Genomic DNA, 72,089 nt, shown 5'->3' with positions numbered 1-72,089 from the left:
CCAGAGCTGCTCTACACATCCTTACCTAGAGCTCCCAGACCTGCTCTAGATCCTTACCTAGAGCTCCCCGAGCTGCTCTATACATCCTTACCTAGAGCTCCCCGAGCTGCTCTATACATCCTTACCTAGAGCTCCCAGAGCTGCTCTAGATCCTTACCTAGAGCTCCCAGAGCTGCTCTAGATCCTTACCTAGAGCTCCCAGAGCTGCTCTATACATCCTTACCTAGAGCTCCCAGAGCTGCTCTATACATCCTTACCTAGAGCTCCCAGAGCTGCTCTACACATCTTTACCTAGAGCTCCCAGAGCTGCTTTACATCCTTACCTAGAGCTCCCAGAGCTGCTCTAGGTCCTTACCTAGAGCTCCCAGTCCTGCTCTAGATCCTTACCTAGAGCTCCCAGAGCTGCTCCACATCCTTACCTAGAGCTCCCAGAGCTGCTCTACATCCTTACCTAGAGCTCCCAGAGCCACTCTACATCCTTATCTAGAGATCCCAGAGCTGCTTTAAATCCTTACCTAGAGCTCCCAGAGCTGCTCTACATCCTTACCTAGAGCTCCCAGAGCCACTCTACATCCTTATCTAGAGATCCCAGAGCTGCTTTACATCCTTACCTAGAGCTCCCAGAGCTGCTCTACATCCTTACCTAGAGCTCCCAGAGCTGCTCTATACATCCTTACCTAGAGATTCCAATAGAATTTTGCAGATACAGGTGAACAATTTAGTTTTAACAGGTCAATTATTCCAAGGGTGAGACGGAACATACCAAATTCTGATTTTTGGGTGGAGCTTGCCACTAACGGTAGAAGACAGGACTGTGTAAGAGGCTGTTTTAATTTGTCCCTGCTCTCGCACCCCTCTCCTCTCAGGTGTGAGGTTCGACCCGGTCCGGAGTTCCTCACGCGCTCCTACACCTTCTACCCCAGCCGGCAGTTCAAGGCCCTGCAGTTTTACTACCGGGACGGCGGCTGCCGGGAGCCGGCCTACTCGCTGGTGATCCGCGGCAGGATGCGGCTCCGCCAGGCCTCCTGGATCACGCGCGGCGCCACGGAGGCGGAGCACCACCTGCACAAGGTGGGCGTGGTCTTCCACAGCGTCGCCGCCGCGCGCCGGCTGGCCGCCCGCCTGCCGCCCGTCTGCCAGGGCCGGGCCGGGGCCGGCTGGGTGCCGGGCCGCCTGTACGAGCTGTACAGCTCCAGGGCCGGGGGCTCCAGCTGCCTGGAGGCGCTGGGGTTCTCCATGATGGAGCTGAGTCTGCTGAGGGTGGAGACCCAGCACCACCCCCACGGTGGGACGGTGCAGGAGCTCTTCCTGGGAGACGTGCACACCGACTGGAGCCAGAGAGCCCACTACCGCCCCACTGGGTACCAGCGCCCCCTACAGAGCTCTATGGTGAGACTGCGGCTACGCACACACACACACACACACACACACACACACACGCATGCATGCACACAGACACACAGACACATACACACACGCACACACACAGACACACGCACACACACACACACATACACACGCGCACACACACACATACACACACACACGCACACACACACACACACATACACACGCACACAGACACACAGACGCATACACACACGCACACACACAGACACACGCACACACACACACACACACACATACACACGCGCACACACACACATACACACACACACGCACACACACACACACACATACACACGCACACACACACACATACACACACACACGCACGCACGCACGCACACACACACACACACACATGCATGCACACAGACACACAGACACATACACACACACATGCATGCACACAGACACACAGACACATACACACACGCACACACACAGACACACACACGCGTACACACACATGCATGCACACAGACGCACAGACACATACACACACACACACAGACACACACACATGCATGCACATAGACACACACACAAACACACACACGCACACACACAGACACATGCACGTGTACACACACAACACACACGCGTACACACACAAACACACACGCACACACACAGACACACGCACGTGTACACACACACACACACACACATGCATGCACACAGACACACAGACACATACACACACGTACACACAGACACAGGCACGTGTACACACACAACACACACGCATGCACACAGACACACAGACACATACACACACGCACGTGTACACACACAACACACACACGTACACACACAAACACACACATGCATGCACACAGACACACACACACACGGTTGTACATACGTAAGCACACCTGTGCACACACATGCATGCACGCAGACACACACTCGGGCACACACACGTTTATACATACGCACACACATGCGTGTACACACAAAAACATATGCACATACACATGCATGCACACGTGCACACACACACATAGGTTTGGACATAGCACACACATGTACACACACATTCACACACATGCATGCACGCTTGCACACAGACACACAAAAGCACATGCACAGACACACACACACATGCTTGCACACAGACACACACAAGCACACACACGCATGTACATGTGCTCATACACAGACACACGCACGCTTGCAACATCACTTACCTTGCAAGGCTTATAAAATTTTATGAAAAAAGCAAAAAAGTCAGTTAAACGTTCCTTCCCCTCAATTTAATTATTTAGTGATTATTTAGGCTTATTTCAAGTGTTTCTATGCAAACAGAAGGCTTTAATTGCATTTTGTTGCACATTTAAACTTTCCAAACACACACAGTTAATAAAACTTGAGCATAGGTAATAAATATGAACATTCCCAGTCCCCAGATCTGCGATATGATCCCTCACAAAGCGTATAGGGAACACAAAGGCATGAAAAGGGCCGTTCTGACAGCAGCAGGGGCTGATGGGTAAAATCATGTGAAGCACAGAACCCTCAGAGATCCTGTCCCGAGCACCTCTGCTGTGTCCTGGGACTGCGATTTTGGGCCCAGTCGATTTAAATCACCGCTTGCACACGTTCACGCAACGTCCTAAATTCAGGCACACCTTTTTCCTCGTAGCGTGGAATCCAGTCACCATGCTCACTATAGATTAATATTAAAAACCATGTGGACATTTATGCTGTTCTTTCCTCGTACTAAAATCAATTAAATTTGATTAGAAACGTTTTATCAGCATATAGTAAAGTATAAATAGATATTGCCAAGTCACTTAATGCTTTCATATAAGAGCATACGGTAATATCATAAGATATGCAACATGCAGTTAAATACACATTAAGGGTGAAAGAGGTAAGGGTGAAACAAATAGGTGAAGCAAATTATATGTATAACCTCCCCCCCCCCACGTCTCTCTCTCCAGTTCAAATGGCTAATTGGCAGTAGGCCTATATATTTTAATTTATGGCCCATAAAAACACCAAACTTCTTAAACTGCACCTGGTACTATAACATTACGTTATGAAATCCATGCATAACAAACTGATAAGTACGAGAGCTCTGTAAGGGAAGTGAGGGAAAATGAGCTGAAAATGAGACTTTTAGGGCCCTGCTGATGAATTTGTTATAACAACGCCCCCCCCCCCCCGTACGGGGGAAGGTGTATTTTTCGTCCTTTCACTCATTTCTTTTTATCTGTACGGGTGTGCATGGTTGGATGGTATTGCTCGGAGAAGTAGATCTTATATGCTGGACTTAAAATGATTTCATCTCTCTTTCTCTTTCTCCCTTCTCTCTCTCTGTTTCTCATTCCCCTCTCTCTCTATCCCCCCTCACTCTCTCATTCCCCCCTCCTGTCTCCCTCTCTCTCTCAGCACCACATCCACCCCTGCCCGGTGTGTGCGCGGGTGTACCGGTCCTCAGAACAGCGCCCCCCGGTGTTGCCGGCGGTGCCTGCGGTGGGCCTCTCCCTGGGGGGGCGCTGGGCGAGCCAGGGCTGCGAGTCCCGGCCCGCCGTGCTCTTCCTCACCCGCCTCTTCAGCTTCGACGCGGCGCGGCGGGCGTGGGAGGGGCTGTACCAGCACTACTCCGACCCGGCCTGCCGGCAGCCCACCTTCGCCGTGCGCGCGGCGGGGCAGTACGCCCTGGGGGGGCCCTCCCCCCGCGTCCCGGGGGCCGCCCAGCTGGTGTTCCGGGTGACGCGGGCGTGGGTGACGGCGCTGGACCGGCCCACGGCCCGGCTGCTGAACGCCTCGCGGGCCGGGCGCTGCGGGGGGGCGGGGCTCTGGGAGGTGGGGGCGGAGCAGGACGTCACGCCCACGGGCGGCTGCGCGGCGCTGGGGATCCGGCTGCCGCACAAGGAGTACGAGCTGTTCCGGGCCGGGCTGGACCACCTGCAGCGCCCCCTGCTGTTCACCGGCCAGAGGCCCACCGACGGCTCCAGCCCCGACAGGCCCCACAAGCGCCCCACCTCCTTCCAGGCGCCGCTCGTCCAGTGCACCGCGGAAACCCCGCCCCCGCAGCGGCACGGCCGGCGAGAAGGCCCCGCCTCCGCAGTTGCCGGGTTACGGCGGGATTACGGCTCGGTTCTGGCGCCGCTGCTCAGCGGCTGGTTCGTCCTGGCAGTGCACTGACCCTGAGCCCTCCGCAGTACTGACCGTAGTGTGACTGACCCTGAGGCCTCCGCAGTACTGACCATAGTGTGACTGACCCTGAGGCCTCCGCAGTACTGACCATAGTGTGACTGACCCTGAGGCCTCCGCAGTACTGACTCTGTGACTGACCCTGAGGCCTCTGCAGTCCTGACCGTAGTGTGACTGACCCTGAGGCCTCCGCAGTACTGACCGTAGTGTGACTGACCCTGAGGCCTCCGCAGTACTGACCGTAGTGTGACTGACCCTGAGACTGACGCAGGACTGACTCTGTGACTGACCCTGAGGCCTCCGCAGTACTGACTCTGTGACTGACCCTGAGGCCTCCGCAGTACTGACTCTGTGACTGACCCTGAGCCCTCCGCAGTACTGACCGTAGTGTGACTGACCCTGAGACTGACGCAGTACTGACTCTGTGACTGACCCTGAAACTGACGCAGTACTGACTCTGTGACTGACCCTGAGACTGACGCAGGACTGACTCTGTGACTGACCCTGAGGCCTCCGCAGTACTGACTCTGTGACTGACCCTGAGGCCTCCGCAGTACTGACTCTGTGACTGACCTTGAGGCCTCCGCAGTACTGACCGTAGTGTGACTGACCCTGAGGCCTCCGCAGTACTGACTGTAGTGTGACACTGTGACCTCCCCAGTACTGACCGTAGTGTGACTCTGAGAATGACGCTGAGGCCTCCGCAGTACTGACCGTAGTGTGACTCTGAGACTGACGCTGAGACCTCCCCAGTACTGACTGTAGTGTGACTCTGAGACTGACGCTGAGACCTCCCCAGTACTGACTGTAGTGTGACTCTGAGACCTCCCCAGTACTGACCGTAGTGTGACTCTGAGACTGACGCTGAGGCCTCCCCAGTACTGACTGTAGTGTGACTCTGAGACTAACGCTGAGGCCTCCGCAGTACTGACTGTAGTGTGACTCTGTGACTGACCCAGTACTGACTGTAGTGTGACTCTGAGACCTCCCCAGTACTGACTGTAGTGTGACTCTGAGACCTCCCCAGTACTGACTGTAGTGTGACTCTGTGACTGACTCTGAGACCTCCGCAGTACTGACTGTAGTGTGACTCTGTGACTGACTCTGAGACCTCCCCAGTACTGACTGTAGTGTGACTCTGAGACCTCCCCAGTACTGACTGTAGTGTGACTCTGTGACTGACTCTGAGACCTCCCCAGTACTGACTGTAGTGTGACTCTGTGACTGACTCTGAGACCTCCCCAGTACTGACTGTAGTGTGACTCTGTGACTGACTCTGAGACCTCCCCAGTACTGACTGTAGTGTGACTCTGTGACTGACGCAGTACTGACTGTAGTGTGACTCTGAGACCTCCCCAGTACCGACTGTAGTGTGACTCTGAGACCTCCCCAGTACCGACTGTAGTGTGACTCTGAGACCTCCCCAGTACTGACTGTAGTGTGACTCTGAGACCTCCCCAGTACTGACTGTAGTGTGACTCTGTGACTGACGCAGTACTGACTGTAGTGTGACCCTGAGACCTCCCCAGTACTTACTGTAGTGTGACTCTGTGACTGACGCAGTACTGACTGTAGTGTGACTCTGTGACTGTCCTTCATCCAGCACTGGAACAATCACTGCACCAGCGGCTGCCAGTCAGCCAGACAGGGACGGGAATAAACACTCTTATATGTCCTTTTCATTAAATAGTATCAAATACCTCCAGATGTATCTATAAGCTTACCCCAAAAGGCGAAGTTGGGCCAGAGCTATAAACCATACAAACAAATAGGCAAACAAACTTCATTAAATATGAAATGTGTACATGCAACCAGACCTTTAAAATGCATGCATTGGAAATGATGTCCATCACTGTCAGGCTAAATGTGGTCATGTTTTTAATAGAGAAAAATACATCCAGCTCCATTAAAGGGGGGCCTATGCTAAGAAAGATTGCTCATTTTCACATTGCGTCCAGAAATTAATAGGCAGTCTCCTTTCTTTTTTTTAGAAATTGGAAAGAATGGAACCTATCCATTCTTTTTGGAAAGTTTTTTTTTCTTCCACAGCTGACAATGCAATGCTATTTCGGACAGAAATAATTTTGTCTTTTTGATAAATAATAATCATAAATGATCAGCATATAGTCTGGCTGAGGAATGTACAGCAGACCAGAAGAGGTTATTTTTATTGAATATGAAATTAAACAATACGTGTTATTGGAAATAGAAATTGACTTTATTATTATTTTCTTATCAAGTGTTCAAAACCATAATTTATACATACACTATCAGTAGTATTGTCCACCTCTCTCTCTGTACTGTATATATGTATGTTACTTTAATCATTATTCTCGATGTGATGCGCTCAGAGGAAATGGTCGTGACTATGAGGCATTTCTGTTTTTCACACTGATCACAATGTACCAGGTTTTCAAGCTACAGAGAGACACTGGTGTGAATGCAATAGGAAGCAGCACATCTGGACAGACGCATTTGCATTGTTTGACGCATGAGTGACGGGCATTCCAGAGGTGCGGGGCGACGCACCAAACCCAAGCTGCAAACTAAAGGACGCGGAGACGGAGAGGCCCGGCCAGAGGCGGGACTGGGACTTCCACAGGGAGCAGAATCGTCTCGGCATCGCGCGCTGCGGACCCCTGACCCCGAGCTGCGTACCTGCAGCTGCGTACCTGGAGCTGCGTTCCTGGAGCTGCGTACCTGCAGCTGCGTACCTGGAGCTGCGTTCCTGGAGCTGCGTACCTGCAGCTGCGTACCTGGAGCTGCGTTCCTGGAGCTGCGTACCTGCAGCTGCGTACCTGGAGCTGCGTACCTGCAGCCGTCGCTTTCCGCTGGAGGAGCGCGGTGTTTGGGGACCAGCGAGCCCTGAGGAGCGAACATAGGGGCTCTGCAGTGACATGACTCTATACCCGACCATCAGGTCCGGAGGACTGAGCCAATGAGAGGGAACAACAGCAATCCGCTCTTTCCCTTTGGCCAATGGAAAGCACCGTTCTGCAACCCTCTTGTTTCCTTCAGATTATGCTCACGCCCGGCAGGGTCGTTCATTGGCCACGCCCCCTGCATTTAGAGGAGGTATTTATATTTGTAACATATAGCGGACGGGGGGCTGCATCAGACTTTCGTTTCCTTGCAAATGGTGGGACTCTTGATTTCCTCCAGCGGCTCACCACAGTTAGAACTCAACCCTCTGTGCAGAGAAGGTATATACAAACAATATTTATTGCCATGATTAAAGTCATTTTAGTATGGAAGAAGGGATGATTTTTATTCTAATTAATAACCGGTTAACTTTTCTCCAGTCTATATAAATATATTACACATGTCGATAAACATTTTGAGCCTCTTTCTTTATCATATTTTCCGTTACTGATATTTCTCTGTGGTTTACCTCACTGCATTTGACACATTATGAGTTTACAATATAAGATTTATCAAATGTTTTCCCAATATAACACAGCTCCATTTCGAAGGGAAAAAGTGCCATTAATCTGGTTTAAACAGGTGGGAATTCAATCCTACAAACAGCAGGGGCATCCTGAACACTGTAACGAGAAAAAGAAAAGAAGAAACGTCAAGCAGATACACACATTTATCGTCAACATCATTTATTTTATCTGGCGTTAAAGGTAAGCTGGAATTATGCCTTTCAAATCTAGTGGAGCGACATCGGGACGTTGTCGAGTGTTGGTTACGAAAATGACTCATGCTTCACGTGGCGCACACATATGGTCCGATGGATAAGGCTAGCATCCTGAGGAGAACGTATGGAAGGTTACACACATATGGTCCGATGGATGAGGCCAGCATCCTGAGGAGAACGTATGGAAGGTTACACACATATGGTCCGATGGATGAGACTAGCATCCTGAGGAGAACGTATGGAAGGTTAAGGCCTTAATGTCCGACTTAACACTCTCCCGGGGACTGAATGTAAGAGCATGACTGAGCATATATGATGACGGGTACAGACCGTTGAACCCGTCTAGGTGCGTAATTTACCGAATATCTGCAACATTGAACAGCAGCCCTGATCCAGGAGGCTCGCTGATTTTTGTCATTACTCAGTAACGTAATTGACTGATTAAAGCAGTTGGTTATGCAGTGAACTCAGCTCATCTGGTTATTTAGGTCTGTTGCTGATTTTAAGAGCAGCAGCAGACCCAGAGACTTTCCGGGGGCAGTATCCAGCACTGCTTCTAATCTGAACCCCAGGGTGTTTTATGGCAATATACAGATTATATAGTGTCATATAGTTTTATTGTAGAGAACTAGAAATGAATGACAAACTTTGATTATAAACACGTTAAACAATTAAGAAATGATGATCCTTCAGTGAGTGGCTATTGGTAGATTAGGCTTTGATGTGAGCAGTTGCATGAATTCAGGATTCATTCAAATTTAAAGACATACATACAGGCTAAATGTCCTTCCGAGTTCAGGCGGACCTGGGCTTTTTGTTCATTTGTTTGTCATTTGCAAACCATGGGTATGCCTCAGGCACCTTAGCTTCTCCAGACCCTCTCCAGCGCACGCGCCCGCAAATACTAAACCGTGTGGCCAGGCTTAAAGGAACTGCCTCTCCGCTACCGACACTAACAGCACAATTATCACGACGATTAACCTTCTGTTTCATTTGACAATCTGCATTATTTTTTCATAACGATTTGGAGAGAAAATTAAACCAGAAAGCGTTCAGGGTGGTTTTTATCCCCCTTTCAGTTAAAGTACCGAAAAGATGGTAAAGCTGGGTGTTTGGGGGGGGGGGGAGGGTTCAGAATCGTGAGTCACTTCCAAAGGCAACATATTGTTCCCATTAACTCTTGTCAATGGGATAGTAATGGCGGCTGCAAGTACCATGAGGTAATCCTTTTTGGTTTCAGCGAGTGTACTAAGGCCTTGGATTTGGAGAACGACTGAAAAATAAGGGGTTTGGGTGGGGTGTGGGTGGGGGTGGGGGGGGGTGGGGGTGGGTGCCTGGAGTGACTGGCGCTTCTCGGATCTCTAATACGCGGGATCATTAAACGAGCGCTAGAGCTTCCTGCCCGCCCAACAATAACAGACGGCTGCACCCCTGTTGATGATGGCGAAGGACCGGCGGTGGACAGGAAGGAGAGGAGACGGCTCTTCGCGGTCTGCGCGCGGTTTGAGCGCTCGCGGCGCAATCCAACTGGCAGGCCCCGGTCCAACCGCGGTCCAGGGAATCACCGCCCAACCTGTCTGCAATCAAGCTGCTGGCCTATCACAGGCCTCGATTGCAAAAAGAGCCGAAGCAAATTGAGTTCACGTTGCTCACGTCAAGCGAAATGGCGAAAGCGACTGTTTATCTGAAACTCCTAGCGACGCTTTCCATTCTGAAGAGCGAAACGAGACACTCTCCTGAACTTACGGCCCTCTGTGGTGAGAGCAGGGTTACCATGGTGAACGGAAAAACGTTGAAATCATACGGACGGTGAGCAGAACTGTTCTTTGTGATTTTGGTCTCAACTCCGTTGCAGTTGCAGTTGAAGTAGACCTTTCCAGCTAGCAGACATGCAGCGGCCCGCCGTTGGCATGGCGAAGGCACAGCTAGCGCCCGCCATGCTAGTATATCAGCAGGACAGCGGCCCGCCGTTGGCACGGCGATGGCACAGCTAGCGCCCGCCATGCTAGTATATCAGCAGGACAGCGGCCCGCCGTTGGCATGGCGAAGGCACAGCTAGCGCCCCCCATACTAGTATATCAGCAGGACAGCGGCCCGCCAGAGGACAGCTGAGGCAAGGCAGCAGAGATTATGATCAGCTGTTGAGAGAAAGGAAGTAGCTGGTGCTGTGTCACTGGAAGGCCCCATTTGCCAAAATGCTGCCGTGCCGACAGCTGTTGCCAGGGGAGATCTGATAGGTGCTTGATGGGCTGAACATAATGGGGAGCTGGTCAGGCCCATTTCATTAGCAACATTATATAAGTGGCTATACACCACTTGATTGACATGTTGTCAGAAACCAAAGAAGAGAGCTGCAGTCTGCCTAGGATGGGAACTTCCAAGTGCTTCAGACTGTACTCCTGTTTGGTTTTGGGATGTGAACCCCTGGAGACGTTCATATTTTTAAAATGACTTACAGAAGAGAATGCTCACTGAAAAACGTGAAAAGAAAACAAAACCTAGCGCAAGAAAAAGAAGAAGAAACTTTGCTTTGTCCAAACGGAGCTTCCAAACCTCAAATGCCTCAGTGGGTTTGTCGTATTAATTCCATGGTAAGGCAGCGAGTCAGCTCCGCGACCCGGGAATGTTACCCCGACTTGGCCCGTCGTCCGAAGCGATCCGCTCTCATCCTAGTGGCGATTAAGTACCGATATCAGCATCAGTGCGTTCATTCAGTGCGTTCGTTGTATTCCGACACCACATTAAAAACCTGACGTCAGTGTTGCATAGCCTACGCTTTTTTTTCACAATTTTCAGTACATATGTTTTCTCTAATTTCAAGCTCCGTTAAGAAAATCCTATTATTTTCCTGTGCGCACATGAGGCACAGCTGCCCTATAAAAATCACACGAGCGCTACGTTATTATTCTGGCTCGGGAAATACATCGCTCTAGAAAAAATGCACGATTTTTAAAAGGCAGCGTTCGCCCACAGAGCTCTTGTATTCCTACACAGGTCGCTGCCAAGAGTGGGGTCCTCTCTTCAGAACGATGGACTGGTCAGGAAAAAAGCACGCGAGAGAGAGAGAGAGCCTTTTTCGGAGCACACAGACATCTTTCACACAGCAACATCGTCCACACAGCACAGGGCCTACTTTTCTTTCTTTTTTTTAACTCAAAAATTCAGAAAGGAAAGACACCTGCAAGCAATTTGCCACTTTGATTCCGGCCTCGGTTACAGTCGGAAACGACGCAGTACCGTGGAAGTAAGAAACTAACCCGATAGGCTTCACAGGAAATATTACTTTAGAATCTTGCCAAGACAGGGTCCGTTTCTGAGTAACCGACTGGGACAGGCAGGCCTGATGTTTCGCTTTATCGTTGCATTCCCACCACTGAGAGAGTGTCACCGAGCTCTGCTGGATTTCAGTGACTCTCTCTCCCGGGTTGCCTGAGGCGTCTGCAGCAGTTCCCCATGTCCTCAGACCTGGCAGAAAAACGTTTCCGTAGGTTATCACATTTTTTTGACATCATACAAGTGTCTTGTTCTCGTGAAATTATTTTCGAAAATATTATTTGATATTTCATTGAATGTCGCCCCTCTTGTACTGTATGTTTCAGCTGAGTATAATATATCAAGACCAGCGACTCACGTCCCCTACAGGGGACAAAAATGAATTGCCAGATCGTAGAAGGATGAAGTGGGCTAACTAGGGTGTCAGCCATTTCTAGAAACTGGGTGACACCCTTAGATACTCTGTTGTGCAGGAAGCAGAGGGCCATCTGAGAAAGCCCAGTCTTGGCCTTTACAAGACCGCAATGTTTTGTGCTATAATGAAATGTTCCCTAAAAGATCAATGAATGTTCTCCAACAGAAATTATTGTCTCCAAGTGGATAAATTATAGCACCATTAATTGTATTGGTCAGCCAAGTACATTCGTCTAATAAAAAAATCTACCAAACCATACTTTTGTGATTCGCACACATCATTACGCTTGGAACAAAAACAGGGATGACTCCACACTTGGCTTTGAAGAACAATTATAAACAATTTGAAGAGCAATGCCAGGATTAATTAAGCTCGCACACGCCCTTAAATATGTTTATCGTTTGAGACCTGTGCATGGAGCCGTGCCGACGGTAAGCGGGGGGGAAACGCGGTGGCGCGGTTTAATGAAACGCACATATGGACGAGCGCACAGCCGCGTGCGCTTAACGCTTTCCAGCTCCGGAAACATAACCAGGCATCCGTTTCACTGCACCGACCTCAAAGAGGACCAGATCCGTTTGAACTGAAAGAAGGGAAACGCATCCAAAAAAAAAAATTTTAAAAAAAGGAAGAGAAGAAACGCTCGTGAAGGGAAGCATAGCTTGGGACGAAGGTGGAAACCCTCAAGTCCTATTAGAAGGGGCGAGGTAGTACAGCACTAAGTGAGGGCTTCCCCCTCCTCCACCCACCCCCCCCATTGAGGAGAATGGCTGAGAGGCTGAGAAACTCCTGTCCGTGTGAAACGCGGAGACACGTCCGCCGCAGCACCCTCGAGCAGAACCTTGACTTCGCTGTGAGTGACCCGGTCATACGCAGAACACCCTCAGCACCTCAGGATCCGAGCCAAGAGCCGGAGAGATGCCGGCCTGGTTTCAATCTACATTCGGCTTTACTCTGACTGCCAGACGCATGCAGGTGTTAGGCTCTCCTCTCCACTAAGCCGGGCCAGTCTACTGCCCCGCTTAACTCTGCGAAGGAAACAATACAGCACGTGCATTCAGTTCCACATAATGTTCCCGGCAAGTGCTGACTGAGCCCAAGCCTCACTATAACAAGAACCATGCAAGTAACGGCTTTCTTTAGCTAGGTACTATTAATTAACTATTTTGTTGTGGTTGTTTTTATTGAAATAGCAATTGTTAATTACTTATCTTTACTTCTGTGCAGAGATACTTGCACATTGTACTAAATTAATGCTCCAGAACCAATTTAACAGGGCCAATGTTTCAACATACTAAACTTCTAGCGGTCACATGAAACAGCTTTTACCCAGTAGGTCAAAATGTCACAGCACTAAACTTGTTTAGGAGCTTTTCATAGTATGCAGATATCTCTCTCTCCACCACTTCCCTTCAGAAGCCCAGTACTTCTGTAATTCTTTCAATGTGCACACACATTTCAGCATTTAGCAGATGCTCTAACCCAGAGCAAGTTTCACCGCTGACATTCAACCCATTTATGCAGCTGGACATGTACTGAAGCAACTGAGCTTAAGGTCCATGATCAAGGGTGCAAACAGCCGTGCCACAGCAGGGAATCGAACCCACAACCTCCGAGTCACAGGTGGTGCCCTAACCACTACACAACACTGCCTTTTCCCTCTGAGTGTTCTGTGCTTTCCCCTTTGGGTTTCGTCTTAATATCACATTTCAGCTTTCACCATTTTAGGGAGGAACATCACATAGTTCTGCTCCAGACTGAGAATACGGGTTATTGTGTGTGTGATGCCTGTAATGTAATGTGGTGGAGGGTGGAGCTCCCATGTGAAGGTCCGCTATAGCACACATTCATCTCCTCGAGAGGGAGCGACTTCGCTGAGACTGCAGTTAGTTTCCTTGGCTGGGGACCTCCATCTGTAGGGCACCGGTCTGGCCAAATGACACCCCCCCCCCCACCCCAGCCCCCAACCCCTTTCAAAAATCATGTGACAAGACAGAATAACACCAAAAAGAAAAGACACAACAGAGGTCAATTTTGGGGCTTTATTAACTTAATTTATTAAGATGCTACATAGTCCAACAAGGTTGGTTTTTTATACCATAGACTACTTTACTAGGAATATTCATTTCTTAGATAGACTGTTATTTATTTATATACATACAAAACAGTTGCCCGACTGCTGTGGTTACGTCAAGGGGAGGGGCTGACGCTCCAGTGTAGCTCTGTTGAGAGTCGACAGCCCATCCCCACAATCCCACAATCCCCTTCAGCTTCCAGCAGCAAGTCCTCCCTTCACCTCATATAGACAGGTTGTGTCCCTGCTGCCTGGCCCCTCCCCTTCCCTGCCCCCCCCCACCCCCCCCCCCCCCCCCCCACATATTTGCAAGTTCTCAATTACACGCAACAGTGAGATTAAATAATAACTGGTGTGCATGGTAATTCAGATATCTCCCTTTAGTAAAAAAACAAACAAAAAAAGAGACTAACAACAAAAAACAAACAAAAACCAAAACAAAGAGAAATGATATAAATCTAGTCGTGAAATGGTCCCTGTTTGGAGGAGTATATTTCGAGGGTTAAGCTCCTGACTCGAACACTGAAAAGCCTACGCTATTTGAACATGGCTGGATCATACGGGAAATCCTAATTCATACGGAGAACATTTAAAAAACTGTTATAAACTCATGAAAAGCACTGGTTTGCCTGATGAAGGGGATGCAAATCCAGACGCAGGGCTGCATTTCCAGCACCAGGGGCCCGGTGATGCGGGGGCATGGATTAAAACCACGCGCAGGGCTGGGGGGGGGTGACTGGCCTCCGCGCTGAGATGCAAAATGGACGCCGAGCGTGTTGTGTGACATTTTTCCAATCGATATTTCGTTAGGAAACTACGAAGACAGGAAGTGAACCGCTGGCTTTCGCTGGCCAGAGAATAAGAGGAGATGGCTGTGTGTCTGAGATTATCCGCAATTATGGTTATTATTTTCTGAAGAACGCAGGCAAGGCTGCATCCCAGGTGGTTCGTACAGAGCCGGGTTTTTAAACAGCAGCAATGCCCACGTTACTGAGTTACCTCCTCCCCCCGTCCCAAAGAGAGATTTTGCATGCAACCCTGGAACATTAAAACCTTCCCTCTCCCTCACAGAGTAATTTACAAATATAGGTCGCAAGGCCGGAGGTGTATTTCTGGGAACCGGCTGTTTGTTTAAACTGTTTAACCAGAACAATAGTAGCGGTGTAGCACGTAGCCATTTAAAGACGCACTGTCAAGTTCTAAAAACAAAGCAGAGAAATTAAATAATAAAAAACACACATAGCAGTAATGCAACCGTTCTGCAAAAATCCTAAAAGGGGAAGCACTAAAATTAAGTCACAAAAACAAGTTTTGAAAATAAAATTAAAACGGCCACCCCTCCTGGTTATGCCTTCCTAAGCAGCCATTACTGCCTCACAGAAGGAAAACAGAAAGGTATGCAAATAAAGTGGTGCACCACAGCACTGCAGACTGCCGCTCACATGTACAGAGAAGCCCCACCTGCACAAGCCCTCTGATTGGCTGACTCAGTCACCACAACAAAATCCCCCTACACTACAACCACCACACCCCCCTGACCTGCTTTCAAATGATTCTTGGGATGAGTCAACCTTTATTACACCTCTTTTTTTTTTTATTCTTAAAGGACAGCAGCCGTGAAAAGTAGTGTGAACGCGCGACCGCCTCGTAGAGCGGCGGTGGATTCCCAGAGACCCCGCGCGGTTTCCGGAAGCCTCGCTTAGAAAATAAGGACCGGTTAAAGCCAGACTCACGCGATGCTGGCTGAACGTGAGGATCAGTCACTTTAAATGCCCTCTGAAACGTTTTGATGCGTCGATTGATTACATTTTATTAAATACACGCTGGCTCTCCCCTTGTGCTCTCACATGTCTGCAACTCAGGAAGAAAGGGGCTAAATGGCTATGTAGTAATTAATAAGCAAGACCCGTGACTTTTTTTCCCTTTTTCATTATAATTTCATTAAATAATGGATTGTTTTCTTCTAATTTATTTTACATCAGTTAACTTCGCAGAACCACCCCAGTGATATGACATTCTGATCAAAATTTCCAGATCGGTTTTATTTTTATTTTTCTCGCTTTGTTTTTGTTTTCGTTTCGTTTCAGCCACAAAGCATGCGGTCGACTCCGTTTTCTACAAGACCAGCTTCCCCACGATGACTCCGATGATGAAGAAGAGCAGGATGAGGGCGAGCATGCGGGGGCTGGCCCCCTCCTCCCTCGCTGTGGCCCCCGTGGCGGATGAGGAAGAGGAGTGCTGGGTGGACATGGCCGTGGTCTTCCTCATCCGAAGGCCATCTTCTTCCTGCAGGGGGATGGGAGGCTGGCGGTCAGCACGCGGGTCATAACACCCTCCCAATGTATAAATGACCCAGCAGACCCTGCGGCTCTCCAGGACCAGGGCTGGGGACCCCAGCAGACCCTGAGACTCTCCAGGACCAGGGCTGGGGACCCCAGCAGACCCTGCGGCTCTCCAGGACCAGGGCTGGGGACCCCAGCAGACCCTGCGGCTCTCCAGGACCAGGGCTGGGGACCCCAGCAGACCCTGAGACTCTCCAGGACCAGGGCTGGGGACCCCAGCAGACCCTGTGGCTCTCCAGGACCAGGGCTGGGGACCCCAGCAGACCCTGTGGCTCTCCAGGACCAGGGCTGGGGACCCCAGCAGACCCTGCGGCTCTCTTGGGGACCAATTACTCTAGAATGTTGTCTGGAACCCTTGGCTCACCCAGCAGGAATTACACTTAAATATGTGTATTTAATATTTTGGAAAGTGAGTTTATTGGGGAGGTGGGGAGGGGGGGGTGAATGAAACACTGGCCTGAGAGACAATCATGCTGTTTGTTTTGGCTCAACTCATGGGATCCCATGGCCCTCCTCGGTTGGCCTTACCCTGATCTGTCTGTTTTCTTCCCGTAGTCGCTGAACCTCCATCTGCAGTCGCTTGCACTCCTCCATAATCTTCTTTACCTCACTGTCATCCAGCGAGGAGCCCATGGACTTCATGGACAGCGTGGAAGACTCCGACTTCAGGAGGCTGGTGGACAGGACTTTGTTGGAGTCCATGTCGTGCTGTGGGAGGGCAGCGTCCAGAAGATCAGCAACTGGCCCACCTCTGGCTGTGAGTGACATGCAGTGACTCTGCCCACCTCTAGCTGTGAGTGACATGCAGTGACTCTGCCCACCTCTAACTGAGAGTGACATGCAGTGGCTCTGCCCACCTCTAGCTGAGAGTGACATGCAGTGGCTCCGCCCACCTCTGGCTGTCAGTGACATGCAGTGACCCCGCCCACCTCTGGCTGCGAGTGACATGCAGTGACTCTGCCCACCTCTAGCTGTGAGTGACATGCAGTGGCTCTGCCCACCTCTAGCTGAGAGTGACATGCAGTGGCTCCGCCCACCTCTGGCTGTCAGTGACATGCAGTGACCCCGCCCACCTCTGGCTGTGAGTGACCCCACCAAACTGGGGGTGCATTCTAACTGCTTATTTTTTACCTCCTTGCCTCCTATCCTTGTATGAAAGTTCAAACGGGTCAAAAAATAAGTGAAATTGACATCTGGAATCACGCATCTTCAACGGTGACTCATTCCATTTGCTTACTTTATATATTTGAAGACATTCCAAACCAAGCTAGGAGCTAAGACGCTCCCAAAGAATTTTTGAGCAAGGAACCGAGAGCATCGGTAGCAAAAGCATACACGTGACGTATAATGATTGACCTGTGGATCCACCTCTCCCCATCTGCTATGTAATTGATGGGGCTTCACAATGACGCTTGGAAGAGCCAGGACGTTCCAATAGCCTTATACATGTTTCCTTGATTCCTCCGTCCTCACGTCCTTTCCTCGCTTTCTTTCCTTGCATCCTCCAATGGGTGGAGCAAGGAGCAAGGAAAGGAAACAAAAAGATAAAAAATAAGCAAATGGAATGAGCCAATGTTGACAACGGGTCAATGTCACACATTTTTGACCCATGTGGCCTTCCACACTGGGAAAGAAGGCAAGAAAATGAGAAAGAAATAAGTGGTTGGAACGCACCCCCCACAGTTTTGTCTCCATGGGTACTATGCGGTTTTAAACATACAGCTGTCTCCATGGAGATAGGGTACTACGTGGTTTTAAACATACAGCTGAGTCTCCACGGAGATAGGGTACTACGTGGTTTTAAACATACAGCTGAGTCTCCACGGAGATAGGGTACTACGTGGTTTTAAACATACAGCTGAGTCTCCACGGAGATAGGGTACTACGTGCTTTTACACAAACAGCTGTCTCCATGGAGATAGGGTACTACGCTCTTTTACACAAACAGTGAAAGTCCAGAGATTCAAGCTGTTTCTCATTTCACTCACGATGGTGGAAATGACTCTCAGAACAGAATTTCACTTTCTACTCGAACCCAATTAATCACCTAAATCAGCCATTTCTCCCATGTTTTGTTATGAATACTGTTTCGGTCACCCAGGAGAGATGATGTCTCAACAGCTGTGTGTGGTTTGAAAAAACCAGAACAATAATAAATTTTGTACGCAAATTGAACGTGGGCCCAGAGGAGTTGAGCGGGTTTGGCAAACGGCCGGGGGTCACAGCGCGCCGTCCGATGACACGTTTCACAAGCGGCGGGAAGCCAGCGCGCGCGAGAGCTAGCGGCTAGCGGCATTCCCGCGCGCGGGCGGCCTGCTCACCGTTTTATCGTTCTCCGCCGGCATCTCGAAGACGCACCTCAGCTTGGAGTCCATCAGGTCCTCCGGCTTGGCTTCCTTCCACTGCACACAGAGAGGCGGAGAGAGAGGGACAGAGGAAGGGGGGATTAACGCAGAGGACGGACGGCGTGATGGAGCCGCGTTCGACGGACTGCCTGGAAGAGCATCCTCATTATGCAGCGTCACGTCAGCAGGCCGGTAATGGGACACTTCTTCGAAAGATGGCGGCTGGGCCTGGGGATGAGCCCCTGGGCTACGGAGGGGGGGAAATCGCACTGGGACAGCGGATTACTCATGATCTGGGATTGCGGCCGTTCCCCGTCCTGCTCTTCAGATGCATGCACACACACAGAACTCAGCTGCCACATCACCAAAGTCCCAGAATGAGGTCTCATTCCTTTCCACCGCTTAACGTCTCACTATGAGCACAGGGCCCTCGGGATCCATAAACCTGTCAGCAACTGAGCTGGACGGTGAGGAGAGGGAGATGGAGAGATTAATTAAAGCCACGTACAAAGAGCGAAAGAAGAGGGGGGGGGGGGGAAGGGAGTACTCTGGCACCCCGACGGTGACAGAAATGAGAGAGAAGGGCTCAAAACGGTGAGAGGCAGCCGGCAGACCAGCCTCTGCCCCGTCCGCCAGGGCCCGTGTCCGACAGCACCGAGGCAGAAGTCGGGGGGGGGGAACGGCGGGTGTGATGTCAGACGAGGTCCGCACTGAGCGCGCTCACCACTCCCTCCATGTCGGTCATCTCGGGCGGAGCCAGCAGGGACTGCACCATGAACTTGTGTTTGCTCTTCTCGTTGGGGTCGTAGTCGAACGGCTGCAGCATTACTGCAAGAAAGCAAAAGACAGAAACCAGAGGAGGTTAGAGGTAATTTTCTACAAGCATCTGTGTAACTTTCTTGCGTTCTGCACTTTGTCTGTGTGAACTGCGCGTGACCCATTCTGATCCAATCACGGTCCAAGTATTTTTTAACGGGCCTGGAATTGAGACCCATTCCTGATCGCTTTTTAAGAGGTCAGGGAATCATTTCCCAGTTTTTCCTGAATTGCCTCACTTTTAATTTCCTCCAAGAAAATGTCTAATTTTGAAGTCCTGTGGAGACAGCTGTTTGTAAATGGCGCATTACAAAAGTAAATCGTTTGATGGATCCATTTGTCTTCATCACAGCGTTGAAGAACACAGGAACCCTATGGAACTACGCTAAGAAAACAATCTGGAATATTCTGCTGATGGTGGAGGCCACCACTTCGGCAACACCACACACTTTTTCAAACTAAAAAAAAAAAAAGCACAAAGCACAGTCAAATCTTAAAACGCACACTACAGCGCATCGAGAGTTCATTACTGCGCTCCTAGATGAGCCTCTTGTGTGCGTTGCCTTCAGCTCTCAACCGGGGAGTGACCAAACCTGACCTCAGCGAGAGCTCTACCTTTCTTTCGGCTTGACGAGGTGAAACTCAAGATGGCAGAACTGGAAGAGTTCAAGGGTCGACGCTGTAAAAACCGCTAAACAGACAGAGAGAGAAAAAACTGGGGGCGCGAGACCCGAGACTGCCCACAGAGCGAATGCCCCCCTCCCCACCAACCCACCTCCCCCGACCACATTAAAGCCCCCTAGGAAACACTGGCAGAACCACCGCTTTGGGGGAAATTACATCCATGCAGGGCTGCAGACGCAACTCACGCAAACACCGAGAGCACGCCCACTCAATTACATTAGGCACATAAAGATTTACTTGGCTCAGTTCCCCTTGAAAAACAACTCAGTATTCTGAGAAGAAAAAAAAAATCTCTTCACAACCACAGGAGTGGTTCTGATTTTGAATGAAAAACAATGCCAAGGAAGGCAAAAATGCTAAAAGAACATCAACACTAAGCACAGAGAGTGGGCTTCTTGCTTCCAGACAAGTCACATGACATATTACATACCCAGTGTTTAGATGGCATGTGTGTGCTTTCAATATCCACATATGCCATAGTGCACTGTGCCATCTCTGGATGGCCTGTAGTGCATTTCCATCTGTAGTATTTTTGGATCTTGCTTTGCATTCGGTTTCTCCTCAGAGCCCTTCCGATTGGCCCAGAGCATTTCCACTGCCAACACCAACAGCTGCCATGCGAGCAAGAGGTTTATGAAATTAACAAACCGCTGAATGACACTGGCCTGTGCAGCACTTTCTAAATGTTTGGTGGTGGTTAGACATTACCTCCGTGATTACTGGGACTGCACTGTTTTTCAGCCTAACTCTGGACTCATCAAAACAGGTTGAAGCAACATATAAAATGGCATGATGATCGTACATATTCAATCTGACACGCTAACTGAAGAAACATGTTAACGCAAAGCTGTTGAGACCAGCAGGCCCGCTGTAGGGGTCAAAGGTCAAACTGATTTTAATGCTGGTCTTGCTGCAAACAGGCTCCGTCACGCGCGCGGAGGTTCACGCTATCGCACCCGGATCCCCTCCCCGCTGGACAGGCGCCCCGACCAACCAGTAGGAGTCGCTAATGCAGCGATCAGGACTCACCGACTTCCCACCCACAAACACCGCCAACTGCGTTCGTAGGAACGTCTGACCAAGCCGGAAGTACCGCTGCCGGGGATTGAACCCGGGTCTTCGCGGTGGTAGGAGAGTGCTTATACCTCTACACTACCCAGACAGCCCCGGACAGTGTTTCTGACGAACAGCGTTTCTGACGGACAAGCGCTTGACGCGCAGGAAGGTATCCAATCAGTGAACGGAGTTGTGGACGGGCTCCCCGCGGGATGCAGGAACGCACACGCCCATCAAATTTTTCCAATCTTCCGACAACCGCACACTGACAAAACCGTACAGCGGCCCTCCGCGCGTCGTTTAGATGATTACAGTCATTTCAACACTCCGGTGGTCGATACAATTCTGAAGGAATTTCACCATTAAAAACACTCTTGACAATAAAACAAAAGTTCTTAAAAGCTATGAGCTTTGGTAATTTAAAAAAAATGTATACTGGCCTAACCACACAACTTCAACATTTGGATTTAGTCAAACTCCTGAGCCTCTTCAGCCAAGAATCCAACGCTCAAGCATCCTATCAACTGCCACTCTGCAATAGGGAGCGACTTCCACAAATGTAACGACACCATTTTAGGCAATGCAGTCAGAGACCTTCATGCAGCTTTGAGTAAATTAGCATGTGGTTCAGATCATGTGACTGAGCTGTCTGCTAGCAACATTACCCATGAGTCCTGGTGCTGGAATACAGTCCAAGCTGCAACAGTCATTAATGTTCAAAAAAAGTCAAACAATCATTGTCAAAGGCTGTTAGATCCGCCTTAGTTCTGCTCTCAGGGGTAGCTATGTGAAATGATCGTGACTGTACAAATGGAAAAGATGCTTTTTTTGGTGGACAAACTCTTCAGACAGTTTCTGAATGATCTGAGGTCCATTTCCAATTGTCTTTGACAAAGACTGTAGACAATGGAATCATTGCACTGGCTGAGCTGTGGCTTTACTATTTTTGTCATTTATTTTTAATTCAAGAAATGTACATACCGTACTGTGCTGAATTGTCTTGTTTGTCTGACTGGTTTCTGAGTTGAAATGGAGAAAAACCTACGACCAGATGTACTCATGCTATTTGTGAACACGTCATGCAAGTGTGTCACCAACTTAAGTCCAGATTTAAGACAAAAAAAAACTGATTAGATGAACTGAACTATTCTCGGCCTTATTAACACTCAAGTTGGTGATATAACTCTAGCGTTACAGCACAGGTGGTAAAATCCCAACAAACGGACATGTAATGAACTCAAACACAACACAGCAAACACGCACTACACTAAAGCGAAACACATCTGCTAATGGCTCCGTAAATGGTAACATTTCTAATGTCTCCTAAATCCGGGCAAATCATCAACAGTCCTTCTTATCCCTGCCAGAGAAAATACCATGAGCTGAAATGTTTAACAATTCTAAGTCTAGAAATGTTAATGTATTTTTTCTTTCATTTGGCGTATAATGCAAAAGTCAAACATGCCGGCTCTTAATACTGACCATATGAAGTTCACGAGCAGATCCAACTTACCAATTAATATATCATACGCCTGGAGAATCATGAAACTTCACCCTAGTCTGTGCCGGACACTTAGTTAGTGGACCAACTAATAACTTATGCTGCTTATGAGTTCACAGGACTGACACCTAATCCATCAGAATGTAGTAAATTATCTGTTAGGGTATCTATGTTGGCTATTTTGTACAACATTTGCAGTAATCACTTATCCAGATTGGGAAAAAAATCCCCAAAAAATGTATATAAATGCTTATTATTGTTTAAATCATACTCATTTTCATTTTTATGTTTGTCTATTGGTCCAAAGTGTCTGTGGAATCAATTAGAATTATTCAACTTGCATATCACCATGACGACCCCAAATTGATGGATCTACTCGAATCCCCTGTGGACAACTTTTCTTCAGGCTTCCCAACCCTGTTTTTCATTGTAACTTTACTGGTCTTAAATAAAAACAGGTGCGAGCAAATATATTCTAAAACCCACCAGTGCAGAGCCAGCTGGCCTCATTTGATGTCATTCCAATGAACAAAAGGTATTTTAAAGCAGTTACAATGATTTAACCGACACTGATCGGTTTCTCATGTCTGGCATTCGATTCGTCTATAGAGTTGAAATAGGTGACGCAGGGCAAACCCCTTCACCATCGTTCTTAAAAAAACAAAAAACAAAAAAAGCATTGAGATTCAAAGGCATTTTAACATCAGTGCAAAATATGCGCGTGACTTCAGAAAGCTGCCGCTAGCTTTCATTAAAACAATTGACCTCTTAATTTTGAAGCGGCGGTACCGACTTTCAGATGTGGCTACCGGGTTTTGCTCGCATACGGCACGTGCAAGTACCGAGCTAGGGGGGATCAACCACGCCGCCGCATTTTTGCGCGCGAGTACTGTAATCAGCGCGAGTCCTACACGGCAAACTCAAAACAGACGGCTGAAACAGATTAAAAATGTCATGTGCAGTCAGCACCAATATTCATCGGGGGGACACCGTACATGCAATGGGACACGGCTCCACAAAACAAGGCAGAACAGAAACACAGAAAATACTTTAATACGATTTTTTTCCCACAGAGAAAGCAACCCTGACATTCTCCAAATACACTGTATAACTACATCTATATGTTCGTTGAAGCGTGCAATTCAAATCCACACGTACGGGTAGTCCAGCGCACAAAACCCGCTTTAAAAAACCCACAGAAACTAATTGCCGTTAAATCTTCGTTAGATGTGAACTGCCCGACCCTTACTCGTTGTTGGGAAAATTACGCGCTTTAAAAAGGCAGGGCAGTCAGAAGATCAGATTCACCGGCTGTAATTAATTAGCTCCCAGGAGAGGGCGGCTAATGACGACATTAATTGCAGCCCCCGACCTCAAAAGACCCTCGGCAGCTGGTGGCACTTTCACGGAGGAGACAAGACAGAGAGAATTTCACCTTGAGGTGTATTTAGCAGAGCTTAGCGGATGGATCACAGCTAAAAAAAAAACACTGGGGGAGGAGGAGGGTTCTCCCAAATAAATAACTCTACCTTTTACTGATGCCATTAAAGGCCACGGGAGAGCGGAGACAAGCAGGCACTGTCCTTCCAAGCAAGCGCTGTCGCCGCGTGCTTTTTTTCACACGCAGCCCAAAAGCCAAGCTGGCACGTGCAGGAGCCAGAGGAAGACGCTTACAGAGTAGGACAGAAAACTACTACCACAGCGCCCCCTATGGGTTGAAACTTTCAACTGCGGCTGAAACAGCCTACTAACTACTGTGTCGTCAAAATATGCACAGTCTACTAAACATACCATCTGTTTAGTGTGTATTTTTAGTACGAGATGGGCAGTAAGCGAAAAATATCCTCTATACTATTTTCCGAAGGTACCGCAGAAGTGTCGTAAGACGTCCCGCCCTTCTCATGAAAAGGCTCCGCCTCTTCGTCTCTGATTTAAGGGACCTCCTTCCTAAAAGTATAGTTTACTTCCTGAAAAGTGTGCTGCCGAATACACTCAGCAAAACCTTGGGAATAAGTGCATCATCTAGGGATTTTAAGTACGCTCCATTTAGATAAAATGTACTCAACTCAGTGTACTCAACTTACATACTCAATAGTAGGCAAGCAAACCATTTCGAACACGGCCTAGATTGTACTGTTGTAATGCTAACCCATAGAGAGCGCTGCAACAGCAGTGTCCTGCCCTGAGGTAAATCTATTCAACTATCTACTGATAACCTTCAGCTAACAGACTGAGGGCACCTGGTTGACCAGCAGGGATCGCTAGAGAGCAATGAGCCATGGATCCCTGCCTAACCACCTGTAACCCTGGGCAACAGTACGATCAGTTCTGCGTCACCCTGTGGGCCCCTCAAGGCATACCTGAGATATCGCGTTCACGAGAGAATAGGAGAACAGGACAGTGAACTTGACCTTTGACCACCAAAATCTAATCAGTTCATCCTTGAGTCCAAGTGGACGTTTGTGCCAAATTTGAAACAATTCCCTCAAGGCGTTCCTGAGATATCGCGTTCATGAGAATCGGGACGGATGGACGGACAACCCGAAAACATAATGCCTCCGGCCACGGCTGTGCCGTCGCAGAGGCATAAAAATAAATGAATAAATAAATTACATGACTATGTATTTCAATAATACATAGATATAGGTTTTTTATTAATATAAACTCAGACTGTGTGTCAGGTGTTCTGAAACAACTTCTTCCTGGGGTGCAAGTTCTTTCTGTGAAATGATGTATGCGGGCCAAACAATTACCAGATGTTTTTTTGCAGAACAGTGAATGATTGAGATGAGCATAAACATAGTATTGGGTTCGGTGAATATGTGTATTAACACAGATATTACTGAACACTGAATATCACAGATATTACTGAACACAAACAGACTCCCACATAGCTTCCTGTTTCCCTTAACGACAGGAGGCTTCGGTTAGCGACCATAATTTCCACTGATACATTACCTTATGACATGGCGTAGAATTATTAACGTTTCATCCTTAACAGGAGAGAGACCACACCTTTAATGTGAAGAGTTATAGAGTTGACCATCTTGGCTCAGTTATTGCAGTATCTGCGCCACTGCCTACCACTCAGCCACCAGGAGGAGGCAGTCAAGCTCCACACTGAAGCTGAGGAGGGCACAGCTGCAAGTTTAGAGAAGTCTGAATTACACTTTCCCCACTGGAGACCTGCATTAGACCCCGTGGCTGCTGGCTGAACAGCCCCTGGTATGGGGGGGAGGGGGGGGGCTTGTGGATCAGCCTGACAACCAAACAAAAGGGTGTGGTGTTGACAGTCTAAGGCATATTTCTGCACAGTGGCACACAACAGCTGTGCTGATGGACCACTCACCATGCAGGGCTGCTACCGTGGGGGTGGGGGTGGGGGGGGATATGGGGGGGTAGGGAGGAATAGCACTAAAGCCATCAAAGGAAAGACCTTTGGTTAGCAGTCCCATTTCCACTGCGGGCTCCGCAGAGCACTGGAGCTCAGCCTGTGAGTTTCAGCTCTGCTGCCTTTGCGTGTGCTGGAGCTGATGGCAGGTTTGCCTGGGAGCCCAGAGCACTGCACTTCAGAGCCCCTGCACAGGCAGGGCCACAGCAGGAAGCCCTAGGAACTGCCCTGTGTGCACCTGCCCAGCCCTAACCACAGACCAGCATCACTATACAGACCAGCATCACTACACAGACCAGCATCACTATACAGACCAGCATCTCTACACAGACCAGCATCACTATACAGACCAGCATCACTACAAAGACCAGCATCACTATACAGACCAGCATCTCTACACAGACCAGCATCACTATACAGACCAGCATCACTACACAGACCAGCATCTCTACACAGACCAGCATCACTACATAGAACAGACCAGCATCTCTACACAGACCTGCATCACTATACAGACCAGCATCTCTACACAGACCTGCATCACTATACAGACCAGCATCTCTACACAGACCAGCATCACTACACAGACCAGCATCACTATACAGAACAGCACCACTATAATGACCAACATCTCTACACAGACCTGCATCACTATACATACCAGCATCACTACACAGAACAGACCAGCATCTCTACACAGACCTGCATCACTACACAGACCAGCATCACTACATAGAACAGACCAGCATCTCTACACAGACCTGCATCACTATACAGACCAGCATCTCTACACAGACCAGCATCACTACACAGACCAGCATCTCTACACAGACCAGCATCACTACACAGAACAACATCACTACACAGACCAGCATCTCTGTACAGACCAGCATCACTATACAGACCAGCATCTCTACACAGACCAGCATCACTACACAGAACAGACCAGCATCACTATACAGACCAGCATCTCTACACAGACCAGCATCACTACACAGACCAGCATCACTACACAGAACAGACCAGCATCACTATACAGACCAGCATCTCTACACAGACCAGCATCACTACACAGAACAGACCAGCATCACTATACAGACCAGCATCTCTACACAGACCAGCATCACTACACAGACCAGCATCACTACACAGAACAGACCAGCATCACTACACAGACCAGCATCTCTGTACAGACCAGCATCACTATACAGACCAGCATCTCTACACAGACCAGCATCACTACACAGAACAGACCAGCACCACTATAATGACCAACATCTCTACACAGACCTGCATCACTATACATACCAGCATCACTACACAGAACAGACCAGCATCTCTACACAGACCTGCATCACTACACAGACCAGCATCTCTACACAGAACAGCCAGCATCACTACACAGACCAGCATCTCTACACAGACCAGCATCACTACACAGACCAGCATCTCTACACAGACCAGCATCACTACATAGAACAGACCAGCATCTCTACACAGACCTGCATCACTATACAGACCAGCATCTCTACACAGACCAGCATCACTACACAGAACAACATCACTACACAGACCAGCATCTCTGTACAGACCAGCATCACTATACAGACCAGCATCTCTACACAGACCAGCATCACTACACAGAACAGACCAGCATCACTATACAGACCAGCATCTCTACACAGACCAGCATCACTACACAGACCAGCATCACTACACAGACCAGCATCACTACACAGAACAGACCAGCATCACTATACAGACCAGCATCTCTACACAGAACTGACAGGACAGCAAAGTGCTGCAAGCTGCTATGAAGAATGAAATGTGCAAAATGGGAAAATAACACAAGCTGACAGCGCTGGCAGACTGCTCCAAATTCCTAATTCTGCGTCCAATTTTTCTTCAGGGAGTTTTCTTTGCAGAGTGACTGTACAGGGCACATCGCCCCCTACTGGGCTGAAGAGCAAGGTGCGTGGCTGCAGCAGGGCTAACATGGACTGAAACATCAACTGAAGGCCTAGTTTTTAGCCCCTCGGCTAACGCTGGGCTCAGACCACAAAACCAACAGAATCTTAATGCTGCTGTCCAGCAAGCACTACCTGACCTTCTATCCTGTACATCTATGTCTGACCACCGCAGCACAGAAGGGGGGTCACCAACTACAGAACTCTCGTTACATTACATTACAGGCATTTAGCAGACGCTCTTATCCAGAGCGACTTACATAACTTTTACACAGCATTTTACATTGTATCCATTTATACAGCTGGATATATACTGAAGCAATTCCGGTTAAGTACCTTGCTCAAGGGTACAACAGGAATCGAACCTGCGACTTTTCGGTTACAAGCCCAGTTCCTTACCCACTGTGCTACACTCCGTCACTCTCCACTGGGTTTTGGTCATGAGGGATGTCGATATTCCGCTGTCTCAACAGAATAAACGTGAAAATCTGAACTTTGAAGCAATTTGTCAGGTTCAAACCACAATAAATGCTGCATTGAGACTGACTGAGCTCTGGTCAAAGTCTAATATTTCAGACATTTAAGAAAGTTGCTGCTCCATGATTGTGCCGAGTCTGTCGTCTTCCCAAAAAAACAGCCGTGTTGCTTCCAGAGTTCAGCCTGCCTCCTTTCCACCTGATTTATCTGTCCATGTAGAAGGTGGGGTGCTGTTGTTTTTTTTTTCTCCCGAGGCCATGATTCTGTTAGAGTGCTAGAGTTTATTCCAGCTTTCTGCACAAACGGCTTTCCTGCGAGCTCATTGGCTGCTGTGGATCACCGGTCGCAAAGCTCGTCTTTAATAGCTGAAACTACGAGTTTAAACTAATTAAACAAGTTCAAAAATATCGGGAGGTCTGGGACAGCCGGAGACTGGGTCCTGATCGCGTCCCTTACACCAATGCCGACGACGTGGCGCCCGACAAGGTGCTGAATGGCGGAATGTGTCTGTGACGTCCGAAATTAGTCCAACAGCCTAACCCTGCTAAAAATCTGAGCCCGTCATAAGTCCGAACACTTAGCTTCCAGGGCTAAATGTCTGGAAATGGGCTAATATCAATTCAGATTAAAGCGTTATTCACTAATTAATGCTCTCCTTGTTTTATGTTCCCCATTAACGACTGACATGCAAGTGACAATTCAGAAGTTTACACACAGCAGAAATATCGACCAGTACTAGGACTGCAAAGTTTTACACTGTCCAATGAACACGAGTCTTAGAACTGTGGGTGTTCCCAATCTAGCCACCTGCTCATGCTTCCCACGTTAAATATATAGAAATAAAACAGCCCTGCGGATGCATGATGGGGATTCTGGCACAAAATGGCTGCCGAGCGCCAGCAAAGTGGGTTGCCATGGATGCAATGCATTCATTCTGTCTCCTACCACTACTGGGAGACACAAAATGACTTCAGTTATAAAAAAATGCAGTTATTGCACTAAAAAAACTCAAAGTTGAGAGATTTTATAAGTTCAATTCATAAATGACTGCAAGAATCGTGAGAATGTTCAGTCAGAAATATGCATGAGCTGCAGCTAACCTTCCAGACAAATACCTCAGAATATTTTCAGTGTTTTCTGTGATAAATGTAAACACTGGTTTCACAAACGTGCATAAGATGCAGCTGCATTCTGGGAAATCTCCCACATCACAGCACACTCCACTTCCCTGCATGCTTAGCACAAGTGAATTCAAGGACAGCACTCCAGGCCAGAGCAGATATAATTTATTTTACTAACTTTTGAAAAACATCTCATCAGATGTCAAAACTCTGTTAGTTTTCAGTAAGCAGTGTAGACAGCTAAATTGGCCCTGTGGGTTACCAAAAATGTAAACTTTCCATCAGACTCTGGTTTTAGCAAGCAAATGCATTTATTTTGAGATGGGAGTACAGCCTTTTCCTTTTGGTCATGCTAAATCCTGCAGTACCGCTGGCTTTAAAGCCCTTTGGGGATTATGGGAAGCCAGGAGCGAGCTGTACTGCAGGGCAGGCGATCTGAATGGACAGCTTCAGACTGGCTCGGAGTCAGGGCCCCTGATGGGGGCCGCAGGTGGCCGAACACAGTGATGTCATCTGCAGTGGGGAGGACTGGTGGACTGAGCTGGTTTCCAGAAGTTTCCAGGATATATATTTCTCCAGACAATATTTGTCTTAGATTTGTCAACACAATGTTCTGAGGACACAAAAAACTTTTTTCCCCCACTTTTTAATTTCAGGGCTAATTTCCGAGCTAAGCACCCAGAAAGCTGTGGATCTTCAGTTAACACTTTTCCCCACACAAGACTGTGATTAATACGGGCCAGCCCTGCAGCAAAGCCTTTGCTGGACGCTGAAGTCGAGAACATTTGACGTATATGGCTGCTGCATGTGTTGTGCAGAGACCCGGGGAGGTCTGACACTCTCTGGCAGTTTCCAGTCCAGCCCTCCGGAGAGCTGCCAGACACCAGACCCCAGCGATGCAAGACGAGTCGCAGGCGGCGGACAGCACTCAGGGGCCGAGCCAGGAAACAAGATCCCCCCCCATCCCCCCCCCCCCCCCCCCCACCCGCATCAGACTCAGAGCACAGCAGAGACATGCAGGCCCCTCCGCTCGCTGTCAGCAGGGGCCACAGTCCCCAGGAGGGGCCAGCAGGGGCCACAGTCCCCAGGAGGGGCCAGTAGGGGCCACAGTCAGCAGGAGGGGCCAGCAGGGGCCACAGTCCCCAGGAGGGGCCAGCAGGGGCCACAGTTGTGGAGGCAATGGGGGCCGCCCGGTCTTTTCACTTCAACCTTGCGATCGTTCTTGATTTTTTCTGATGAATCAGGAAATACTGATTTTATTTTATTGATACCCATTCTCTACATGTCTCTGGGCCTGCTGGTGTTTGGCTTTATCACTGAACATTCTCTCCTGCTATGAGCTGTTGCAGCATGCGAGAGATCTTGCTGTGTGTGCTTATGACATACCTCAGTCGACTGCCTCAAGTTGAGACCATTAGTCTGAACATCAGTATTTCCTCATGAATCAGGAAGAATCCTAACTGATCGCATACCTGCACTAATATCTGACTTATGCCTCTATATCTTGTCCACAGAGAGGCCCGCAGTGTTTCCATTCATCATATTTGGGGAATAGCACTAGCTAACAGAAGATTAGTCATACAAGGTATTTTTTCCATGACTCGCAAGAGAATATCACCTTGTGGTTAGTCCCTAATTTAATTTCCAAGCACTGAAGTGCTTATTTTGGAGGTTTATGACTTTGTATTACAGAAACATCCGATCAATGTTCGACCAAACAAATCAAACAATGTCCAAATCATGCTGAAGCCACGGATGCGATATTAGGTTATTTGTAGATTACATTCATTTAGCAGATATTCTTATCCAATGTGACTTTGTGATTTTGAATACTGGAGACACAGAAATACACTGAACTGATTAATGTGAGCTATTAATACTAGCTAACAACATTTCCAGACCAGTGAATAAAGAGGTGACATTAATGAAACACTAGTAGCCTACAACTTTTTTTTTTCTTTTTAAAGTCCCCAACCCAAATCCCCCCAGAAGACAGTCTGACCTACCGGAGACATTGATTGAAGTTCCTGCATCGATGACGCCGCTGTTTGGCCGAACACAGTACCGGCGCGGCGCGGTCGTCTTGACTTTAAAACACACATTCCTGTCGGTTGGGTTGGCAAGCTTCAGGGTGGTAGTGACGACATCTGTAAACGGACCTGAGGAAAAAAACGGGGAAGGCTGGGTTAACCGTAAAATTGAGGAAAAACAGGAAATTGAATGCTTCCAAAACAGTGGGGGAAAATCGCTGAAAAAGATCGGTTGAATTAGGCCTACCGCTGACATAAAGACTGTTGTGTGGAGCCCGTACAAAGCGCCGTGAATAAGCGATTACCCAATTAAACGAACCGGGTGTCGCGGGATCGGCACATAAAGCCATGAAAAAGATGTAGGCTATGTTTTGAGCCTCACCACCATCTCACAACACACATAAGAGGCGGCGAGCTTTGGGAGGCGGTAACAACAGTTACTCTAATTGCGAAATTACAACAACCTGCCCCGAGAACCACCGCGTCCAAGCGCCGAGAAACAATACTAGGCTCACATGGTCCCGCTAATAAAAAGCGAGAATAAAGTAAACCGCGTTTGGGGGATACAGACTAAGTGCTATTCGGATCCAGTGGATAAGCTAATGGAGGAAACCGTACCATCGAAACGCAACTCCGCGGGACCAAATGAGGGAAAGTTACCGTTGGTGCCGTCACGATTGGCACGCGCTGGGCTCCGAAATCACCTCGCACGACTTCCACCGGCGCTGCATTTCCAATTCTTAGCAGTGCGTGTATGTGTCTGATAAAACGATGCAGGGACCATAGTGGATTAAAACGGTGAACGTGCACAGATAATTTTAAGAAATCTTGCTCCCATCTCGTGCTGTGCCCAATCACAGTGGCAAATAGAGAGAGGAAAGGCTGTTACTAGCTAGCATTCACGGCATCACCTAGATCCGGCTGACAGGAATGTGTGATCAGGATTTTTTTTAATAAAAAAAAAAAAACGTCTTCTGCAGAGTCCTGGTCTCCCTTTGAGCTGCCGAAGTATACCGAGCTTCCACCTGTTTTAATTCAAAATGTGATTTATTGGATGTCAGTTATAACCAATTATAATTTGCGGTTGGTGCATTAATGCAGAATCATGGATTACACACATTCGATTTTACTCAGATGGAGAAATAATTCATCCAAAACCTAAATTCTACCTCTTACACCCTGCTGGCAAACTGGAGTGAGCTCCACAAATAAATTTTTTCTTGATTTGTTTTGTTTCTCAGATTCTTAATACCACGTAGAAATTACAGCATTTTTTTTAAAAATATTTTTATCAATTTAGATCAGGTGAATGGCATGGCCAGTAATGGATTTTCCTATTTTTGGCTTTGAAAAACTCCTTTGTTGCATTAGCTGTGTGTTTGGGACCATTGTCTTGAAGCATCATTCAAAGTGCTTGGCGGCATTTGCTTGAAACTGAGCAGATAAAATGGTTCTGTACACTTCAGAATTCATTCTGCTTCTGCTGCTATCAGCAGTTACATCATCAGTGAAGACAGGTGAGCCAGTACCTGTGGCAGCCATACATGACCAAACCATAACACCCCACCACCATGTTTCACAGATGGGGAGGAGGCTCTTTGGATCTTGGGCTGCTCCTTTGGGGCTCCACACTTTGCTCTGGCCATCACTATGATGCAAGGGAATCTTGGTCTCATCTATCCACAAGACCTTTTTCCATAACTCTGCAGGCTCTTTTTGGTACTACTTAGCAAACTAACTTGGCCATCATGTTTTGTGGTGAACTGGTGGTTTGCATCTTGCAGTGTAGCCTCTGTAGTTCTGTTTGTGTCTTCTGCGACAGTAGATCCTGACACATCCACACCTGCCTCCTAAAGATGGTTACAAGCATGTGTTTTTCTTCATTATAGTGAGAATTCTTTGGTTATGAACTGTAGAGGTCTTCCTTGGCCTACCAGGCCCTTTGCAATTACTGAGCTTATCAGCGCAATCTTTCTTAATGATGTTCCAAATAGTTGGTTTTGGTAAGCCTAAGGTTTGGCCAATGTCTCTGCCTGATTTGTTCTTATTTCTTACACTGGCTTTATACTGGCTTCCTTGACTTTCATTGGCACAAGTCTGGCCCTGGGTGACAAGTGCCAATTACAGACTCCAAAGGCAATCAAAAGCCTAGAACCCAGACTAGATAATGAAAGCAGTCTTATACTTGCACTAAGGAAACAATTTAACACACCTGACTAATCAGAAATACCTTATAAGCCAATTGTCCCAAACATTATGGTGCCCAGAAATGGAGGATACTAAGTATTAAAAAATGTTGACATTTCTACATGGTGAAATGAAAATGTATATCTTTACTAAAGGTTGGGAATCTGCACTTTAACCACATGTGGATTGTTTGACCACAATTCTAAAATGGAATCTTGGCCATTATTAAAATTCATTGGTGCAGAGCACATTTGACTAAGATCATGTTTAAGCCAGCCATGCGAGACCCAAAATGACAAGGGTGAACTGAATTGTCATATTTTTTCATTTTTTTCCAGTCAGTAAACTAACTGGAAGTAAAGCCTGACTTTAATTTTAGGCCCCTTTGGATGATTTGATGTTGACATACAGTTGGGGGTGTGGTAAACTAATCCTTCTGGAATGGATTTGTAGAGGAAAGAGATTTGCATTTTAAAAACACAATAACATTCCTGCGTACTGTTAATACAACATACTTCACCCAAAAAAAGACTTCCATTCACAGCTCAAAAAAAGGATTTTCAAGTTTTGTATCGGCTCCCATTAAATGTGCTCTCCTCCAACTGAAAATATATTTACGCTTGTTTTGTAGGGCTATTTCATAACTGCTTTATATTTTTGAAACAAAACAAGCAAACAAAAGATCAGTGTTGATCTTTACCAACACAAACTCACTGAGGTCAAAATTAGTTTGTGCAGGAAAAGATTAACTCTGATGACTCTGAAATGTATATGCATTGTATAAAACAAAGCCAAAAATCTAATTGTCGTTTTATGTTTTATATTCAGGTTTTGGACTTCTTGTTTACGTTTCTAAATGCAGACCTTCTGAAAAACCTGGAACCCCATTCCACTGATGTAAGCCGTTTCATTCATAATCATTTTTAAAAATTCAAAGCATTTAATTACTTTACATGCTGGCAAATTAATGCTCTGATCTTTCCACACATCATGCTTGTAGTTTGCATAAATCATGGCTGCTCAGCAAGAGATCTCACTGAGGTGTGCCAAATTGGGGTTGAAATGAAAACCTACAGGACAGTAGATCTCCAGGGACAGGGTTGGGCAGCCCTGCTCTAGCTGTTGAATGAGGTATGCTTTGTTAGGGTCGGAGTGAAAACCTACAGGATGGTAGATCTCCAGGAGCAGGGTTGGGCAGCCCTGCTCTAGCTGTTGAATGAGGTATGCTTTGTTAGGGTCGGAGTGAAAACCTACAGGACGGTAGATCTCCAGGAGCAGGGTTGGGCAGCCCTGCTCTAGCTGTTGAATGAGGTGTGCTTTGTTAGGGTTGGAGTGAAAACCTACAGGATGGTAGATCTCCAGGAACAGGGATGGGCAGCCCTTGTGTAAGCAATGCACCAGCTGGGAGCATTTTAACTAATGCAAAATGTATTATTTATGGCAGTGTGTTATAATACCAACTGTTGTGCTCATAATATATTATTGTAGCGTAACACAGGAAACTTTTAAATCTGTTATATTTTTCAAGATCTGTTATCATACTATCAAGATGTAGGCTACACATAATGAAGGAAAACCTCGCCTAATATTCATTTATTTCCTAATATACCAAGTGACAGTTTGTGTTAAAATGAGTTTAAAATGATGTTTGAGAAAGATAAATTTCAGCTGATCTTCAGTCTTCCCTTAAAACACTGGGCATGCCTTTTAAATCAGACTGCACCATCCAGAGGGCCATTTTATAAGGACCTTTAGTGGTAGGTCAAGTCCCACGTCTTTCTATAACAAACTGATTCAGGTCTTCAGGAGCATGCATAACCAAACTAAGAAACTACTCTTTCAGGAATTTTGAATGGCAGGGGGGTCAAAGCAGACAGGATTAATCCTCAGCTGTGTGTCAATAAGGATCTAAGCAACAGCAGGATTAGATTAAAATTAAAACTGGAGTGAACAAACAAGTAGGTTTGTGCTCTTTATTATCCAGAAGTAATACCTTGCATTTACTACAGCAACAAAATGCAACATTTTAAAAATGTATTGGGCTTTCACACTTACTTATCTTAACTGCCTGACTACTCGCGGTCCTGGGCTTGGTTCCCATCACGTTTACAACGCTACCGTACTTAACCCCAGGGCTATCCAGCAGGCTCGGATATTCTCTGAACCGTTTCGAGAACTCACACCAGGAACTCAACGTTTACCTCGCTCTGGAGCAGCGCTAAACCAGTCCCGGGCCGTCTAAGGTTGGTGCTCTCGCACTTTTGAGGACTCAGGTGTAAAACAAAGCTTAGCCTGGGGCCAAAGATTCCATTATGACGTTTCCAGAATGATCTTAGGCCCAAGGCTGACTGCAGTAAGAGAACCCTATTAAATAACCTTGCAATAGCCACTGCAGTCCTTATATATTTTGATACAGTGAGCCCCATAATGTTTGGGACAAAGACAAATTCTTCTGCAAACAGTGGACACTGACACATCCACGCCTGCCTCCTGAGGAGTGCTTCTGACCTGTCGAACAGGTGTTCGGGGGATTTTCTTCAGTATGGTGAGAATTCTTCAGTCATCACCAATAAAGATCCTTCTTAGACTGCCAGGCCCTTCGCAATTACTGAGCTCACTGATGCTCTTTCTTCTTATTGATGTGCCAAAACAGTTGATTTTTGTAAACCTAAGGTTTGGCCTATGTCTCTGACTGTTCTCCCCCCCCCCCTTTTTTTTTATCAAAAAAAGAATTACCAACCCATGCGCTCAAAGTAAAAATATTTCCCTCTACATATGGTTTGCAAAGTTCTGCCATCCAATCCGTTGTACGGCAACGTTGGCACATTCTGTCAACAGATCCTCAACTTAAAGATGTTTTTGTTGATCCTCCTCTATTTTCTCATTACAGAGGTCGTAACCTTGGTGACAGATTGGTCTGTGCCGACCACTACAAACCTAGATCACCATACTTCCCGATACCACCGGGTTGTTTTCCGTGTCACAACTGTGTGTCCTGCAACAATTTGGTAAAAACAGATTGTTTCACTCATCCCCAAACTGGGAAGAAGTTTAAAATCAAACAACGCATAACATGCAACACAAACAATTTAATTTATCTTTTACTTTGTCCTGGTGGACGGGGCTACGTGGGTCAGACCACAAGGCCCCTTAAAACCCACATAAGTGAGCACAAAAGCGCAATTAGAAGGGGAGATGTGAATTCGTCAGTTGCAAGACACTTTTTAGAACATAAACATACAGTGCAAACAATGCGATGCATCGGTATAGAGAACATCCAAATGAGCAGAAGGGGGGGAGATTTAAATAAACATATCCTAAGGAGAGGGGCTTATTGGCAATTTACTTTAGATACAAGGTGTTCGGGGATGAAGGATGATTTTGAGTTATCTTGTTTTTTATAGATCCCCTCGTTGTCTTTGGCCTGCAGGGGTTTGCATGGACTCATTTCTGAACCATCATTAATTAAACACTGTTTTTGTGGATCTTACATTTCATTTCATGTATCTGTTTTTGAATTAGGAGATGGATGCCTCGAACTTAGTGTATGTGTGTATATATATGTGTATGTATTTATATATGTGTATCCTATTCAAAATAATATGGTTGTTGCTGCAACTGGTGTTTTTCTTATTTTTCTTATTAGCCTGCCTAGCCTTCTTGTCATACACATTGGCCTAAGACAGGTTTTGGTCATTATTGATTGTATAATTATTCAATCATTTAGAAGCTCATTTACATATATAATTGGCTATTGTGATGTCATGTTTATTCTGGTTTTATATTTCCTGTTTGTCAGAAGAACTTGAGACACTGAGGACGGCTTAGGCCAAAACAGGTCTGCCCCTTATTTCTCAGCCTCATTACTTCTCAGGCTTCCTTGACTTTCATTGGCAAAACTCTGGTCCTCAAGTTCACAAACACCAATAACAGACTCCAAACGCAATCAAAAGCTCGAATCAAAACCAGATACTGCCAGCTGTCTTATACCTGCCGCAAGGAAGCAATCTAATCACAAACACCTGTGAAGCCATTTGTCCCCAACATTACGGTGTCCTGAAATGGGCGGACTATGTATTAAAAGTGCTGTAATTTCTACAGGGTGAAACCAACGTGTATAAAAAACCCCTTTAATAAAAGCTGACAGTCTGCACTTTAACCATGTGTGAACTGTCTGATTACAAATCTAAAACTGTGGAGTACAGACGTAGAGCTTTCCTGGGGTGACCTGCACCTGCTGTCACAGAGGCAGCCATGCGCCATGCCTAGACTGGTCTGGAGAACAGGACTCCTTTTATTCTGGGAGACCAATTAAATAATTAAAGGGCACTGTCAGAGAACACCGGCTGCTGCTAGCACTTTATACCACTACTGCCTATGACCGCTGGGACTTTATACCGCTACTGCTTATGACCGCTAGCACTTTATACCACTACTGCTTATGACCGCAGCCACTTTATACCACTACTGCTTATGACCGCTAGCACTTTATACCACTACTGCTTATGACCGCTAGCACTTTATACCACTACTGCTTGTGACCGCTGCCACTTTATACCACTACTGCTTATGACCGCTGCCACTTTATACCACTACTGCTTATGACCGCTAGCACTTTATACCACTACTGCCTATGACCGCTAGCACTTTATACCGCTACTGCTTATGACCGCTAGTACTTTATACCACTACTGCTTATGACCGCTAGTACTTTATACCACTACTGCCTATGACCGCTAGCACTTTATACCGCTACTGCTTATGACTGCTAGCACTTTATACCACTACTGCCTATGACCGCTAGCACTTTATACCACTACTGCCTATGACCGCTAGCACTTTATACCGCTACTGCTTATGACTGCTAGCACTTTATACCACTACTGCTTATGACCACTGCCACTTTATACCGCTACTGCTTATGACCGCTAGCACTTTATACCACTACTGCTTATGACCGCTGGGACTTTATACCACTACTGCTTATGACCGCTAGCACTTTATACCGCTACTGCTTATGACTGCTAGCACTTTATACCACTACTGCTTATGACCACTGCCACTTTATACCGCTACTGCTTATGACCGCTAGCACTTTATACCACTACTGCTTATGACCGCTAGCACTTTATACCGCTACTGCTTATGACCGCTGCCACTTTATACCGCTACTGCTTATGACCGCTGCCACTTTATACCGCTACTGCTTATGACCGCAACCACTTTATACCACTACTGCCTATGACCGCTAGCACTTTATACCACTACTGCTTATGACCGCTAGCACTTTATACCACTATTGCCTATGACCGCTAGCACTTTATACCACTACTGCTTATGACTGCGAGCACTTTATACCACTACTGCCTATGACCGCTAGCATGTTATACCACTACTGCTTATGACCGCAGCCACTTTATACCACTACTGCTTATGACCGCTAGCACTTTATACCGCTACTGCTTATGACCGCTAGCATGTTATACCGCTACTGCTTATGACCGCAGCCACTTTATACCACTACTGCTTATGACCGCAGCCACTTTATACCACTACTGCTTATGACCGCTAGCATGTTATACCACTACTGCTTATGACCGCTAGCACTTTATACCGCTACTGCTTATAACCGCTAGCACTTTATACCACTACTACTTATGACCGCTGCCACTTTATACCGCTACTGCTTATGACCGCTAGCACTTTATACCACTACTACTTATGACCGCTGCCACTTTATACCACTACTGCTTATGACCGCTAGCACTTTATACCGCTACTGCTTATGACCGCTAGCATGTTATACCACTACTGCTTATGACCGCAGCCACTTTATACCACTACTGCTTATGACCGCAGCCACTTTATACCACTACTGCTTATGACCGCTAGCATGTTATACCACTACTGCTTATGACCGCTAGCACTTTATACCGCTACTGCTTATGACCGCTAGCACTTTATACCACTACTACTTATGACCGCTGCCACTTTATACCGCTACTGCTTATGACCGCTAGCACTTTATACCACTACTACTTATGACCGCTGCCACTTTATACCGCTACTGCTTATGACCGCTAGCACTTTATACCACTACTACTTATGACCGCTGCCACTTTATACCACTACTGCTTATGACCGCTGGCACTTTATACCACTACTGCCTATGACCGCTGCCACTTTATACCACTACTGCTTATGACCACTGGCACTTTATACCACAAGCACAACACAGTGACACAACACTGATGCAGTATTAAAATGGTCAATATGCAAGCACAACACAGTGACACAACACTGATGTAGTATTAAAATGGTCAATATGCAAGCACAACACAGTGACACAACACTGATTCTGTATTAAAAAGGTCAATATGCTGCACAACACAGTGACACAACACTGATTGTGTATTAAAATGGTCAATATGCAAGCACAACACAATAATACAACAACGATGCTGTATTAAACTGTCCATCGTCCATCTTCTGTGTAGATATACTTGATATTTTATTTTCTCTCCTGTAACACAGATATGGTCGTATTGAGAGTAATACGTATGCTCAATGGAGAGAGACAAAAAACTGGTTCTGGTTGTTTACAACTGTGAAGGTAAATAAAATCACAAAAGTCAAGGCCAGAGCATCCCTCAGCCTTCATAAAAAGAACAGCAGATGGAATTAAGGCACACCTAATTAGAAAGCATGTTTCCTGCAGGCCAAATCGCATCGCTTTCTCTGTCCATCAATTCCATTAAGCTCCTAGGATAGCAACGCATTAATCGATACTGCAGGCTGGACATAACACGACAAAAAATAGCTTAAAGAGCACAGCGTCCGCTTTTCCTAAATGATTAGCCTCCGTCCCACGGCATCTTCCAGAACACTTTTGGGTTCCCTGTACCAACAGAACATTTTTACTCACAAAAACCCCCAAACGCAGTATGTATGCCTTTAGCATCGGATTCACAAGGTGCTGTGATGGCTACTTTGGCACCGCGATTTGTCAAGGATTCTGTGGATCTTTGAGGACCCCGTTGGGAGGGAAACAATTTGTATTAAAGGGGGGACCGATGACAGTGATAGCAACCCCCCAACTCAAGGGCAGGCTAGTTTATTTAACAGCTTTAATAATTTCTTCAAAAACAAACTTGGAATCGTAGGGCACAAAGACTACCACATTCACTTCAATTACCCGGAAAATGTTCGCGATAAACACCGTCCTTGAAAAGCAAGCGGACCTTCAGTCCTCCCTGGAGCTCTTAGGATACTTCCGCCAGAGGCCCGTCGCTAAACGCGCAAAACTACATTCAGCAAAAGACACTTTGTCCGGGATCAGCTGTCAGAGCCCACCCACTCAATAGAAGAGCTCCAATTTATGTCTGTTCTATATATAGGCCTATTCACAACGATGTAGCGGACTGCTCCTTTAGGAGACATAACGTCCCATAAGATTCACTATCGCAATGACAGCAGAAACTGCCTCACACATGAAAAATGCCGTTATAAACGGGTTGCTTCAGGCTGGAATTCAATTACTCACTCGCGAGGAGACCGCTTCTGTATTCGCTGTGAGTATCATGTTTTATCACTGAACGAAGTGACAGAAGTCATGGTTGCGTTCGAAAGAAACACAATGAACAGTAGAGGAAACGGAACATAGGACTACCCCGCATTGTGTGCGCTGTGAAAAGCAGTCAAAGGGGAATGAAAAGCTTAGCATGCCGTACGGCAGAGTGGCAGCAGCCAATCAAACTGCTCAGTCGGGTTTACGATTCGGCCCCGAGCAGCACGCGCTATGCGCTGCCACGACTCCACCGGAGACTCTAGTCAAAGTGCAGCTGGCTCCTGATCGATGCGACCCAGAGCCAAGCCGCCCGGAGGAAACGCAGGTCGTTTAAATAGCTGTAGGGGAATCAAATGTGCATTGAGGATGATATGGTGCCAAAAGCGAACAGGATATACCGAAAGCACTGAATATTCTAGATATAGTTTCACCTTGCAGTGACCATGGTGACACCCGTCCTGTGCCTTTAACCGAAGACTGGCACAGCTGCCCTGAAGAACGCCGACCCCAACACCCTGGTGAATGTCCGAGGGTTTCCATAACAACCCTTGCAAAGGTTACACCACTTCCTGAAAGTGACTTAGGCTGAATTCCAAGCGGAAAATATTGCATCCTGCACATATGCTTTGAAGGGTGGAAGTGGGCAGCGGCCAAATTAAGAGGTTTTCTAAAAACAAATATGCTTGATATTCCCATGTAAAAGTGTGCTCCTTAAAGACAGTGACACAGTATTAACTGTAAGGCTTGCATTCGCTTTCATTTTGAGGCACAGTTCCTATTGTGTATTGCATTATTAGAGACTAAGTATAGAAACGGAATGGGTGGTATTAAACAGATTGATAGCCAGGGATTCTATAATACACCAGTAAAAAATATCACCGTCTACAAGGCTGTATGAGACAGGTTATTTTGTTACATGTATTTATTTTATTTTTATTTTTTACAAACTATCAATGTATACTTGATACGGAATATAGTCTGTCATTTTGCATAATTGTGACTCCCCCTGTAGAAATGTTTGCATAAGCCAGTCTTTATTATGGTGCAAAGGATGCTAAGGTCTATATTAATATTTCAGACTTTCAGTGACTGTAATATGGTGGCTGTGGCGACACTAAACACATCAGACCATTGCACACAGACAGTTTGCCGAACTGGGTGCCAACTAGACAACTGTTCCTAAACATCACTCATTCAGCCAAGCTCCACTGAGCCCAACAAGAAGACTGATTCTGGGGTCCCGGTAAGAGGTATGTCTGTATGTTTTACAGAAAGGAAGCAGCTGTCGGAACTTTGTTGAAATGACAAAGGGGAGAAATACCTGATACTATTTGGACCCACTTTGAAGACACTTAAACAGTTTAGTGATGCATTTCAGTATACAGGGCCAGACTCGTGCATGCTTCAAAAGCACTGTATGAATATATATAACATTACGTTGCATTTAACTTACACCAGGCTGGGAACTGCAAACTCCAGCATAGCACGCATGGCTGCGTGCTTGCTAACAGTCATAAACTGTCAGGAAACTTCAGTAGACTCCCGCACAGATGTTTTATTCAGACAGGAGGGTCATTTTTTAGGAAGGTGGTTGTCCGACAAAATAATAATAGAGGTAGTTATGTTATCCAACTTGCTTATTGTTGTTTACATTAATTTGTTAGTTAGTTGGGATTGCTCTAAATCCATTTTAGAGAGGCATTTGGGCATGGACAAATCTAACAGTAAACCAACTACGTAAGCACGGAATACCACAACGTTGTGGCCTGTTACCGCTCATAAAATGGCAAATGAAATTATGATCACGCATTAGTTATACACTCGAAAGCAAGATATAGATTAGTAGCTGCCTAGCGAACTTGTACTTCACTAATGCATCCAAGTAGTGCAATCTGTCAACATTAACTTAGTTAATGTCAGTTAGTCGACTACTCTATGTCGCTGACAGTTTCAAAACCAAGCCTTTTGCGAGTTCGCTAACTAGCAGACAATGGCAATGCAGTTAACGCCAACGGTAGGTATGCGGTAGTTACATGCACTAAATGCTGGGCATGGAAACTAAGGCAGTCATGTGTGGTACCGTGTTACTGCATGGCTCGCTGAATAACCCATCCCAGGTAGCTAATGACGTCCCTGGCTGGTTGTCCTCCACCCATTTCCCAAGTAACAATTCATTTTGTCGCCCATGCAAATATCTTGCTGACAACATATAGTACAAAGGCAGCTATTGGCAGTCATATTTTGTTTAGACATCTTTCTCCGCCAAGTATTTTGCAATAGCGCCACTACGCTTTCAGGATCCGTGGAATTAGCCAATGCAGCAGCAAGGTTAAAATGCGTAGAACTAGTTATCAAGCCAGCCTGAGCTATATGCGTTCGATTCAGTCATGAAATTACATACATAGAAATGTCTAAAAATCCATGCTCATACTTCATTTAATTTACTAAGCCTAGTTCTAACTAAACGGGCATAGGCATCGGCATAGCTAGCTTAAGCAAATAGCTAAGCCAGTCAATCACAACAGTGCACGAATGACTGGGCCTAGCTCCAGGCTGGCTAGCTAGCTGGCCCACAGATAAGCTGTCAAATACCCATGAAACACTGATCTCCTTTGTATTTCGTTTAATGTGAAAGGCACACTAACTTCCGCTACGATCCCTCCTCATTCATTTACCATGGCCGACCCCCCCACCCCCCCTCATCCCAATGTCGAAATATGGCTGCCACCTAAGCCCCCCTCCCTTCCTAGTTTCGGTGCACATTTGGTGGCTAGCTGGGCTCGGTGCACTCGCAGCTCAGACGGAATGAAGGGCCCTCCCCTCTTACCTCGGAATTTCAGTTCGTGCTGTGGCTCTAGAAGCAGGACCTGTTCTTGCCTGGCCATCTCCCAGCGGTTTCCGAGCGTAATTTCTGCCGTAATGGGGTTTCTGTTGCTGCGATGATGTTGGTATGAATGTTACGGTTGTTATTATGGTAATTGGCTCTGATTATTCCGTCTCCTGGTCACTGCAAATAACAGGAGGGCGACTCCGGGCTACGAGCGGCTGTGATGATGCAGCAGGAAGGAGGTGAGAGAGAGGCTCAGATGACGTCACGACTCCGCATTAACCACTGAACGAGGGGCGAGGTGAGAGGAGATTTGCGGGGAGGCAGCGGGGGGTTTGCACAGAGGCGTAGGGCACAAGGTGTGTCCATCAGTCACCCATACCCACCACCTCCGTCCTTCTTGTTGGTTTGTTAATGCTTCTGCTCATCGTCCTCGCGTAAAAACTCATCCATTACCAATTCAGCCATTCGTCTGGTATTGAAAATCCTGTGATTTGCAAAGTTGCAAGATATAAGGCTATGTATATGCACGTATGCGCGAATATATTACATTTGAGGCCAAAGGTTTACATACACCTCGGCTAAAGACATTCAAACTCAAATTTTCACAACTCCACACATTTTATGTTACCAAACATTTCCATGAGTTAAGTCAATTAGGGTATCTACTTTATTTCCATAAGAGGTCATTTCAGAATAATAGTTAAAACAGATTTAGTTCAGCTTTTATGTACTATATCAGATTTTCAGTGGGTCGAAAGTTTACATACACTTTGTTGGTATTTGGTGGCATTGCCTTTTAATTGCTTATCTTGATTCAAACGCTTGAGGTAGCCTTCCACAAGCTTCTCACAATACTTTGCCGGAATTTTTGCCCATTCCTCCTGACAGAACTGATGTAACTCAGTCAGGTTTGTGGGCCTCAGGTTTGTGGGCCTCCTTGCCCAGGCACGCTTTCTCAGTTCAGTCCACAAAATTTCTATGGGATTTAGGTCAGGGCTTTGTGATGGCCACTTCAAAACCTTCACTTTGTTGTCTTTAAGCCATTTTGTTACAACTTTGGAGGTATGCTTAGGATCACTGTCCTGCTGGAAGAACCAGTTGCGACCAAGATTTAACTTTCTAGCTGATGTCCTGAGGTGTTGCTTCAGTATTTCTAGATAATCCTCCTTCCTCATGCTGCTATCTATTTTCTGAAGTGCACCAATCCCTTTTCCAGCAAAACACCCCCACAACATGATGCTGCCACCCCCATGCTTCACAGTTGGGATGGTGTTTTTCGGATTAAAAGCCTCACCCTTTTTCCTCCATACATAGCGCTGATCATTATGGCCAAACGATTCAATTTTTGTTTCATCTGACCAGAGAACACTCCTCCAAAAGTTTAGGTCTTCATCCTGGTGATCACCTGCAAACTTCATTCTGGCTTTTTTATGCTAGTCTTGGAGTAGGGGCTTCTTCCTTGCGTGACAGCCTTTCAGGCCATGGTGATGCAGGATTCTCTTAATGGTGGATGTAGATACTTTGGTACCTGATGCCTCCAACTCCTTCACCAGTTCCTTTGTTGTTGTCCTGGGGTTCAGTTGAACCCTTCGGACCAAAGTTTGTTCAGCCCTGGGAGTTAATTTGTGCCTCCTTCCTGAACGATGCAGTGTCTTGTGTGGTCCCAAGATTTTTATATATGCATACAATTGTTTGTACAGATGCTTGTGGAACCTAACGTTGCTTGGAAATTGCTCCTAAGGAGGAACTGGACTTCTGGAGGTTCACAATCTTTTTTTCTGAGGTCTTGGCTGAGTTGCTTGGATTTTCCCATGGTATCAAGGGCAAAAAGGCAGTGGCTTTAAAGGTAGGCTCTTAAATACAGCCACATGTGCCAATTAACTCCTAATTATGAAAATTGGCCAATCAGAAGCTTCTAAAAAGTCATTACATCAATTTCTGGAATCTTCCAGACTGTTTGAAGAGACATTCAACTTGGTGTATGTAAACTTTTGACCCACTGGAATTCTGATATAGTGAATTAAAGATTAAATAAATCTGTCTCTAATCGATTATTTTAAAACTACCCGTGATGTGAACAAAGTAGATGTCCTAATTCACTTGCCAAAAGAAATGTATGGTAACATGAAATGTGCGGAGTTGTGAAAAACTGAGTTTGAATATCTTTAGCCTAAGTGTATGTAAACCTTTGGCCTCAACTGTACATCTTAACGTATGTGCGTAGCATTAATGCACTTGTTTTACATAACGAATGAATCTGTACAAAGCACTTTTTGAGATTTCTGTGAGATTTTTTTGAGCATTTCTAGTCATGTGCTAGAAAAAGGTATTCCCGCAAACTTTGTCTAGTCCTCAACAATTTCAAATGAGTAATTTACAAGTATTAATGAGAATCGAGGCTTTGAACTAGTCCAGAACAGGTGAAAATTAGCCATGGCACAAAGTCTCATTTATAAACTCTTAAAATACAAAGTTGCATTAATTGTTTGTATTTACGAGATACAAGGGTGGGTACATGGGATTTACATGATGCAAACACGACCCAATCAGAAAGTGGAAAAGAATTGGCCACATCTTGCTTAGCGCGTTATTATTTTTAGCAGTTTTAAAAACCAAAAAGTAACAATAAACCATGGTTCCATGTTTGTAAAGCATAAAGTCGTTCACATTATCTGGTGAGACAGGATCTGTGGTTCTCAATAGCACCTCCATTGCCTGAACAAAGAGGCAGCAGCTTCTCAAGGTCTCATCCCAACCTTTCCGAAATGTAAAGTTCTCCTGAGTACTGAGAGATTGGGCCGCTGGAGGTTCTGTCTGATCGAAATGTAAAGTTCTCCTGAGAGCTGAGAGATCGGGCTGGTGGAGGTCCTGTCTGATCGAAATGTAAAGTTCTCCTGAGTACTGAGAGATTGGGCCGCTGGAGGTTCTGTCTGATCGAAACGTAAAGTTCTCCTGAGAGCTGAGAGATTGGGCCAGTGGAGGTTCTGTCTGATCGAAACGTAAAGTTCTCCTGAGAGCTGAGAGATTGGGCCAGTGGAGGTTCTGTCTGATCGAAACGTAAAGTTCTCCTGAGAGCTGAGAGATCGGGCTGGTGGAGGTTCTGCTTGATCGAAACGTAAAGTTCTCCTGAGTACTGAGAGATTGGACCAGTGGAGGTTCTGCTTGATCGAAACGTAAAGTTCTCCTGAGCTGAGAGATTGGGCCAGTGGAGGTTCTGTCATTTCTCAGCTCTATTTAAAGTGCAGGGCTCAATGCTCTGAGCTGGGAGGACTTGGATACGCATACCTGCAGTTCCACACGTGTATATATAGCCATGGAGATCTTGCTTTCATTGACCACTCTGCCTCTTAATCTGATCCGCCCCGGTCAGAAGAACATTGGGCCATCTCAGCATAACCAGCCAAAGAAACACTAAAGTTAACAATGCTCAGCAGGCATGGCTATGGGAATGATTTTTTAAAAACTTTTATTAGTAAATAGCTTGGCGTTTCCCTTTTGCACATTCAAAAATACACAGTGAACAAGTTGTTTCAAGCTTTCTGTTGTATACAATCATTATGAAATGGGAAAACATTAAAGCCGATAAATGACAAGGTTTAAAGGTGGAATTGCTCCTCAGTTATACGCCAGTGGTGGTGCTTCTGCAATGCAAACTAATAAAAGTAAATAACAGAGTAATACAGCACACCATCTGAAGGAATAGTAAGTATTGACTCATATTTATACATGTTGACTTGTTCTACAGTATGCACATGGACACGGTACCTAAATCTACTGCCCCAGCAGCACTCCCTTAGGGCCAGCCCAAAGTAAGACGTGCCGATTCTCTGAAACACCGCTCGTACAAGACTGGCGATCGCGGACCGATCACTACATAATCACAAGCAGGTGTCACGTTCCATCTGCTGAAACTGAAACCGTCCAGGGTCACACCAGACATAAGCGGTTACATATTACACAGCTGCTACGCACTGAAGTCGCCTTACAATGTATCATTATGACTGCAAATATGAATGGAGACAGGAACATTGTTCTGCGTTATAGTTCAAAAAAAAGATTTTTAACTTCGCATTGAGCAGAGACTTAAGGGTAGAAGAGGAAGAAATGACTCAGCGATTAAATACAATGACATGCAATCCAATTTCTCGACAAAGGACTACGAGTCAAATTAATTTGAAGTTCTTCAAACAGTGCGAGACCCACTTGCAGTGGTATAAAGCACAGTGATGGAAGGAAACATTTTTATAACATGGTTAAAATCAGGTTTCTTAAGGAGAGGAATTTCAGTTTCTAGTGAGAAAGAAAGGCCGTAAAGACACATTAACTCAGTATATCAGGGACCAAACACAAATAACAGTACACAAAACTTCCCACATCGAAAGAGAAAAGTATTAAAAAGTGCAACTGCAAGTACCGAGCTTTAGAGTTTTATTTTCCATTGCACTGTAATGAGAACGGCATCCTGCCCTCTAAAGCTGCAAGAGATTTCCTACTGGCAAGAACACCATCTGAAATTACAACCAGCAAATCACAATTATCTGTACAGTTTGAAGTGAAACTCAGAGATCCTAAGCAAGTCTGCCTGTAAATGGAGATTAATTCTGAATTTGTACAGGAAGGGAGAAGGGATCATCAGCCTGGCAGACAATGCCAAGCGCTGTCACACTTTGGTAATTCTATTGCGCAGACATAACAAGTAGGATATATTAATATTGCACAGAAATGGCTACACTTCTTTCAGGAAAAAAATCCCTTTCACTAAACCCCTGAACTGCCACAGACTAGAACAGCTAACTGTCATTTAAATATGTAAAAGAAAGTAAAAAAAGAAGAATAAAAAAACAAACAAACTGGCAAGACGTAAAAAGCCACAGACAGCAACTTCATAGATACCAATGTATGGCACAGTCCAAAATTGGTGTGTGACAGTGTGTGTGTTGGGGGGGAGGGGGTGACACAATTTATGGGTTGGTCTGCTTTCTGCAATATTACCCAAGAATCCGTAAAACAGTGACACTGATGACTCTCGATTAAAACGGTACTTTGCATATGTCTGAGTACCATACTTTCAGCAAAGACTGTGGCTGATGGCTGGGGGAGGTAGGCCGCCATTTTACCCACCAGAATGTACAATATTCTACAAAGCCCCTGGAGTCCTGCTCAACGTGGGTCCGAAAAGTTTTCACATCTTCTCACTTCCTTCATTAATCTGCTTGTTTTTCTGAGTTAGGAGGATCCAGCTACAAACTGGCAGTTGATCCAAGAGCCCATCTCATCTTCATGCCATAATTAATCAATAATTTCTATACTTAACTTCATAATTTGACCTTCAACTCCTGTAACTTAACACCCACCCACCCACAACCAGACACACGCACACACACTCACACAGAAATGTTTGTGTATTTCAAGGTTTGGTTTGGAACCAATAATCATGTTTAAAAAAAGGTCTAATTCATAGGACAGACCTGCTTCTTTTTCCCTTTTAAGTCAGTTAAAACCTCTTGTGTAAAACCAGTAATTTAACTGTTCCCGGTTTACTCTTTCACAGAATGGCCAGGAACAGCAGGTGTCAGCAGTGGCATTCCCTTTCTTCCCTATCGACACTCGCTCACAGTTGCACATGTACACTTTCTCGCCTTAGTCCACCATCTTAGGATAGTGTAGGAAGTTCCCTTATCTCACACAGCATAGCAGTGGGTTGGAGTGGGGAGGGGGGGTATTTTTCTGCTGCTTCGTTTCATTGTGGTTGAGGAAAATTCGAGGAAATCATTCTCATTTATTTCTCTTTAATGTACATTTCTCCATATGTGAACCTGCCTTAATGGCTGCCATTGGAGTCAGTGGAATAAGAACACTGCTCGATGCCTGGAGAAAGGGCTGAACCACGCATGTACAGAACATGTTATACCGCCATGGAGAGCCGAGGTCGCCATGGAGAGCCGCGGTAGCCATGGAGAGCCGCAGTAGCCATGGAGAGCCGCGGTCGCCATGGAGAGCCGCGGTAGCCATGGAGAGCCGCGGTCGCCATGGAGAGCCGCGGTAGCCATGGAGAGCCGCGGTCGCCATGGAGAGCCGCGGTAGCCATGGAGAGCCGCGGTAGCCATGGAGAGCCGCGGTCGCCATGGAGAGCCGAGGTCGACCAGGACACCATGGTCTGCTAACCCCCATTTGGGTCAGGAGGGCCACAGGTACTTTCTAGCGTTCAACTCCGGCTGTCTTTCAGAAAGACCTTTGATTTGAAAAGGGTGGTCTTATTCTTCCTGAAACGTCTACATTTCCAGATTTTCTTTGTTTTAAACCCAAGCCAGGTGATAAAACCCAATTTGGGAAACGCAAGCCAACAGAATAAGAAAGACGAAAAACGTTTATGGGACAATTAAAGAACTGGCAGAACCTCACAAAATAAAAAATTCTCTAAAACAGTAAAAATTTCAATAAAATTTTTTTTAAAAGCGAGGGATCAGAGGAGGGTCATTTCCAACAAACACGAACGGTTAAAACAGCATTTTAAAACATTTCAGACAATGGATTCCGTCAAAAGGCAAATCTTACTGGCTGTGTTCTCGACCGCACTCGGGCAAATCCATTCACCGATTTCCCAAGCCCGACTCCCTTTCCGGTGCATTAAAAGGCGAAATGAGGACCGAATGGAAAAACGATCAGGCCGCGTGCGCGCCAGCTGCCAGTCCTGTCAGCACCCTCCCAGGCTGGCCCCGCTAAAAAGGCCAACACCAGTCGCTGGAGCTCTTGGACCGGGAGCAGTCCTCAGAGCCGAGGTAACAGATCGAATGACGCGGTCCGCCGCCACCACCTCCTGGGGCCTCCATCAAACCTCTGAGGCGCAGTCCAGTTTGCGTACGCGGTTTCCCTCCAAAGTGCAGAGCTCAAACAGGACTCCGTGGCCCACGGCCCAACAGGTAGCCCGTGTGTGCACCTGACCCAGACATAACCCATCAAAACAAAGACAAACACGCGGGCGTTTACCAAGCATCGCTAGGCAATGTTACCATAAACAATCTCCAACAGTTTCCCTCTCGAGAAACCTCAAATGTTCAAGGATTACCGCCCTGAGCTCTCTGTTGAAAACCATTGGGTGCAGAGGTCATGCAGAGTTGAAATGTGTGGCATGCGCTGACAGAGACAAGCAGCCTCCCCCCCCCCCCCCCGCATCGACAGACCCGCCCGTTTCTCACCAAGGTGGCGAGTTTGGTGAGGGAGGGGGGAAAATATACATATATATCAGCGCCTCATAACCAGCAGCTTTGAAAACAAGTACTGGACTACACAAAGACAGATTTTTGGCACAATTACAGCCAGACGCCGTTGCTCTAAAGGGGCGGGACACAAGGACGTTGAGAAACACAGGCTACGCGGCGAGCCCCCTGCAGTGGACGTGGAGGAGCATCAGAGAGCCAGATTCGGGCTTATAATGGCGGGACCCGGAAAGGCGTCTCCATGCGATGTCAGCGGTAACTGAGCAGGGAATAGACCTGCATGCACTGCATTCTTATTATAAGCTTAATAAAAGGAAAGAGGAATTTTGTGGGTGTGGGATTGGATCGGAGACCCCCAGTTTGGGCAGCACGCTCTGAAATGGGAGAACCCCGGAGAGCGGAGAGCGGGGGGGGGTGGCATGGAGTGGCATGGGGTGGCGTGGGGCGGAAGCTGGACGGGACGCCCTTCGTGCGCTCTCTCAGCTCGAGACAGGCCAAATGGCGGACGCCCAGAAGGTTCCGCGACCTTTTCTCGAGTGTCACGATGACGAGAGGCTGACTGAGGAGGGCGAAGAATGATCACCCTGTGACAGGAAGGGGGGGGGGGGGGGGGGGGGTGGTTACATGGAAGCATAGAGTAGCGGGTTCCCCGACTGCACTATGGGGGGAGGTCTTCAGTCTGGAGAGTAGACTTTGGGGGGCTCCGGAGAGCGCAGTCGTTTTCATGGTATAGGGGGTCCGGAGAGCGCAGTCGTTTTCATGGTATGGGGGGGTCCGGAGAGTGCAGTCGTTTTCACGGTATGGGGGGGTCCGGGGAGTGCAGTCGTTTTCATGGTATAGGGGGTCCGGAGAGCGCAGTCGTTTTCACGGTATGGGGGGGTCCGGAGAGGGCAGTCGTTTTCACGGTATGGGGGGGTCCGGAGAGAGCGGTCCTTTTCACGGTTTGGGGGGGGGGGGGGGGGGGGTCGTCAGCAGCAGGTGCGGCGGCTCTCGGAGGGCTGTCGGCGGAGTTTGAAGCTCTTGCCCCCCGCCCCGCCTCCTGGTTCCGACACGGGGATCCTCTGGCCTGGGGAGAGCAGAGGGGGAGAGAGAGAGAACGCCGCTTTAAACACCGGCCTGACACGGGACCGCCAAACACAGCACCAGGGACCCCCGACACACACTCAGCCTGGGGCCTGTAGCCGCTGTGCTGACTCTCTGTGAGGCTGAGTGTCAGGCTGGCTGCTAAAAGGCTCCACGCAAGAACAGTATGGGTCCGACCGAGGGGGGGTGGGGGGGTGGGGGGGGGGGGTTGTAAATGATAGGGGCACCGGTGTGCTACAGACACTCCTAAATGTAGCGCTATAGCATGCTGTCACGAGGAAGAGGTTTTGAGCACAAAAGTCTTCCTCAGGCACCGTGTGGGTCAAAAGGTCGCGGTAGAACATCGTCTCCCAGAGCAACAGCAGGGTGTGGGAACCATTTCCTCATTAAACTGCGTTCTGTTCAGAGCGAACCATTACTGCTGCTATCCTTCACTAATTTTACATTACACAAATATAAAAATAACAACATTCTACAAGTTATAGTGGAAAAACTAGGCTGTACTATGAGTGAACTATTTTATGTTTTATTAATTTCATGTTGGGCAAATACCTGAATCAAGAAAAAACAAGTGTCCAATGTGTTTCTACATTGTGAAAGTTATCATGGTGAAGATCGTGTCAGGTAATGTTAGAGGGGCGTAGGGTAGAGTAACAGCTTGCTGTGAGAGTAAGAGCTCTTATGTAACCAGAAGCTCACTTCGCCAGCCAGTTAGCACATCAACTGATATGCTGGCACACACTGCAAGCATGCAGGGCACAGCAACATCTAATATAGCACAGTGGCTATACAGCACGGAGGCTCTATTAAACGTGTGCCAAAGCCTCCTGGGGAAATGGTGAGGGTGAGGGTGAGGGTTAGGGTGAGGGTGAGGGTGAGGGTTAGGGTTAGGGTGAGGGTGAGGGTTAGGGTTACAAGTGAGGGTGAGGGTGAAGGTTAGGGGCAGTAATGTTACAGTTGGATGCTTCCAGATCGGTTTGGTAAAAACAGTACCAACAGTGCTTACTTATCTCTATGAAGACCTCGTTGATGTTAATTGCGTTCTTGGCGCTGGTTTCCACGAAGATCGCATGGATAGAATCGGCGTAGTCCTTGGCATCCTTCTCCGAGACTTCTCTGTGGACGGATTTGAGCACAGCGTGAAAGAGGCACAGTCACCGTACACTACGACCAGGAGGGCAATAGCATCTTCTGGCTTTCAGCGCTCTGTTTAAGCCAATGGCTGGTGCAGAAGTTCCACACACCTTGTTTCCAAGGCCTAATTTTGGATGCTGACTGAAAGGAAACCACAAAAACCTGAAGACATTGTGGTCCTCCAGGATTGGAGTTAAACCTGCAGATGCTGCGGCACTCCAGGACTGGAGTTAAACCTGCAGACGCTGCGGCCCTCCAGGACTGGAGTTAAATCTGCAGACGCTGCAGCCCTCCAGGACTGGAGTTAAACCTGCAGATGCAGCGCCCCCTCCGGGACTGGAGTTAAACCTGCAGATGCAGCGCCCCCTCCAGGACTGGAGTTAAACCTGCAGACGCTGCGGCCCTCCAGGACTGGAGTTAAACCTGCAGATGCTGCGGCCCTCCAGGACTAGAGTTAAACCTGCAGTGCTCTTAGAATTTTCACTTTACTAACATAACATACAATCGGAGTAAGAATTTTGTTCTAAATATTGCTGAAAATAGAAAAACTGGAAAAACTGTCAGTAGTCTGCAAGAATTCAGGTTACTGAATTATTTACTGAATGACTTTATTAATGGTTTAAGCATTTCAAATAAAGTCTGTGACCGAGGTCTGACCCATCTTCCCATCCCGCACATCTCTCAGTCAAAGCTCAGCATAGACTCAATTTGTGCCCATTATGAAAGGGCTATAAGAACAGAGGCCACAGTTACTCAGATGAACGTCGGATGCGTCTTAATGCAGCTCATGGACCCAGCGTGCACATCCTTCTGTGTATCTGGTGCGATGACCGGCCCGCGGGACCGGCGCACTGCACAGAGCTGCGGTCCGCTTTACGCCGCGCTGCCTGTGCGGCTGACGGGCGTCTACAGGAGGGGCTCGTCGGGGCTTGTCGGAGGCACTGTGTGAGGCGGGGAGCGCTCCGGCAGGTTCGGTAACCCTACACCCGCGCTGCAGGGTAAAGTATCCCCCAGCAGCAGTGCAGCGCCCCTGGATCCATTTCACCAGCAGGGCTGCCAGACGGGAGGGATAATCCCCACTGGGAGGGGGATTTTAAAATATTCACAAGGGAAGATCCAAAGTCGTGATGTATGGGGAATGGGGGGTTGCTGGGTGGCTCATCTGGTTATAGCTCTGTTCTAGCGCATGGATGAGCCCAACGGGCTGGCATCAAACCCGGGATCGTTCCAGTGCCGGCTGTGGCCGGCCACCCCGCTGGGCCCTCGTACCAACCAGGAAAGGGAGGGTTCTGGTCGGCTGTGGGGAAAGTGACTCGTTGCGCGGCAGTGACCCCTGCTGGTGTGTGCTGGCAGTGTAGCACAGTGGGTAAGGAACTGGGCTTGTAACCGAAAGGTCATAGGTTCGATTCCTGGATAGGACACTGCCGTTGTACCCTTGAGCCAGGTGCTAAACCTGCATTGCTTCAGTATATATTCAGCTGCATAAATGGATGCAATGTAAATACTATGTAAAAGTTGTGTAAGTCGCTCTGGATAGGAGCGTCTGCTAAATGCCTGTAATGTAATGTAATGTAATGCTGGTGGGCTGGGTGCCTGCAGGCGGTCCTGCTGAGCTGCAGAGGAAGCTCTTCCTCATGCACAGGAAGTGAGGTGCGCTAAACAGCCGCAGCTGACGTCCAGGCTTTGGGAGAGAGCAGGGGCTTGTCTTTAACAGCGGATGTTTTAGCGCAGATTGCAAATGGTGAGAAAAACTGGAAAAAGCGTTTAAAGAAAGATGTATTAGCCTATGCTTACCATGTGAACTGGACTCACTGCGTTCATGCCTATGAATAACTACTACATAATGAGTAGTGCACCTTATCAGACCTGTGTTTTCTAGTTGTTCCAATGACCTTCGGTATGCAACTTATTGTACGTTGCTTTGGACAAATGCGTCTGCCAAATAAATGTAATGTAATGTATGGGGAGTCAAAGATGGATGGGGGGATTTTGAAAAAATATTGTTAAGGAACAAAATCCCCGGCATCTGGCAACACCGTTCACTGTCACGGGAGCACTGGAGACAACCCCCCCTCCCCCCCCCCCCCCCTCAAGTTCCATCAACTAATCATTTCATATCAGATCCTCAACTAATATGAACTTTTAAACCATTTCAATTATTTCATTTACTGATAAGACTTGGACAGCATTTTTCTGCACCACAACACAAAGCAGCATACAGCAAAGAAGGACAGATAGAGACATAAAGCAGTCATACAGACAGGATAGAGTAATAAAGCAGTCAGACAGACAGGATAGAGAAATAAAGCAGTCATACACTCAGGAAAAAGACATAAAGCAGTCAGACAGACAGGATAGAGAAATAAAGCAGTCATACAGACAGGATAGAGAAATAAAGCAGTCATACAGACAGGATAGAGAAATAAAGCAGTCAGACAGACAGGATAAAGAAATAAAGCAGTCAGACAGACAGGATAGAGAAATAAAGCAGTCATACAGACAGGATAGAGAAATAAAGCAGTCAGACAGACAGGATAGAGAAATAAAGCAGTCATACACTCAGGAAAAAGACATAAAGCAGTCATGCAGGTAAAACAGTTTGAAAACGGGTCTTTAAACCGGATTTAAGAGACACACAGACTCAGATAAAACCTGGAAAATGACTCCATAAAAGCCTGAAGCACAAATGCCTTTTCTCTGCATTTTAAAATCTGTAACGAGGACAGAGAGGAGTCTTTTGGTGCAGATTTAGGGGAGTGTGGTGAGCTGCATTCTTTAAAGAGATGTGCAGTTTGTTCTGGGGCTACAGCAAGCTTTGCTTTAAAGTCATTCACAAAATTTGGTCTGACAATTCACAATGCTAATAAAATAAGTGTTTTGGCCTCAGTTATTTAATCTTTTGCTAACACGTCAGTGTCATATGTTTTTTTTGTAATTCTCAAGAAAACAAATTTACCATTTACCATGCATCATTGAAAAAGACTGCTCTGAACATTGGTGAAAAAGGAAATATTTGTTGTCAGTAACTGTGAGCAATATGCAGGGATTTTAAAGCATTTCCCCAGGTGTGTAAGGTCCCAGTGGTGGGGGCGGGGCCATACTGGGGGAGGGGGCGGGGCCATACCTGGCATCGCTGAGGTCACACTTGTTCCCTGCGATCGCCACCACGATGTTAGGAGGCCCGTGCTGACGAAGCTCCTTCACCCAGTTCTTCAACGTCTGGAAAGAATCCTGAGAGAGACCGTCCAGCACATCAATACTGCCCTCAGTCTCCTGAGAGAGACCAACCAGCATATCAATACTGCCCTCAGTCTCCTCAGAGAGACCATCCAGCACATCAATACTGCCCTCAGTCTCCTGAGAGAGACCATCCAGCACATCAATACTGCCCTCAGCCTCCTGAGAGAAACCGTCCAGCACATCAATACTGCCCTCAGTCTCCTGAGAGACCATCCAGCACATCAATACTGCCCTCAGTCTCCTGAGAGACCATCCAGCACATCGATACTGCCCTCAGTCTCCTGAGAGAGACCGTCCAGCACATCAATACTGCCCTCAGTCTCCTGAGAGAGACCATCCAGCACATCAATACTGCCCTCAGTCTCCTGAGAGAGACCGTCCAGCACATCAATACTGCCCTCAGTCTCCTGAGAGAGACCGTCCAGCACATCAATACTGCCCTCAGTCTCCTGAGAGAGACCATCCAGCACATCAATACTGCCCTCAGTCTCCTGAGAGAGACCATCCAGCACATCAATACTGCCCTCAGTCTCCTGAGAGAGACTGTCCAGCACATCAATACTGCCCTCAGTCTCCTGAGAGAGACCATCCAGCACATCAATACTGCCCTCAGTCTCCTGAGAGAGACCGTCCAGCACATCAATACTGCCCTCAGTCTCCTGAGAGAGACCGTCCAGCACATCAATACTGCCCTCAGTCTCCTGAGAGAGACCGTCCAGCACATCAATACTGCCCTCAGTCTCCTGAGAGAGACCGTCCAGCACATCAATACTGCCCTCAGTCTCCTGAGAGAGACCATCCAGCACATCAATACTGCCCTCAGTCTCCTGAGACAGACCATCCAGCACATCAATACTGCCCTCAGTCTCCTGAGAGAGACCATCCAGCACATCAATACTGCCCTCAGTCTCCTGAGAGAGACCGTCCAGCACATCAATACTGCCCTCGGTCTCCTGAGAGAGACCATCCAGCACATCAATAGTGACCTCAGTCTCCTGAGAGAGACCATCCAGCACATCAATACTGCCCTCGGTCTCCTGAGAGAGACCCTCCAGCACATCAATACTGCCCTCAGTCTCCTGAGAGAGACCATCCAGCACATCAATACTGCCCTCGGTCTCCTGAGAGAGACCATCCAGCACATCAATACTGCCCTCAGTCTCCTGAGAGAGACCATCCAGCACATCAATACTGCCCCCAGCCTCTCCCTCCATCTGGTATGACCCAATCAAAACTCAACACATTTCAGACCAGGGCTGTGGGTGGCGCATTATGTTAATTCCTCGCTCTCATTATTGTGCACGGCTGAGCCACTGCTGTGTGACAGTGACCACCAATTACCCGCTGCCCTGCCTGTGGGACCAACGGCAACAGCTGCCACTGGCATTACCCGCTGCCCTGCTGACAGGCACAGCTGCCACTGGCATTACCCGCTGCCCTGCCTGTGGGACCAACGGCCACAACTGCCACTGGCATGGACAGGACTTGATCCGGGAATCCTGAGCACACTCATGCACCAGATAAGCCCCCCAGCAGCCCCAAGTACATTTAAACTCAGTGCAAGAAATAACACTATTTCTAGCACTTTTTACAGGGACACTGTCACAAAGATGTTGTACAGGGGATAAAAAACACAGAGAGGGGAAACACAGCCAAGACTCCCATCAAACCAGCCAGTGAGAGGCAATAAACACTGAGCATGGTGAGAAAAACTGCGCTTTCACAAACTCTCCTTTCAGCAAATAAATATCACGTTCCGCAATATAAGCATCAGTCAGGTCATTTACCTCTTATTTTGGGTCATATGACATCTGTTATTCAGCAATGCCATCACATAGGCCTAAACTACGCAGTCTGAATGCAAGTTAGATATTCATGCAAATAACATATTCAAGTGCAATATTGACCATTACAGAACCATAACTGTTGAAGCTTTAAGTTAGTCTGAACCAGCCTGGCAGAACAATGGCATGTTCTTAAACGGTGTGTGAATTTGGGATTATGGAGGAAACTGCGTTTCTGTACGGGACAGGCTGGGTGCAGTGCGACTGTTGCACAACCACAGGAAGGGAGGACACAAGCAGGAAGTCGTACCTCTTTGGTGATGTCATACACAATAATGGCTGCTGCAGAGCCGCGGTAGTACATTGGCGCCAAGGCTCGAAACTGAGGGAGAAGGAGAGAGAGGAAGGGAGAGAGACAAATTCAACTTCAAATATAATTCAAGTCAAATATAATTCAAAATCAAAAATGCTTACTTTGCATGACCACGCATATGCAGGGCATTACCAAAAGCAACCATCTAATTAAAATATAAACCAACAGTAAAAAACAGTATTGATTACAACTACCTACCACCAGGCCTCCACACCTCCAGAGGGCGCCCTACCAGCACAGACACAGCCCTGCTGCAGGCCTGACAATGCTTCCTGTTTCACCGACCCCCTTACCTGAGCTAAGTGAGATCAGACATCTGCTCGGCTGTACTACTATAAATTTTAGTAGTTTTACTGTATATCAGGGAAATACATTAAATATGTCTGTGGTCCAGTATGAGATTCACTCAAAATAACATTGACATTGCTTAACTTCAAATTAGTAAATTCCAAGTAAACTGTAGGTACACCTTGCAGTTGGGGAGATTACACACACACAGATGAGGTGATGGGGTGATTACACACACACAGCTGGAGAGATGGGGAGATCACACACACACAGCTGGGGTGATGTGGAGATTACACACACACACACACAGATGAGTTGATGGGGTGATTACACACACACAGCTGGAGAGATGATGAGATTACACACACACAGCTGGGGTGATGGGGAGGGAGATTACACACAAGTAGCTGGGGTGATGGAGAGATTACACACACACAGCTGGGGTGATGGGGAGATTACACACACACAGCTGGGGCGTTGGGGAGATTACACACACACACAGCTTGTGTTTTGGGGAGATTACACACACACAGCTGGGGTGATAGGGAGATTACACACACACAGCTAGTGTTTTGGGGAGATTACACACACACACAGCTGGTGTTTTAGGGAGATTACACACACACAGCTGGGGTGATAGGGAGATTACACACACACACAGCTGGTGTTTTGGGGAGATTACACACACACAGCTGGGGTGATAGGGAGATTACACACACACAGCTAGTGTTTTGGGGAGATTACACACACAGCTGGGGTGATGGGGAGATTACACACACACAGCTGGGGTGATGGGGAGATTACACACACACACAGCTGGTGTTTTGGGGAGATTACACACACACAGCTGGGGTGATAGGGAGATTACACACACACAGCTAGTGTTTTGGGGAGATTACACACACAGCTGGGGTGATGGGGAGATTACACACACACAGCTGGGGTGATGGGGAGATTACACACACAGCTGGGGTGATGGGGAGATTACACACACACAGCTGGGGTGATGGGGAGATTACACACACACAGCTGGGGTGATGAGGAGATTACACACACACAGCTGGGGTGATGGGGAGATTACACACACACACACACACACACACAGCTGGGGTGATGGGGAGATTACACACACACAGCTGGGGTGATGGGGAGATTACACACACACAGCTGGTGTTTTGGGGAGATCACAGGAAGCTCCAGAGCTCGGCTGGGCGTTAAAGGTGAGGGGGCAGGGGAGCTGAGTGTGTGAATCAGCCGTAATGAGCCGCACTTCCACACACGCCCACGGTGGGGACGCTGAAGGGGCTTTCCAGCACCGACAGACCGCTAGCATCTCGCTCTGGTTTGTGTGGTGGCAGAGCGACGCAACTCAGAGAAAAAAAAAACACTTCTGGCGACCAGGCACTGGCCCTCCCCCAGAGAAGGAATAAGACCGTTACCCTCGTACAAAATGGCCGAGCCTAACTGATTTTTTTTAAAAGAAAGAGCTGAGAAGAAAAGCGTACCGTGACGTGAAACATCGCAGATGGCGTGGCTCTGGAAGGATGCAGGGCATTCTGGGAAACACTCGCATGTGGCAGTGATCAGGAGACACTTGAGCACTGTGCGGCAGAGCTGGCCAGAGCCTCCATATTTAAGGAATGGTGTGTAGTTTTAGACCAGAACGTCAAGAAAGAAAATCCAACAAAAACAGGCTGTGCACCATTTTTTAAGTTAAAGAAATATAGTTTAAGCACACCAGTTTTTGGCTTGTTTTGTTTGGTATAGGCCTAATATTTTCCCAAAGCTTAAGTGTTCTAGTTTGAAAACAGCAGCAATTAGCAGACGCCTGCCTCAGTAACTCCAAATGAGAAGCAGGTCTGGCCGAGACATGCTGGTAGCTGGAGAGGATAGTGAAGGGTTCTGGCAGCCGGGTTCGCTGGATGGTTGGGGGTTCTTGGGATTGCTTGTGGCGTACAATGACACATGGTGTACCCCACGGGCCTGGCAGCATCACAACAAGGCTTTAACCATGACTGTGTGACAGCAGCTTCGATTCACAGTTACGCACTTTACTATTCCGAACCAATCAGAAACCATACTGTTCCAAACCACAGAACATTAACCATACTGTTCCAAACCACAGAACATTAACCATACTGTTCCAAACCATAGAATATTAACCATACTGTTCCAAACCATAGAATATTAACCATACTGTTCCAAACCATAGATCAAAAACTGCATTGGTCCCAACCATATATCAAAAACTGCATTGGTCCAAACCATGAGTGAAAGATGGTCTGATTCAGTTAAACAGACATCGCAAGGATTCCCTGAATTCCATTTATACTTAAAAAAAAATCTCTAACTGTATTTTCAACTAACTTCAAATAGGTATTGTGGCAATAGCAATGTCCTTGATACGTTCGCTGAATTCAGTAAACGGCTCAAAACCTGTCTGCTCCAGAGTGTGGAATTACTGAACAATAACTGAACATTTTCAAAAACATACTGCATTGTCTCGACAATGAACAGTTACACTAACAGCAAGAAACTATTTTTCGGCAGCATTTTTTTGTAGTTGCTTTGCAGAAAACAATCATGAAGATGATATGGTAAAGGAAACACACCAAACGGTGAAATAAAAGGCAGAATACATGCAATTCTCAAATTAAACATACAAAAAGGGCCGTTTTCTGTGCATTGGCCTCCCGTAAGGGTGGATGAGGCCTGTTTGTACCATAAGACAGATAACAGCTCTGCTGCTTCTGAATGGGACTATAATGGCTGGGCAGCAGAAGGATACTGCAGCATGTACAACACACAAATATGACCAAAACAGCTGCCTATGCTGATCGCATGTGTGGAATATGAATCTGAAGATCTGGCCCTAACAGGAGACTGACCGGCGCAATATGCTCTCTGAATGGTCACAGACAGAAAAACCCAAAAACAAAACGGGGTAAACATAGCCAGTTTCAGAAAAGCCCTCAGCAGGCCCTGAAAGGTTTATATTCCTGTACAGTAAATATACCTAAAAGACATATATAAAGTGTATGAAGCACACATATAGGGACAAATACATACTTATTTTTAATTATGGCTTTTTTATTTGCTTGCAATGGCACCATTTCCAGGTTCCACACAGAGTTTGTACTGGCAGGGAGACTACTTCAGGAATGCCAGATTGGCTGAGTGTAGGAAAGGGAAAGTGCCTGTCAAACTGGCAACCCAGACCCCAGTCCTGTGTGGTCCTCCGCCCCCCCCCCCCCCCCCCCCCTCCCATGATGTGGGCGATCTATCACACACATCTGGCCCCAAAAGCTATAAAATACACCCCCGATCTTTTCCCCCCTACCAGTGTGCAGATTAGCCGTTGAATTATGAGACTGGCATCCTATGTGAGACTGTCTGATATTTCTGGAATGTTCTAAGCGCTTATGGGGTCTATAAAAGGAGGACAGGATAATCCTTCCGGACGCTTCGATTTCAGCCCCCCCCCCCCCCCCAATCTTTAACGTACCCTCCTCCACTGGCCCCGCCTTCTTTAGGAGGGGTGAATACGAGCGGCACCTGGGAATGGGGTGCTGCTCTGTACCCCATCTTTAAAAGAGCAGGCGGAGAACACACCTCCTGTTTCACTGCCTCCTGGCTCCACTAACGCTGAACTCCAAACCCCACCTGCACTGCATCAGACACCACATACTCACACCCATACAGTGCGCAGCCAGTTCTCAGGGGTTCCTACAAATGCATCTTTTTTTTTTTTAAGCAGAGTGAACAGGCCTGCCTCCTTTCCTGCTGTTTATTAATTCGGACAGGTACACAGCAGAGGGAGTAACAGGTAGAGAAGGGACCACAGCTGAGAGATCGTAGGGCGAAGGATTGTAGCCCCGCCCACGGGGGGGGGGGGGGGGGGGGGCTTGTATACTGCTCGAGCCAGGCGCTCTACGGTCTGCACCACAAGTCTCACTCTCACCTGGACCGGATCTTATGAATCTGATTCACACGTCTCACCTGCGCCAGATCATATGAATCTGATTCACACGTCTCACCTGGACCGGATCTTATGAATCTGATTCACACGTCTCACCTGGACCGGATCTTATGAATCTGATTCACACGTCTCACCTGGACCTGATCTTATGAATCTGATTCACACGTCTCACCTGCGCCAGATCATATGAATCTGATTCACACGTCTCACCTGGACCGGATCTTATGAATCTGATTCACACGTCTCACCTGCGCCAGATCATATGAATCTGATTCACACGTCTCATCTGGACCGGATCTTATGAATCTGATTCACACGTCTCACCTGCGCCAGATCATATGAATCTGATTCACACGTCTCATCTGGACCGGATCTTGTGAATCTGATTCACACGTCTCACCTGGACCGGATCTTATGAATCTGATTCACACGTCTCACCTGCACCAGATCATATGAATCTGATTCACACGTCTCGTCTGCTCTGGATCATATGAATCTGATTCATACGTCTCACCTGCACCAGATCATATGAATCTGATTCACACGTCTCACCTGGACCGGATCTTATGAATCTGATTCACACGTCTCACCTGCGCCAGATCATATGAATCTGATTCACACGTCTCATCTGGACCGGATCTTGTGAATCTGATTCACACGTCTCACCTGGACCGGATCTTATGAATCTGATTCACACGTCTCACCTGCACCAGATCATATGAATCTGATTCACACGTCTCGTCTGCTCTGGATCATATGAATCTGATTCATACGTCTCACCTGCACCAGATCATATGAATCTGATTCACACGTCTCACCTGGACCGGATCTTATGAATCTGATTCACATGTCTCGCCTGCACCAGATCATATGAATCTGATTCACACGTCTCGTCTGCTCTGGATCATATGAATCTGATTCATACGTCTCGCCTGCACCAGATCATATGAATCTGATTCACACGTCTCACCTGGACCGGATCTTATGAATCTGATTCACATATCTTGCTTGCACCAGATCATATGAATCTGATTCACACGTCTCGCCTGCACCAGATCATATGAATCTGATTCACACGTCTCGTCTGCTCTGGATCATATGAATCTGATTCACACGTCTCACTTGCACCAGATCATATGAATCTGATTCACACGTCTCACCTGGACCGGATCTTATGAATCTGATTCACACGTCTCACCTGCACCAGATCATATGCATCTGATTCACACGTCTCGTCTGCTCTGGATCATATGAATCTGATTCACACGTCTCACCTGCACCAGATCGTATGAATCTGTTTCACACGTCTCGTCTGCTCTGGATCATATGAATCTGATTCACGTCTCGCCTGCACCAGATCTTATGGATCCGAGCCCATATTCCTAAAGAGTCCCAGAGTAGACGCTCTTCTCTAGGATCAGTCCTCCTCTTTCGCTCCTAATGGAGAGGATCTGAGCAGGGGAAACCGCCCCAAATTCCCAACTGAGATGATTTATGGACGCGAGTCATAGTCGTAGAGCTCCTCTCCCGAGCCAAGCCTCCTCGGGTTGGGATGTCAGCCGATTCTGAATCTTCATCTGAATCTGAATCTTGGCGAGTGCAGTGGAGAGCGCTGGCTGTGTTATACGGTGTAATGCTGATACTGTAGCGGGCTGCTGAAATAAACAGCCTGGGGGGCAGGGCGATTCTCCTCCAGGGTCGCTAAGCGCTCGGGTGTCACGGTAACCGGGAGAGCAGCCGGACGGTGTGGCAGGGGGGCGGGGGGCGGAGCTAAGGGGCCGCTCCGGTTTCCTGCGCGTCCCTCGTCTTAGATTACGCTGAATTCACTTCCCCCCTGAGCACCAGGGCCCCGGGCACCCAGCTGACACCGGGGCCGCGCCGCCAGGCTGAACGCGGGTTTACCTGCAGCTCGCTCACCTACACGCAGACCACCTACACATGGGTCACCTACACGCGGGTCACCTACACACAGACCACCTACACATAGGTCACCTACACGCAGACCACCTACACATGGGTCACCTACACGCGGGTCACCTACACGCAGACCACCTACACGCGGGTCACCTACACACAGACCACCTACACACAGGTCACCTACACGCGGGTCACCTACACACAGACCACCTACACACAGGTCACCTACACGCGGGTCACCTACACACGGGTCACCTACACACAGACCACCAACGCGCGGGTGACCTACACGCAGACCACCTACACATGGGTCACCTACACGCGGGTCACCTACACACGGGTCACCTACACACAGACCACCTACACACGGGTCACCTACACACAGACCACCTACACATGGGTCACCTACACACAGACCACCTACACATGGGTCACCTACATGCAGGTCACCTACACACAGACCACCTACATGCAGGTCACCTACACACAGACCACCTACACGCGGGTCACCTACACACAGACCACCTACACGCGGGTCACCTACACACAGACCACCTACACGCAGACCACCTACACATGGGTCACCTACACACAGACCACCTACACACGGGTCACCTACACACAGACCACCTACACACAGGTCACCTACACACAGACCACCTACACGAGGGTCACCTACACATGGGTCACCTACACACAGACCACCTACACACAGGTCACCTACACACAGACCACCTACACGCAGACCACCTACACACAGACCACCTACACGCAGACCACCTACACACAGACCACCTACACGAGGGTCACCTACACACAGACCACCTACACGCAGACCACCTACACACGGGTCACCTACACACAGGTCACCTACACACGGGTCACCTACACGCAGACCACCTACACATGGGTCACCTACACACGGGTCACCTACACACGGGTCACCTACACACAGACCACCTACACACAGACCACCTACACACAGGTCACCTACACACAGACCACCTACACGCAGGTCACCAACACACAGACCACCTGAACACAGGTCACCTACACGCGAGTCACCTACACGCAGACCACCTACACACGGGTCACCTACACGCGGGTCACCTACACACAGACCACCTGAACACAGGTCACCTACACACAGACCACCTGAACACAGGTCACCTACACACAGGTCACCTACACACAGACCACCTACACGCGGGTCACCTACACGCAGACCACCTACACGCGGGTCACCTACACGCGGGTCACCTACACACAGACCACCTACACACGGGTCACCTACACGCAGACCACCTACAAACAGGTCACCTACACGCAGACCACCTACACGCAGACACCTACACACAGACCACCTACACACGGGTCACCTACACACAGCTCACCTACACGCAGACACCTACACATGGGTCACCTACACGCGGGTCACCTACACACAGACCACCTACACACGGGTCACCTGCACGCAGACCACCTACACACAGGTCACCTACACACAGGTCACCTACACGCAGACCACCTACACGCAGAACACCTACACACAGGTCACCTACACACAGGTCACCTACACACGGGTCACCTACACGCAGACCACCTACACATAGGTCACCTACACGCAGACCACCTACACACAGGTCACCTACATGCAGGTCACCTACACGCGGGTCACCTACACACAGGTCACCTACACGCAGGTCACCTACACATGGGTCACCTACACGCAGGTCACCAACACACAGGTCACCTACACGCAGACCACCTACACACGGGTCACCTACACGTGGGGACGCCATCCAGGAGAGACCTGGGAGAACAGCAGCTGGCCTCAGAACCACATCCGGGCCACCTGCATTTGAGTCCGTTTGTTTACTTTCCTCCAAAACAAGCTTGATGCTCATTACGGCCCACACGGCTGCCTGTACCTGTGGGAACCCGAGTGCGCCTGCAGTGGTGCGGGGAGCTCGGTGCGCTACGCTAACCATGGGCCTGCAGAGGTGTGGGGAGCTCGGTGCGCTATGCTAACCATGGGCCTGCAGAGGTGTGGGGAGCTCTGTGCGCTACGCTAACCATGGGCCTGCAGAGGTGAGGGGAGCTCGGTGCGCTATGCTAACCATGGGCCTGCAGAGGTGTGGGGAGCTTGGTGAGCTACGCTACCCATGGGCCTGCAGAGGTGTGGGGAGCTCGGTGCGCTATGCTAACCATGGGCCTGCAGAGGTGTGGGGAGCTTGGTGAGCTACGCTAACCATGGGCCTGCAGAGGTGTGGGGAGCTTGGTGCGCTATGCTAACCATGGGCCTGCAGAGGTGTGGGGAGCTCGGTGCGCTATGCTAACCATGGGCCTGCAGAGGTGTGGGGAGCTCGGTGCGCTATGCTAACCATGGGCCTGCAGAGGTGTGGGGAGCTTGGTGCGCTACGCTAACCATGGGCCTGCAGAGGTGAGGGGAGCTCGGTGCGCTATGCTAACCATGGGCCTGCAGAGGTGCGGGGAGCTCGGTGCGCTATGCTAACCATGGGCCTGCAGAGGTGCGGGGAGCTCGGTGCGCTATGCTAACCATGGGCCTGCAGAGGTGCGGGGAGCTCGGTGCGCTATGCTAACCATGGGCCTGCAGAGGTGCGGGGAGCTCGGTGCGCTATGCTAACCATGGGCCTGCAGAGGTGTGGGGAGCTCGGTGAGCTACGCTAACCATGGGCCTGCAGAGGTGCGGGGAGCTCGGTGCGCTATGCTACCCATGGGCCTGCAGAGGTGTGGGGAGCTCGGTGAGCTACGCTAACCATGGGCCTGCAGAGGTGCGGGGAGCTCGGTGCGCTATGCTAACCATGGGCCTGCAGAGGTGTGGGGAGCTCGGTGCGCTATGCTAACCATGGGCCTGCAGAGGTGCGGGGAGCTCGGTGCGCTATGCTACCCATGGGCCTGCAGAGGTGTGGGGAGCTCGGTGAGCTACGCTAACCATGGGCCTGCAGAGGTGTGGGGAGCTCGGTACGCTATGCTAACCATGGGCCTGCAGAGGTTCGGGGAGCTCGGTGCGCTACGCTACGCATGGGCCTGCAGAGGTGTGGGGAGCGTGGTGCGCTATACTACCCATGGGCCTGCAGAGGTGCGGGGAGCTCGGTGCGCTACGCTAACCATGGGCCTGCAGAGGTGCGGGGAGCTCGGTGCGCTACGCTAACCATGGGCCTGCAGAGGTGCGGGGAGCTCGGTGAGCTACGCTACCCATGGGCCTGCAGAGGTGCGGGGAGCTCGGTGAGCTACGCTACCCATGGGCCTGCAGAGGTGTGGGGAGCTCGGTGCGCTATGCTAACCATGTGCCTGAAGAGTTGTGTGCCAGTGCCAGTGACTCAGCCGCGAGGTACCAAACAGCCCCTCTGAGCTGCGCGTACAGAACACAGCACAGAAAGCACAGCGAGGTCCGTCTGTTCACTACAGGCTGCAGTCTGGCACCTCTAAACACGCAATATTCTGTGCCACTTAAAAGGTACAAGTAACAGGGCGTGAGAATATACTCTACTCTAGTATTAGGTGCGAATTTCCCCACGAATGGCAAAAAAATAAGGTGGCTAACAACCTCTTTTATTTCATTTTGTCATTAATTCTAATAAAGCTGTAGGAAAAAAAAGAAGCGGTTCTACAGAATTGTTTGCTGCTCACTGCAGCGCATTCTTGCGATCTATAAATCACGCCGCTATTATCTTCTTGGAAAAATATTGCATTTGGACTCAAAATGTACACATCACACCATTGACCAATATACAGCAAATAATGATGGTTTTTGTTCCAGCCAAAGTAATGAGCTCTGTATTGTAATGAGCAGCTAACTGCTCTTAATTAGGCACCAACTGCTCTTAATTTAACTTTTTATTTTTTACATCTAATGAAGGATGAACTACCCCTCTAAAGCCACATTATGACAGAAATAGCTATGTATGCCCTTAAAGATAAATGTCCCATATTCACATCCCAGGAAAATCAATTGGTCAAACCAACGTATTCTTTTCAAATATTTGTTTAATTGATTCAACTGACGGGTGAGATCAGTTGGGTCCCATTTGCTGAGAATGTGGAAACATGAAACCCTCTGTGTAAAATGAATGTTTACTGACAGCAAATGGCAACAAGCCAAACCTGCATTGAAGTTAAACCACGCAATTATGTTAGAACACATCTTCAACAACCTCAATTGATTAAGAGATTAAGAGCTCATTTATTTTATTGAAGGAAATGATCCAACATTTTGTCAGTTCTGACTGTTGTTGCAGAACATTAAAAACTGTTCTCATTACACTGAACCATAGCTTCATAACATCCATCAGTCACCCCAAGTCCAAAGACAACTCCGCCATTCTGGGCAACACAATGTACTAGATGTGTGGTAGTACCACTAGATGGTGCTATTTGACAAATGAGGACATGAAAGCGCTGTTACTCCTGACAAGACTTTGTTTCACATGAAACATGTAGTGCAAATGAATAATGTCAAATGAATGTATATCGCAGGCCAAATAATGCATATTCCAATAGTGAACTTCATTAATTTTTCCAAAGGACCACGCAGGTGGCTTTCTTCATGCAGAATGTTGCTGTGCGGAACTGTTTTAAAGACCACACTCTGTCGCCATTCTGTTCCGATCGTTTACTACAATAACAATTCATTCTTCAATTCAATTTAAATTTATTTGGATAGCACTTTTTACAAAGGGCATTGTCTAAAAGCTTTACAGAGCTCCAGGCCTGAACCCCCAAGGGCATGCTCAGGGTGACAGTGGCAGGGAAAAACTCCCTGGCTGGAAACAGGAAGAAACCTTGAGCAAAAAAACGAAATAAATCTTTTCTAATCTCATATGAAATAACTGACAGCTTATCATTTAATATACTGCAATCCATGACTAACTGAGTTTGGTTCTTTGCTAGAACATTTATCACAAGGGAGGCAATGATGTTATTAGATTTAATACTCTATAACATGGGCGCCAGACTCCAGTCCTGTAGAGACACGGCGTCTTTTGGTTTTTAGTGCACTACAGCACAAGTGGTTTGTTTAAGCTGCTGATTGGCTGCCTTTTCCTCAAAGCATTATGGGCTGCTGACCTTCTGGAAATCACAGAAACCTGCAGACACTGCAGCCTTCCAGGTCTGGTCTCTAACAGCCCTGCTTTATATCCATATTCATAAGACTCTATCACATAATATACAAGCGTAGTGCGAATGCTTGATGCTCTGTATGATACATTACCAAATTATATTGGGCTGCTTATTTATGGTGTTCAATTTTGCAATGTAGGACTTTAGAGGGATAATAAACACTAAATCACTTTTTAATGCTGAGTATCCCATGTCCAATTGATAAATCATTTAAGTCCTATAATAAATTAAAAAACTGAAATCGAATTAAGCCGAAACACCGCATTTTGTGCAAAAAAGTGCTATGCACTGCCACCTAGAGGTGAAAAGCGGAGTTTCGCTTGGAGCCCAGCCCAGCCCACACCCGGGACACACCCGGGGCAGGTAAAAACGCTTCTACACAAGCAAGTCAAAGCCCCATCTCCGCCCCTCTTCTGCAGTCATAGGGCCCCATCTCCGCCCCTCTTCTGCAGTCATAGGGCCCCACCTCTACCCCTCTTCTGGAGTCATAGGGCCTCATCTCCGCCCCTCTTCTGGAGTCATAGGCCCCCCCATCTCTACCCCTCTTCTGCAGTCATAGGGCCCCACCTCTACCCCTCTTCTGGAGTCATAGGGCCTCATCTCCGCCCCTCTTCTGGGGTCATAGGCCCCCCCATCTCTACCCCTCTTCTGCAGTCATAGGCCCCCCCATCTCTACCCCTCTTCTGCAGTCATAGGGCCCCACCTCTACCCCTCTTCTGGAGTCATAGGGCCTCATCTCCGCCCCTCTTCTGGAGTCATAGGGCCCCATCTCCGCCCCTCTTCTGGGGTCATAGGCCCCCCCACCTCTACCCCTCTTCTGGAGTCATAGGGCCTCATCTCCGCCCCTCTTCTGGAGTCATAGGGCCTCATCTCCGCCCCTCTTCTGCAGTCATAGGGCCTCATCTCCGCCCCTCTTCTGGAGTCATAGGGCCCCATCTCCACCCCTCTTCTGGAGTCATAGGCCCCCCCACCTCTACCCCTCTTCTGGAGTCATAGGGCCCCATCTACACCCCTCTTCTGGAGTCATAGGGCCTCATCTCCGCCCCTCTTCTGGAGTCATAGGGCCTCATCTCCACCCCTCTTCTGGAGTCATAGGGCCCCCCATCTCTACCCCTCTTCTGGAGTCATAGGGCCTCATCTCCGCCCCTCTTCTGGGGTCATAGGGCCCCATCTCCGCCCCTCTTCTGGAGTCATAGGGCCCCATCTCCGCCCCTCTTCTGGAGTCATAGGGCCTCATCTCCGCCCCTCTTCTGGAGTCATAGGGCCTCATCTCCGCCCCTCTTCTGGGGTCATAGGGCCCCATCTCCGCCCCTCTTCTGGAGTCATAGGGCCCCCATCTCCGCCCCTCTTCTGGAGTCATAGGGCCCCATCTCCATCCCTCTTCTAGATTGACAGGTAAGAATTCTTTATTCAAACTGAAATAATAGGACTGCACAAATTATCCTGCTCATTTCAAACTGCCTGTGGTCAAGTTGTGACAGCCTGGATACTACTTTTTAGTCTTTCCTCTAGTTCCATTTTCTATAGTTCTTTAGCTGCAGATTAGGTATTTTAGTAGTTTAGTAGCAGGCTAGTAGATTTATCGTTTGTTCATTGTTAAGATTAAGGTAGACTAGTTTTTATAATTGTACATAGCTT

At 47.8% G+C, this 72,089-nt stretch overlaps 3 protein-coding genes and 1 long non-coding RNA gene across 5 annotated transcripts in view; 1 reads left to right on the top strand and 3 right to left on the bottom strand.

The window, feature by feature from the left end:
- The window catches only part of apcdd1l (adenomatosis polyposis coli down-regulated 1-like), a 22,037-nt gene extending 17,067 nt beyond the window's left edge, over positions 1–4,970 (top strand). The window contains exons 3-4 of the mRNA XM_035387315.1: positions 867–1,389; positions 3,805–4,970. Of these exons, the coding sequence (XP_035243206.1) occupies positions 867–1,389; positions 3,805–4,563 (1,282 nt within the window). The 3' untranslated portion in view covers positions 4,564–4,970. The remainder of the gene's footprint in view (positions 1–866; positions 1,390–3,804) is intronic.
- A 706-nt stretch (positions 4,971–5,676) lies between these two features.
- LOC118210856 lies at positions 5,677–6,089 on the bottom strand. The gene is made up of 3 exons (XR_004761922.1): positions 6,026–6,089; positions 5,856–5,923; positions 5,677–5,717 (listed from the first exon to the last, which is right to left on the bottom strand). It is a non-coding gene; the product is annotated as an uncharacterized LOC118210856 (long non-coding RNA).
- Positions 6,090–15,562: 9,473 nt separating this feature from the next.
- On the bottom strand, positions 15,563–44,557 carry vapb (VAMP (vesicle-associated membrane protein)-associated protein B and C). 2 transcript variants are annotated; one of them, XM_035388688.1, is made up of 6 exons: positions 44,289–44,557; positions 31,684–31,836; positions 19,389–19,492; positions 18,641–18,721; positions 16,848–17,027; positions 15,563–16,263 (listed from the first exon to the last, which is right to left on the bottom strand). In XM_035388688.1, the coding sequence occupies exons 1-6, from the start codon at positions 44,344–44,346 to the stop codon at positions 16,093–16,095; spliced, it is 747 nt and encodes a 248-aa protein (XP_035244579.1). In that variant the 5' UTR covers positions 44,347–44,557; the 3' UTR covers positions 15,563–16,092. The 2 variants fall into 2 exon arrangements, with proteins under 2 accessions (XP_035244579.1, XP_035244578.1); XM_035388687.1 differs by lacking the exon at positions 44,289–44,557 and adding an exon at positions 31,955–32,184.
- A 7,902-nt stretch (positions 44,558–52,459) lies between these two features.
- Positions 52,460–72,089, bottom strand: part of rab22a (RAB22A, member RAS oncogene family) — a 23,975-nt gene continuing 4,345 nt past the window's right edge. The window contains exons 4-7 of the mRNA XM_035387751.1: positions 59,060–59,131; positions 56,850–56,956; positions 53,598–53,707; positions 52,460–52,574 (exon numbers count right to left, since the gene is read on the bottom strand). Coding sequence (XP_035243642.1) covers positions 52,477–52,574; positions 53,598–53,707; positions 56,850–56,956; positions 59,060–59,131 — 387 coding nt within the window. The 3' untranslated portion in view covers positions 52,460–52,476. The remainder of the gene's footprint in view (positions 52,575–53,597; positions 53,708–56,849; positions 56,957–59,059; positions 59,132–72,089) is intronic.

The sequence above is a fragment of the Anguilla anguilla genome, chromosome 13 (assembly GCF_013347855.1).
Source record: "Anguilla anguilla isolate fAngAng1 chromosome 13, fAngAng1.pri, whole genome shotgun sequence".
Taxonomy (NCBI): domain Eukaryota; kingdom Metazoa; phylum Chordata; class Actinopteri; order Anguilliformes; family Anguillidae; genus Anguilla; species Anguilla anguilla.
Note: the sequence above shows the minus strand (reverse complement) of the source record. Positions and strands in the feature narration are given on the sequence as shown.

What these genes read in the sequence shown, in the direction of transcription:
- vapb (XM_035388687.1), bottom strand. Translation starts at nt 32,057, where the DNA reads ATGGCTTTATGTGCCGATCCCGCGACACCCGGTTCGTTTAATTGGGTA. An exon ending in TGACCGACATGGAGGGAGTG is followed by an intron (nt 18,722 to 19,388) that starts GTGAGCGCGCTC and finishes CTCTGTGTGCAG; the next exon opens with TGGAAGGAAGCCAAGCCGGA. An exon ending in CGGCGGAGAACGATAAAACG is followed by an intron (nt 17,028 to 18,640) that starts GTGAGCAGGCCG and finishes GCCCTCCCACAG; the next exon opens with CACGACATGGACTCCAACAA.